Here is a 57758-nt window from a genome sequence, read left to right on the forward strand (position 1 = left end):
TAATATATTATTCACCAAAAGACTAACCCCTAATCTAACTAATAGTTTTGTAGAAAAAAATTAGTTCCTTGTCAATATATATGCAAATAAACTCTAAAAACTCATAAATCAAAACTGAAACAAAATTGAGAAAAGAAACGCATTTCTAATCTAATACGAATAAAAAACATAATAAAAATAACAACAATACAAATAGACATACTCACCAGAAATAATGAGGATGAAAAAATTGGTACACACGGGTAATATGAGATTCAAGGAATATAATATGTCAAAAAAAAAACTCTTAGACGAGAAGAAAGTAAGGAGTGACAAGAGAAGTTTCAGAGAGATAAAAAGATAAAAAAGGAAAATAGGATCGAGATGGATTATAAGATAACAACAAAGATAATTAATCATTCTCTTTTTCGTAAACAAAATTATAATTTACTAAATAAATGTTTTAACTCATTAATTATCATTTTTAATACTAATAAAAGTTAACACACACTAATAATAATTTAATTGAATTTTATTCTGAAACAAAAACTTGTAATTACTTTAATAGAGCTATATTAGTAATAACATATTTTTTTAATGTCTTTTTTTTTCTTAAACATAATTTTATAATTAATTTAATAGGGTTATATTAGTACAAAAAAAAAATTGTGGCCTTTTTTCTTAAACACAATTTTATAATTAATTTAATAGAGAAATATTAGTAGTAAAAAAAATTGAGGCCTTCTTTTACTGGAGGCCTAAAGCGAGTGCTTTACCTGCTTTACCCTTGAGCTAATCTTGCTTGAAGGTGGTGTATTCTTCCTTCATTTCTAGTGTTCTCCATTTGATTTCTCCTTCCAATAACTTTTTTAATGTATTCTTAGTTTGATCGAGATGTTTCAAGATATTTTTAGTTCAAAATCCTTTTAAGAGTTTATAAATCATTTAAGTCCTAGGGAGGGAGGAATATATCAAATGGTATTAAAAGCTTTAACTTCAATTTGTCATAAGGTGTTATTGTAATTGTTCTTTCAAAATGAGTTGTTATTGTTTCTTCTAAATCCATTTGTTTGTGATGTAACTTTTGAGTTTTCTTTGGATTTTTTTTTCAATTGTTATATTCATATACATGTTTCTCGTTTGGTTTTATATGATACTTCATTGCTAAATTTTTGTACCCATTTTCGTATTATTTGGCTAAGACATATCCTGTCTACATGGATTATTGTTTGATTATTATTAAGATTTTGACAAATGTACCAAGTCGCGCAAGTAGTAACCGATAAGATTGAGATATCGTTTCTCAAGAGGCTCGTGTATACTAAATAATCATGTATAATTAATGAATAATTTAAACTAAACAATGAATCCATAATTTGATTTTTTGTGCAAGAAAGTAAATATTGCATAAACAAGTAAAAAGGTGAACTTGGATATTTGAAACTCTAGAATATGAAAAGACTAGAAATGCAATAGATTGATACTGTTGGGGTTAGATTTCACCGACTTCACTCTCATGCATATAAAACACTAAAACTCTTCTCCATTAAATTACTAATGTCAACCCACAAGTTTACTCAAGCCCTAATCCCTTAGTTGAGTGAGCCTTGGTTTTCTTATTAAGAGTTAATTCCTTGAATCTCTAAATAAGTAAATCCGCTTTATGAACTAGGGTTTAAGCCAACTAATGGGTCAAGCTCCACTCCTAGATACAAGTTCCATTAGGTATCTTGTTACAAGTCTAGGTTTCAAGAGATATTTTTCGATACCTAATGATCCAAATATCATGCAATGAATGGTTAAAACAAATCAAGTATTAAATAAAGAAAAAAAGATACTAGCAATTAATGGAAGAAGCATATATATATATATATATATATATATATATATATATTCAAATCATTCACAAATAGATGAAAGTTCAGTGGCTACATCTATCCCCAACAAAAATGAGTTTAGCTCTCTATTGTCATGGAGAACACAAGCTTACAAAATGGAAGAGGAAGGAGATACAAAGAGGAAAAAGAGATAGTTCTCACAAGCCCTAGTAGTCCTCCAAGCACATCGTGTTGTTTGAACTCAAAAACATCCAAGATGAGTTTTCCAGGCAAAAACACGAAGAAATAAGGCTAACTTGCCACATTAACAAAAGTGGCGCTTGGCGGAAGTCTCCCATTGCCAGGCGCAAGCAAAACAGAAGAAAGAAAATCCTGCGTGAAACCGCCCAGTGTTCTCCAGATGCCGTCAGGCGGTATGCCCCTAGAACCTTCTAGCGCCTGACACTGACTCCCTAGAAGTGGGTTGGCGCCTGGCGTTGGCCTTGAATTGCCCGACAATGCTTGTCACTTCCTTTTTATAACATTTTTTATCTTTTCCTTGCTATTCCGGGTCACTCATTTGTTTGGGGTTTTGGAGCAAAGCTTCCAATCTACGAAAAGACACAAAAACTGAAGATTAGTGGTATATTTAGATCAATATAACCTAAAATGTATTTATTCACAAAAGTAAAGTAAAATTGAGGATTAAGTGGGTTAAAAGCTATGGAAGAGTTGGTTTTGTTAATGAAATAAGACTTAGATAATGATAAAATTTATCATTACCAATTATTCTATTTTTGGGTCTACCTTTCTTGTTTTGAGTATTTGTGCTTATTCTTTAGCTTTCTTGCTCGTAAAGTTCTAAAACAATATATTACATGAAGAGAGTAATCATTATCACAATCTTTTAGAAGTTTCTTTCATGACAAGTTGTGTGTGATTTTTGTCAAATGGGTTTATTATTGAAGTTAACTTAAATCTTGTAAATATAAAAGTTAGGTGTTGTTAATTCTTATATTGAAAATTCCATTTGGATTTTAGTTTAAGAGAAGGTTTTAAAAAAATCATAAGGGGTTAAAAGAAAAGAACAAGTGATCATGGCATATCACGCTAAAAAAAAGCAACAAAAGAAAAGTATATATAAATGGTTTAAATTTTGGGAAATAAAAGTTTTAAGGATCCCTACACAAATTCTAGTTGAAGTTATTTGAAATGGTCAAATTGGACCATCAAAATTATGTGTTTTGTCTTTTAGTTACTTTTTTGGTTTATATGTTAATTTTCTTGAGTAGACTTGGCATGATTCCTGTGGTAATTGTAGTTTAGCACTTTCACTCTTTTGTAATTCTTTTTCAATATTTTTTGTTTTGGTTTATTTAAGTTTGACAACATCTTTAACCTTTTTGGTTTAGTGTTCCTCCTTTTAACATTTTTAGTTTGTTTTTACACTACATATTATTTTTTCTTTAAAAATATTTGAGTGTTTTGCTCTCTTTCAATTAAAAAAACATTTTTCTTGATTTAGAAAGCATGGATAAAAAACCTTTACAATAATTTAAGAGTAAAGCACCTTTTAGTTTTAAACAATAAGAGTAGGTAGGATTTTTTGGTCTAACCCACAACATAGTTGTTGTGTTTTTTTTTTCTCTTCATTTTGTATAAATGTCTTAAAAATAGTTCTCCTCTTCTTCACTCAAATAGATGAATTTAATAATTCAAAATAAAAGACATGCAACAAGAGAAATTGTAGGAAAAAAAATCGATGTGATTAAGGTTGAAGAAGAATCCATTAAAGATCGAAAAAAATAAACTTCAAGAAGAAGCAAAATATAATAAGAAGCATAACAAGAAAAGATTAAGAAAAAGACATTTCAAGGAAAATTCACAAAAGGAAGACTAGAAGGAAGAAATAAAGAGATAAAATAAAATGTAAGTCTTTTAAAAATTACAAAATTTTATAAGGAAATCAAATAATATTCTCCAAATCTTAAGAGACATATATTGGACGTCCAAAGATAACAATGAAGTGTTTCTACATTCAATGTCACTTTTAAGTACTTATGTAACTATTTACATATGTCACTTTCAAATGCATGTGAATGTTACCATTATTTCTCCTGTCTTTTCCTTGATTTTAGGAACATTCCATGTGCATCCGGATATGTTTCTCTACCTTTCAAAGGTCATTCATATACTAAACAAAATTAAGGAATTAACTTTATCGTAATCATAAGATTAGTGAGTCATTAAGTACAATCATTAGTGAGACAGTTTCACTGTTAGGAGAATCAATATCAGTAACATAAAGCTTGGTGTAATAGCTGGAAAAAGGCTATTCAACTTTCTGTAGATCCTGAATAGAAAGAAACATCTTCATAAACCAACTTAGAAATGGAATTAGCATTGTTTCAGGATTTAACAATCGTATGGAAAAAAAAAAAAAAAAAGAGTGTTCCCTATCAGAAAACCAGTCGTGTTCCCTATCAGAAAACCAGTCCATTCTAGCTTTTTCTTTTCAAAGTCTGGTTTGAAGATCAGAAGCTTTGTCTAGATCAGCAATAGATTTCTTTTGCTCTTGAAGAAGGAAATCACTTTGACCTTGATAAAGCCAGCCAAGATTGAATAGCATCCAAAGATTTATGTTTCTGTGTAACCTGGAGATACACATTGCCAATAGACTTCTAGGTATCATATACAAGCTTCCTGCCATCAGGATTATCAACCCATGACTTGAAGAAGAGATTCTATTGGCAGTGCTGGATTGAGTACATAAGACAAGTAGGGGATGATGATTTGAACAACTTCTGGTTAGGATGCTACATCTGATATTATTCCACAAATCCATACTAGAGAGATTATAAAAATCTCTATCCAGTTTTCCATCAATTCTTTGAGTTCCAAGTATGACATTGTTCCAAGTAAAGCAAGCACCTCACTTGGCATTTCAATCATGTCACTAGAGTTAATTCAATCATGGAATTTAATCACTGATTAGGTTTGCTTCCTCCTTTAGAATCAGAAGAATACAAGATCACATTAAAATCATCGAAGATGCACCAGGAACCAATGTGAGCATTCTGAAGATTGCTAAGTTTGAACCATAAGATTCTTCTAGCAATATAAGAAGTTGAACCATACACACCGGCAATGTAACAGACTTTCTCCTACACGTTAACAAAAATAGATATATATTGTTTGTCTGAATGTAAAACGGAAACCTGATATCAAATTTTCTCAAACTCCAAAGATTAGGCATCAAACCAACTCTATTGGTATGGTAATAACAAAGTCTAAAGTTAATGCTGATAGAAAAAAAAGAGGCTAAAACTAAGAGTACTAAAAGGGGCACATGAGACCCTTGAAAACTAACCATAGCCTTAGCTATGAAAACCAAATGAGGTCCATGATCCAAAATGAGACTCTGGAGCATGTTAACAGTTCTCTCATTAGCAAACCATGAGCATTCCAAAAAATGATTTTAATATCCATGTAAAGCTTTTTATTGGCACCTTTTAAGTTTTGTTTGGAGCTTTAGTAGTTTTCTTTGGTGGCAGGTTTTTTGGTAGATACATCCGGCTGAAAAGATGCAGCATCACCCTCCATATCTTCAAATTCACTTGAGGATTCTTCCTCTTCAACTCTGTCAACCCAGAGTTTAGAAATAAGATTAGCTTCAACAACAATTTGAGAATTCTTGTTAGAAGGGGAGGTGATGTTAGATTTAAAGGGTTGAGTTTAAGATGGAGAGGGGGGAGGAGGGGGTGAATTGAACTATCACCAGTTTTCAAAATAAGATGACATGATGATTGAATTGATTAATGGGGTGAATTAATAAGAATGCAATAAACCGATTTAGTGAAAAATTAGAGATTAGTTGACAGATATTTCAACATGCAAAGTATATGGCAAGTATAATGTGCAATATTACAAGAAAAGTGAACAAAAAGATAGAGAGAGAATGATACACCAATATTTATACTGGTTCACTCTATCACAAACTACATTCAGTTGCCTAATCATCCTGACTAGACCAAACCACTATATTTTCAAGTATTACAAGAACTCCTCAAGAAAACAAGAAAAACAATACACACAATAAGATCTTGAACCCTACTAGATCTTCTACCACCACTTGTGAAACCCTATCACAAGTAACACTCTTGACAACCTTACTCGACAAAATACACCAGAGAACTTACAAAAATGGGAACAAGATCAGTTGGAAAGTTCAAGTGCAATTGAGAAAAAGAGACACAAAGGTAATCACAATGTGAACTTAAAACCAAGGATTTGAACAAAAAGATTGAGGCAAGAAGGCTCTAAGAATTGTTTTGTAATCTCAGATCTAAGTCTCTCTCAATAGAAAAATGTTTTCAAAAAGAATGGTTTTGGTTTCTTGTTAAATAGTTTTAAATTGAGAGATATATAGATTTCAATTTGTCTATTTTAATTGATTAAAACTTCGTTTTAATGTCAATTTCACTTGTGAAACTAATCGATTAACTCATCAATTTAACTGATTAAATCCGAACCAGCAAACAAGACTTGAAATTTAAGTGATTTTATTCGATTACAAAGTTGTTTTAATGGATTGAAAGAAAGCCAACATGACAACTTGAGTTTTATGTGATTTTAATAGATTAAATCATCATATTAATCTATTAAAATGTTCTTCATTGTTTTTCTAGAAAGTCTAGGAACATTTTAACATATTAAAACATAATTTCAAACCACAAAGCGGTCCATAATACTTTCAAAGGCTTTCCAAGTTAGTAATGATCAAATCAAGGTTAAGTAATCACTTAGAGCATGATTAAAACCAAAAATTACAATCCAAACCTGAGATCAAACACAAGATCAACATCTTTAACACCTGCATCATTGTCAGCTACCATATTGTAGTTGGAAGCATCAAATATCAAATCTTCAAGCTTGTAATCATTAAATCTTTAAACTTCAACAAGCTTCTATATCAACAGATAGATCTAACAAGGAGTGTCACAATCCTTGTTAAACTGATAAGCCATCGCATAATCAGTTGGAACTTTCTTAAATTGAACCTCATTTCTATCATGCGTTTTGGCAGCGTCATTCTCAGGGTTTTCACGACCACAATCCATATGCTGATCATTATGATACAAATTCTCTGCTACTGTAAAATTCTGATGAACAAAAGATTCAGAATGATGAATAACAGAATCAACATGTTGATTGTTTTGATAGTCAACCTCATTCTCTTTTTCTACCAAAGTGATAGGCTCAAGGGCAGGCATGTATTCAGATTCAACCATTTGGTTTTTAGAAAAAGTTTCCCCATTTCTGTCGTGGTCAGGAATCAGCAGAAACAATTTTTTCCTCAGACCACCCAAGTGGATATCAAACCTTTTCAAATTGTGGCTTAGGAACATAAACTTAGAAGTGTTCTTAATGCCGCTATGCTCATTGGATTTCCTTTTTCAATTGTCAATATAGTGATCTATCACATTGCAAATAGAATAGAAGGGAGGAAATTTCTCATACTCCATATCTGCAACAAAAGTGAACTCTGGCCTTTTAATCAAAAGTTGATTTGGTAGCTCGATTGAAAGATCCACGTCAACGAGCACACGAGCAAAGAAACCTTATGTCTTCATCATAGTGTTGTCATCCGAAGTTACGAGGATACTAATGCCCCTAGCAATTGAAAAGATAGCCTAGGCTTCCAATATTCAAGCGGTAGGCCATAGATTTTTTGGTTAATTTCATCATAGTGGGCACACAAATTTGGGACCAGGTAAAGTCTTAACATACCCGGAGAGAGGTTCCAAGAACCAATGGTTAAAACTCATAATCATGTCCTCTACGGAACTAAATGCAAATTCAGATTCCTAGAGGGATGACTTTCCAAGATTCAAGGGACTTCCAAGGTTTGGCCAACTCTCTGCATAGCTAAAGATGAGTTAAAGACTTATCACCTTTAGGGAGAATCACTCTCCCATGTAGATGATTTTTGCATTCGTCCAACCTCGCAAGGTAGTCTTCTTCAGCCACTAGGAGCGCTACCATGTCGCCTTTAATGCAAAGAGGTGGCAATTGAAAAAAGGGAATATTACAGGCATTGTGTAAGAACTGGGCAAAAGTTTTCTTTTATGCATTCATACCAACTTCCCAAGCAGATTTGGGAGGAGAAATATCAACCCCTTGTTGTAAATGTAAACACTCCCAACCAAGGAATGGCAAACCCAAAAAAATCTGACCCCATATCCTTAAGAACCGAAAAAAGAATGAAGCAAAAACACAAACAGATAGAGGGCACACCAGAGAAGAAAGCAATACACTCCACCACAACCAGCGAACCCTTTCCTTTTTAACGAACATCTAGAGTGCAAGAAAAAAAACTAAAACCAGAAAGTAAATGCAGAAAGAAAGATAACGCACCAGTCTCGCTCAGCACGAAGACAACCGCTTAGCCAAAACTGAACCTGTGTCACACGAAGCAGAAAAAAACCACGACGACAAAAGAGCAAACACTACATGGAATTTTTCTTTTTAACAACATCCAATATATGTAATTATTATATAATTTTGAATTTTTCTTATAATAAATATATGCGAGTAAATATATTTTTACTCAACTAGTATATACAGGTAAAAGTGAGTAGTTATAAATATTGCTTCCTGTTAGATGATATTTTATGTTTTTATTAATATTTATTACTTACTTTAACTATAACATTAAATAAGTTAATAAACTTAACTAAATGTTCATTGACAAAGTCTTAAAAATTTCAATACAAAGTTTATAGTTTACAAAAATTCATTCTGATGCTTTTAAGTAAAATATTTAACATGTTAACCAACTCTATTAATATATTTAACGTTTTATTATAAATAATCAAAACGAACCCTTTTAAAAACCCAAATTTTACCATTGGGAATTTAAAAAATTAATAGTGTACTGAAATGAAAAAAAAAACACTAAAACAAAAGAACTAACAACAACATTTAAATTTTATGTGAAAAAAAAAAATAGTTGATTTTCCATGTTCGATAAAAAGAAATGGGTAAGTTAATTAATTTTACTTATATAATATGTTTGAAATTTAATTTTTATTTTACAAATGTCTAAAAAAGTAAATAATTTAAGTAGCGATATATAATATTTAAAAAGACTGTATATAATTCAATGGATAAGCGTTTTTCCACCCCAAGATTGATTGGGACTTTCTTTTATTGTTAATAGACCAATAATCCTCTACTTGCATAAAAAAATGAGTGAACATTTTATTAATAAATTTCACAATAAATTAAAGAGTATAAAGATAACTCTTCTTTAATACATATGAAAGTGGTCGATATTTGTTATATTTTGAAAAAGAAAAAAAAGAAAAGAGTTCATTTATTTCTTACATAATATATGAACTTTGATCTCTACATACATACTCTGTCATTATTGCTTAAAGTAGAGAAAATATGCATATAATATTTTCTAGTTACAAAAATACAATGTGCATAGATATTACATAAAAAAGACACTAATCTTATTTCTTCTAGTATGTGTTAGTAACAAATTTGAAATTCAAAAGTAAAAGTTTTACTAAAGGAAAAAGTGCTAATAACACATTCTAGTTATTAATTAAAATATATTAAAAATTACAAAACAAGCATACGCATTTATTTGTAATTTGTAATAAATTTCAACTAATATAGAAGGAAAATAGGAAAAAAGATTAAAGGTATTTTTCTTTGAACATTTCTAAATTCTTCTAATATTCTAAAATTGTATTTACTTTTTACTTATTTTTTTTTTATAATTAAGTGAAAGGATATATTACTCTTATTCCATACTATAACAAAACAATTGGAATTGCAGACAAAATCTAGCATCCTAACTAACTTTAAGAAAGGGAATAAAACTGTTCATCATTGATTAATCTAACTCCTTCATTCATTTATAGATCCTGCATTCATATGTGAACATATGTCAGTTTTTGTAACTTGTCACCTTTTTTTTTCTCTCCTCTCTCTCTCTCTCAGCATTGAAAATATCTAAGTTTCCATTGAGACATGTCATTTGTTTCATTCACTTAAGAACCTTTTGCATGTTTCCTCATTCATCAGAAAATCAACATTCTAACCTCAGAAGAGTCCATTTGCCAAAAGAATCTGCAGCAAAGACAGCTATTACTACTTGGAATCATTTTCAAGTCCTCAAGCTTTCTGTGACTAACAAGTTCTGCAAATCTCTTGCAGCAAAAGTTCTTGATCATTCACTGTTTAGGGCATAATGCATGAGTAATATATTTTAAATGGTACCTTCAAAGAACCATTATTACTGCTTCTCTTCTTTTGCATTGGGTCCTCCAGTTTTGGATTTTGTGTTATCAGCAGGAACAAAAATATCATATTCACCTTCTTTTTCTCCTGCTTTTTTCTTTAGAGTATCATCAATGCCGTTATAATCCAGTTCCTTCAAAATGGAAGGAACTCTCATACCATCTTTGCCATACATTGTTCCCATTTCCATGTCAAATTTCTGCTTTGAGCTTATAAAACCTCTTTCCAAATCTGAAGTGTAGGATTCGTCTGGATTATCATCCTCAACCAGAACCCATTCTCTGAAATTTATCATTGTTTTTGGGATCCTACCACACGAAAGTTCTTTGAAGTTTTGCAATACTCCCTTTGTATATGGATTTTCCTTCTTATCGTATCGGTACCGAAAATTCTCATAGGTTGTCTGTAACAAAACACAAGATAAAAAAAAAAAAAAAAAGTCAGTATATATGTTATTTTTATTATGAGGGTAGAATGAAAAGAAAAATTATGGAATAACACTTTTAACCTTTCATTATCAAATTAATAACTAATTGTTAAAGGTCATATGATATTCATAAAGATCGATGGTCTTCTTTTATTAATTATCATCTAAGTCCACAATAAGGCAATTTAAACTTTTTTTTATAAGTAACTTTTTATGTTGTGTTTTAATCAATAAATTGTTATTTTTGTGGAAATTATAGTTCATGTGAATTTATATGAGATAAGGTCATCGATGGAAAGGCTATAATCTAAAGAGTTTACGAGGGTTCATAAGCATGAGAGGGAAACATGGAAATAAAAGAGTAAAATATGAGACTAAAAGAGTTTGAAGAAGAAATTAGGGAATGTAATATATATTTTTTAATTCTTAAAATATATGATGAGAGTGTGCATGAACTATCTTAACCACCTACGTGATTAAGCTAGTTCATTAACATAACCACCTTATTAATGAGAGAATCAAAACTTCCCTCACTCTCATTATAGATGATTGTGTCAGTCATGAGTTGAGTTCTTCTTCTTTGGATGAGTTTGTTGTGTTTCTTACCTATTGATGGAAAGCTTATTGAACCTTTTCTTCACTCTAAATAAATGGTCCCTTTTTTTTTACAAAGCACACTTGAATATTAAATTTTTAGGATTTTGTAATATTTTAAGAGTCTTGAGAATGTGATCTTTGATGGCCTCTTTTAAGTGGTGAATCAACATTTCACTTATCCTCCAAGAATTTAAAGTAAATGTGGTCATCCTACCCCTTTTGTCCATTGTTTTTTATTCTAACATTTCTTGTTCGTCTATATGTTTTTTTGGCAAGAGAGTTATATCATAGTTCTTCGGTTCAAATTCTTTGATGATTAGGCAAACCCTTCACAAATTTCAAGATACCCCACATTAAGTGGTATCAAGAGCTTTGACTTCAATTGGTTACATGAAGGTGTTACATCACCTCATAAGTGTTCTTTCCAAGTGAAATTCCTTCGTTTTTCAAACCCAATTTTAAGTGATATGACTATTTTATTTTCTTGTTGGCTATTATTTTATACCGAGATACATTAATGATTTCCTACTCTAATCTTGTTTTACACAGTAATTCATTAGTCAAGTTTGGTATCTACTTGTTTTCATCTTGGTTAAGACATACTTGTTATATAGGTATGGTTGTTTGCTTGACTATCTAGTTTGAGTCTACCTTTATTGATTTGAGCCTTTTTCCTTGTTCTTTAGTATTTTTGTGATAATGTTTGAACAATCTTGTGTAGGAAAAGAGTATCAAGCTCTCAATTTTAGAGAATTTGCTTTTGTGATAAGATTTTTGAGAGAGTTTCTTGAATAAACTTGTTATTGAGTTTATTTGAAACTTGTAGACATAAAGATTAATTTTTTTATTGAAAATAAAATTTAGATTTTATTTTAAGAATGGGTTTTCAAGTTTGTAAATGGTAGACAAAAAGAATACAAGATTTCGATACCTATTACAACAAAAATGGCAAAGAAAAGTTGAAGATTAAATTTAAAAAAAAAAAAAAGGTAACCTTAACCTATAAAACCTTGGACTCAAATTCTAGTTGTTTTCATGGGAATTAGCCTAATTAAATCATCAAATTTATGTGAAAATAATTTGTTGGGTTTGGTAAATTTTATTGGGCAACTTAAATATAAATCCTATGGTAATTATTATTGTTTAGCTATACCCTTTTGTGAGTCTTTTCTAGGTTTCCACTTCCTTTGGTTTGAGTCTTGTGTCAACATTTTTTAATCTTTTGGTTTAGTTTTTTTCTTAGTTTGTCTTTGAAGATTGCATAAAGTTTTCTCTTGAAAGTTTTTGTTTTTTTTTTTTAAAGTCTCTACAAAAAATTTGTTGATTTGTTTCTCTTTCTTTCAATTAAAAGTATTGTTTATTGATTTGGAACTTTACAAAAATATTTTTTACCAAATTAACCTTTAAAAATATTCATAGTGAAAGTCTAAGCTTGGGTTTACATAAAGAGTTTCACTGTTTCTAAGATATTCAAATACATTAAATTTGAATTGATTTTATTTCAAATAGGTTTATTTTTTAAATGTTTTGTTTAGATAAGACAATTCAAATTTATTGAATTTTTATTTTCACATTTGGATAAAATATTTCAATTACCAAAAAATGTAAAAGGAATTAATTGAATATTAGCAATTGTTAATAATTCAAAAAAAAATACTTATTTATAATCTATTAGTGAATCTTGGTTGATATTATTTTCTAATTAAAGTTAGTCAATAATTTTTCAATTGACATTGGCAAAGCTTTAATCAAATGTCAACCAATAATTTTCTTAATTGATGTTAAATACAATAACTTTGTCTAAAATTGATCAGGTTATTTTACAAGGTTATTAGTTATTCTAGGATTGTTTTGTGGTGAAGTTCAAGTTTGCCGAGTGACAATTAAATTGTGACAACTATTTTAGTTTTCAAAATAAAACACATTTGATGGTTTTTGGTTGACAAAAATTACATTTTAAACATCCACAAATCATTATTTTGTAGTGTCACATCATATTAATACAGAAAATCATATAGTAAAGTAGTCTAATCTTCTTAGATATCTAAGTAAGAATAATAGTATACATAAATTAAACTACATAACTAATGAGCAATTCTAAGATAATCACATGTACAAGCAATAAGAAACCATTATATAAATGTTGCAAATATTAATGTTCAATGGAAAAACAAATGAATACCTGGTTGGTGGAAATCAAATAAAGATGGAAAACTGTTAGTCCTCCCACGAACCAAACAGCTATGAAGCAATACACAATGAGAGTAACTGATAGAACATCATGTGACATGTTGACCCACAATTTACCCTTTTGTCGGAGAAGGTTAACCCAAGAAAAAGCAAACACATATATACACAACAAGGTTGATGATGATATGAACAAAATGAAGAATGGGTAATTACGCTGCAAGAACAAGAACAAAAGGAACAAAGTTAGGTTCTTTTGAAAAAATAAGGCATATCAATACATGTTCTAAGTTCATTTGTTATCAAATTCAATAAACATACATTACGTATTAATATGTGATATGTAATAGCGCATATCAGTATATTCAAAACTTTTACAGATAAAAGAAGAAAACATTAATGTTGTAGATAAGTTGGAGAACTTACTGATCCAATGCACTGACCAACCCAAGGGCAATGATGATCAAACTTTTGCACACAATTATTGCAGATAGAACAATGAGAAGCACGTGGTGGACGATACAACAAACAAGTGTCACAAAATTTCACCTTTATTGTGTGACCATTAACAGTCATATCTTTCACCCTGGGAAACTTCAAATTAGGGGCTTTATTATTTAACCATTCCATGGATGGTGTGTTTATGTCTAAAGGTTCTTCTAATTCAGGTGGTTGTGCATTTCTAGGGATAATTCCTGGATCTCTACTAGATGTCATGAAGAGAAAAACAAAAACCTGTTACAGCCAGTGAAATGTGATGTTAAGAATATCATTCCCATGTTAAGTACTCAATATTGATAAGGAAAAACCTTTCAACTTTACCAACCAAAACTGTGAGAACCACTCCTCCAATTAGTACAGGGTTGCTAAAGTGAGCATCTTCTTTCTTTAATGATAATAGCATTTTTATGCAAAATGTTATTGCAGGACCTCCAATCAGGAACGATGTTAGAAAAAGAGATGATGCATCTTGACCGAAAACTAATCTTCCACCACATAGAAATTTCTGACAACAAAAATGTTAATTATGCAAAATTAAATTATATCACAATATAGTGAAATTATTACCTTGTAAACTACTTCTTAAATAAACAATTTGATGAATAAAGTATATCCTTAATAGATTACTTGTTTATACTGTCAATTCTCTTTCAAAGTTAAGGTCCACATACTTGAATCTGTCTAAAGTTTTATTGTTATGATATGGAAGAGTAATAAAGTAAGGAATAAGTGTATTAGAAAGGTTTTATTCCTATCAAAGAAAGAAGATAAACCAAGATTACTACTACGATGGTGGTAATAATAACAATTGTACCAAATATCTTTATATGTTTTCAAATGGCAAATACTCATCATATCGAGTCACATAAAACCTAGTTTTCCTCCTTGTGGCATCCAATAACCTAAAAAACACTAAAAAGGTTTAAATTGTACTATTGAAAATCAATTTTTACTTTTTTCTTTATAGATTTTATACTAAACATGCGAATAAGAACAACCAACAAATATTTTATGAAAAAATATGGGTAAAGTTTGATTTTGATTGAAGAGAAACATTAAGTGGCGGAAACAGTATACATGGTGTATAGATTTTGAAGGGAAAAAAGTGTACATTATTTCCTTTCCAAACTTGGTAGAGCCTTCTCTTGACGCTGGAAGCTGGAATTGAGGTGGCGATAGATGAGGAGCGAGAGGCCATTTTATTATTTTTTTGTTGGCAGGAATTGTCGGTGAACATGGTAGGGTGTGACGATGATGTTGTGTACAATGTTGTTGCAATGATCACCTTTCTCAGCAAAAATCCACTTGCATTTGTTTTGTGGTATTTGAATTAAGACTTTTGCTTAATGTTCTGGTTTATTGTTCCTCACCGCGAGATCAATTGGCCGTGGTAGGGGAACAACAAGAAGGGAATTGAATTTCCCTTCTGAAGTTCCTTTCTTTTTTCTTACAATCTCATTTTCTCACGCCTTCTTGCCTCTCTCTCCCCTCTCTCTCTTCATCCATGAAACAAGCATTGCTCTAACGATTTCTCAAATTCCACCGATCTTTTCGTTACTATTAACTATTTTAGACAATATTGTAATGCTACATGGTATCAAGTTTTTTTAGTACGTTAATGTGTGTGATTACATAAATCACACAAATTATTTTTTTAATGTATATTCTATGATAAAATATTGCATAAGAAGTAGTTAAGAAATTGTGCATATAACTTTTATGATTAATTGAGAAATTCATATATAGCTACAATTGCAAGTAGAATTTCAGTGCTAGATATTTTTTAACTAATTATATATGTATTGGATGTGTAAACCATAAATGTATTTATATCTACAAAAGATTGTGTTAGTTTACAAATAGTAGTTCAGATTATTAAACCATTTCAGTTTAATTACAATGAGAAGATAAACTATAAAAAAGTTGTAATGAATTATTATTCAATTTAAAATTATAAATACTTTTGTAAATTAATGATTTTTTGATATTTAAATTTTTATAAAATAAAGATAACTGAATATAAAAAAAACATTCAATATTTAAAATGCCTCAACATCAGTAAAATATTAGAAACTAATTACTTCTATTTATATATATATATATATATATATATATATATATATTATAATAATAATAATAATAAAAGGAATACTTTTATTTAACTTTTTAATCGTACTTTTAGATTGCGTGAAATTAGTTTATATTTCCTTTTTTCTAAATTTTATTCGTTGCAAATTTAAGTTAGATGATTTAGTGTGTGAATTGTAATTATAATAAGTATACACCTTATTTAATAAAGATAAGAACGTGATTAAAAATTATATAATACATTGGCAAAAATATGGTCCATAAAGTTGTAACTTTTTTACTCATGTAATTTTAAAAAACATGTTATAATAAATATAAATAATGTTTATCATTATCTTAATATTATAAATTTTAAATGTTATTGATATGTATCATTATCATCATAATAATAAAATATATAACTTTATAATATAATAATTTACATGTTTGTTTTATTACTAGTTGTTGTTATAATATATAAGCTGAAATGTTTCCTAACTTTCTATCAATTAAAACTTGCTTTAGTAAACAAATAATAAGATTAAAATATGCATTGGAAGCTTTATACATACAAGCATAATAATCTAAAGCTCAATTTCTTCAATGATTCATAAAATTAATATGAATTTACAATGATTCTAATCATAAAGAAATTATATATATATATATATATATATATATATATATATATATGTGTGTGTGTGGATTAAGATAAGTAAGAGAAGTAAAAATCAACTCAATATCATGAGATTATATACGTGATCAAATGGATTATATATGTGAGATAAGTAAGAGAACGAACTACAATAAAATATTAAGAGAAATGTTTTAATTTCTTTGTAAGGTCCTTCTTTTTATCCCATCTCTCGAGTCCTTGGAGTAAATCCACCTTTTTGTGAAATATGTTGTTCTTGAGTTAGGATCAGTGGCGGATCTTACCCACAACTTTTGGAGGGGGGCAAAATAATATGGTTTTTTAATCATTAGATTGTTGGATTATTAGTATAATATTTTAAGAATTGGTTTCTCTAACTGAATAATTTGATCTTTAGTATAATGTTGTGAAAATTATAATCTATCTGGTTTCCATCCTCACGAATAGCTTCACTTTTATCACTTTTGAATAATGAATTTATTCTTTTATTCTTCATCAATATACCAATTTTTTAAAATAATATTAAAAATAATTTATCATACATTACTTACAAATTTGAGAGGTGTAAATATTAAAGGAAAATTATAATATAGTTAAGTCACAATTAAAAATCGGTTATGAAAAAATACATAATACATTATTTTTCTTCTATATTCATAAAAAATGAATATACCAAAGGCTCATGAGATAAAAGAAACAATGCTAACTGTAAGACCCATTTTATTCCTGCCCTAAAAGTTAGTGGGTTGCCCTACAGTATTGGGCCTAAAGGCTGGCCCATAGGATAAAAACTTGTTTCAGTTGCCCTAACACTCACACTTTCTGCATTCTCAGTTTCGCAGCCGCCTCCTTCCCTGTTTCCGCACTAGAGCTCTGCTAGGGTTCCAACGTTCTTCAGATTTACGCTTAGCTTGGCCATTGTTCTACTCACGTAAGTACCCTTAACCCTTACCGCCTCTGTTTTGTATAGCTTTCACAGTAACAATGGAGACCCTGTTATAACTCGTTTTACCCACTGTTCCAGTTGCGAATCGGGTTCTAGAGCTGCTGTGCTCCTTAGTTCTGTGCCAAAAGACCAGTACGGACCCATTTCCAAGTACGGGAAATTAGAATCCTTAGTTTCCAGTCGCTTTGGTCAGTGTTTGCATTGGTTACTGCTTGTATGGTTTAGTCTTTCGATTTGATGCGTGAGAACACTCTGTATGCTTGTTTTGGGTTGAAAAACATGGCTGTGCAGTGAAGAACAGTGGCGAGACCTGTTAATCTCGCCCAGGCGAGTCAGTCTCGCCTAAGCGAGATGAAACAGAGGGCTCGCCTAGAGCTCCTGCGCGAAAAGTCGCCCAGGCGGCTCGCTCAACTTTTGAGCGAGCAGGCAACTCGCCCAGGCGAGAGGGATCTCGCTTAAGCGAGATCCCGCGTTGCTCTTGCTTCTGCCCTTGTGCTCTCGCCTAGGCGAGGGGAGGCTCGCCTGAGCGAGCATATCTTGCCTGAGCGAGACCCCTCGACCTGAGCGAGATGCTGGGCGAGGCAGTGTTGTGATTTGGATGTTTGCTGTTTCCCGAGCGATCCATTTTGGTTGAGTATGATTGTGTGATGATGGGCATGTATATAATGGAGCATGAAGTATATTTTTGGCATGAATCATGAATTGTGGATGAATGGGTTGGTATGAGACTTAGCATGTGAAATGAATGTGTGGTTTGAAATTAAAGGAACATGGTACTGACATGAGATGAGACCCTAGACTCATGGGACGGTGATGATCAGAGGTATGGATTTAAAATGTGATGCGTATGAGGAATGAATCTCATGGATGAGTGTGGAATTGTAACATGTTTTTGATGTTCTCCTAATGTTGTTTTATGAATGTCGGTCCGTGTCAGCGTGTAATTCCTTGGGGTCTCTAGGTGAGACCTCTGGGGTCGCGCTTCAGTGATCGGGACGTAATTCCATGGCCCCTGTTAGTGGGTGCCCATGGTGGTGCCCCATCTGTATAGCTAGGTAAGGATTCAAGGTAAGGACTGCATCCTGACACTCTAAGGGGCCAGTTAGTCTCACTTAGAGCAGACTGACTCCTGTGGTGAGAGTAGCAGGAGGCCTGAAATTCATTAAGAGCTAACCTTGTGGTGAGAGAGAATTGATTCATCGTAACACTTGTAACACATAACTCGGAGATGAGCAGCTCAGAGTCGAGCAGGGGTATTCACCACAAGTGCGAGCGTCTGCTGAATCCGACCAAGTTATACGTATCCGGATGAGTCGAGTCGGGTCGTAGTGTATTGAATGAAGAGTCATAACATGTTTGGTTGTTATGTGGATATGAGATGAGGAAAATGTATTTGACTACATGATGAATATGTTGTTGGCTCTAGCTTACCCGTTTTGTTGCATGGTTGTGATGTATGTGGCTGTTCTCTCTTGCGATGATCATCAACCTGGTTGATGGGAGCAGATGGGCGAGGTTCTCGTGGGCAACAAGGGAATGGTGACTCCGCTACTTAGCCATCTGGGCTGGATCTCATGCTTCTTCCTTTCGTGTTTTCTTTAGGGCCATGGCCCTGTATTCGTGGTTTTTAGATTGTAACTTTGAGTTAAACAGCTGTCCCACTTTTGTTGGCATCGTGGTGTGCCTAGTTTTGTAGGGGTGATGTTGGGACCCCAGGACTGCGTTATTATGCTATCTTATGTGTGGCGTTTCCTTTAATAGCGTTTATAAATTAAATGGGACGTTACACTAACTATTAAATTAATATTTTATTATCAAGTAAGATAAAAGATAATTACTTTTCTTTTCTTCAAAAAATAAATAAGAGAAATGAGAAATGAGAGAAAAAATAATTACTTTTTTCTTTAAAAAAAATATGACAGTGAGAGATGATTACAATTTTTGTAAAATTAAGAAGACAACAAGAAAGGACATAAAAAATATCTTAATAAATATTTGGTTTAATTATTCTTTTAGTTATTGTTTTAGTTCAAAAATGTTAAGTTAGTCCTTCAATTTTGTTTAGTTTCAATTTGGTTATGAATTTTGAAAAGCTTATGCAATTTGGTTATTTTTATTAAATTTCTTGAAATAGATGAATATTTTTTCATTAAAATTAAAGTTGTAAATAGAAATAGTTTGTTTTGTTGGTATAATTAACATAATCTCATTGTCAATCTTGATGAAAATTGTTGATCCACTTCAATAAATTTAACGAGAATAACCAAATTGTATCAATTTTTCAAAGGTCCGGATCAAATTAAAAAATTAAAACTAGAAAATATATTACTTATAATTTAAAAAAACTTTAAAAAAATTAAAATTTTTAAAATGTATATAACATTAAAAAAAATTCAAAAATCTTGGGGGGCCATGGCCCCTCCCAGCCCTTAAGATGCTCTGCCACTGGTTAGGATCACATAAAATTCAAATAACAAGATAAAATTATTAAAGTAGAATATCATTCTCTGAAGTTTTCATATATATCCAAAGTTTTTGTACGAAAGATGTTGGTTATTTATAAGCCTTTTAACACACATTTTTGGTAGTGCTGACACACTTTCCATGCTTACTTCACTTGGTCAAAAATTACAAAGCTTCAATTGGGTTTGGATGAGTCTCAATGTAGCCCAATTTTATGCCTTCTTGTTTGCACATGCTTATTCTTTCTGGTGTTTCTTCCTCCTCCTCACTTTTTTTTTTTGAATAATGATCAAATGACTACTTTTTTTTACTACTACTCTTATCATTTTAGCTGTCTTGACATATTTAATTTTCTATTTTTTTATAATTTAATTAAAATATGAATTCATTATACAGAAGTTCAATATTGTCACTCGCACGTGTGTGAAACCCACTCCCAAACCCCTTTCTCTTCATCACAGAACCTTTTCCCCCAAACCGCTTTCTCCTTTTAGTTTTCAAAAAAAAAAAACCCAATCCATGAACCTTCAATTACCAACCCCACCCACATTTGACGAATCCCACCCTACACACACACAAAACAAAACCTCCTCCCCTCCACTGTGAAAAATTGAAAACCAATTTCTCTTCATCACAGAACCCTTTCCCCAAACCCCTCTCTCCTTTTTAGTTTTCAAAAACCCCCAAACCTTGAACCTTCAATTATGAACCCCACCCACGTTTGACGAACCCCACCCTGCACACACATGAAACAAAACTTGATCCCCTCCTCTGTGAAAAATCGAAAAGCAATTTCTCATTTCCCCTCCCCTCCATTCTCTCTTTGAACCACACAAGAATTGTGAAACCGTCGAACCCAATTCCTACAAGAAGGGCGAAAGCCAACGAAGAATCCCACTGCAATCAAGAAGCATTGACGAAAGATATCCTTTTTCCCCTTCATTGTGAGAAATCCAGAAAAACGTTTCTCCTTTACCCTCCACATCGTTCTGTCGACGAACACCATAGCAATCGCGAACACTAGAGAATCGCACCTGCAAGAAGCGTGAAAGCCATCGAACAACCATCCCATAAAGAAGCAAACACAAAAGGGTAACATTTTCTCCATTTTCGCTTAGGGTTTATTTATTCAACTATTGTAATGTTTTCCTACTTGCGTTGATATAATGTTTTTAAGAAATTGGTAATTCTGTGGATTTAATGGTTTTAAGAAGTTCGATTGGTTGTGAATTTTGTGGTTTTATGCATTTTGATTGCTTGTGGTTCTATTGGTCTATGTTCATATTGTGATTTTTGTGACGTGATGGTTGTCGGTGAACATACAATCTAGCAAGGAATTAAGCTACCATATGATGTTATTTTCTCCATTTTCCATGTTTATTTTATTGATCTATTTTAGCAGTGGCGCAACTAATATGTTCATCAATTTGTCAAGCTAAACCGTGATGGTTGGGTCAATTAAGTTGTTTCCCAGACTATTATTACAAAGTGTATATTTGTGGTTAATCGTGAAGTAATAGTTGGGTGTGGTCTTCCCTATTTATTTTTTCAATAGTAGTGTTGTACTCATTTTTTTCCTCAATTATCTATTTTGGTGATTGAAGCTTTATATTTGAATACCTGTGTGTGTTTATGTATGTTGGAGAAGTTGTACCATTCAATGAATAATATATCCCATGTGTGTAAGCATGAGATATTTGATTTACAATATATCCTCTATGTGTAACCATTAATTATTTGATTTATATTTTTTTTGGTGAAGTGAAGATCTGATATGGGAATGATGAGTGATGTTATTGAAGACGATGGTTGTACAATTGAGATGAATGCATGACTTTTGAAATAATTGTATAAGTTTCTTCAATATATTTATTAAATAATGACTTTATGTGGTTTTTTTATGGTGGATGCAAATTTATTTCAGACATTAATGTCGAACGCAATATGTTGGTTCTTTGAATAAGAGCTTAACACCGAAGAACAAATTATTTATCTAGAAAGAACATCGTTTGCCTGGATGCCCAAGTTGAAAAAGTCTATGAAGATAAGTAGAAATCTTTTGAATGAGTTAGTTAATGTGTGGGTTGAGAGGAATGGAGGTTTTCGCCTAAGTAAAGAAATTGTTAGATTTATTTATTAGATGTATGCTTAGGTTTAGGGTTGAGGGTGGTTGGAACTAAATTGATTTGAATAAGGGTGTTGTTCATAGTGAGTGTAGGAAACACTTTGATGATGAAAATGTTGATGTTAAAATCGTTTATGAATTCTTATTGCAACCTCATGAAGATTTAAGTGTAGTTGATTTTTGTAGATTGTATGTATTGATAGGCATATGTGAATTTCTATTGTCAAGTCGCAATGGTAGAATTTTTCCAATATTGTTCAACATTGTGGATGACATTGGAAGTCTTGGAAAATATAATTGGGGTAGTCTTGTGTATGAGTACTTGGTTAGGAGTCTATGTACTGCTTCATTGTTGTTAAGAGACGAAGGAAATGCGAAATACTTTCATGTGGATGGTTGTGTTTATTTGTTACAGGTATAATAAATTAATCGTAAATTTGTTGTTTTATAAAATATGATCCTGAATTATTAGTCAAGTCTGTTAAAAAAATTACAATTATGGGCTTTTAAGCATTTGTTGATTTGGAAGAGAAAGGGCCTGATTCCCACGAATATTGCATTGGATGGATGTTAAAATAGGGGATTTCGTAGTTAGTAGTAGTTTGAAGAAAAAGCAGTTAGTTTTGTCTTTGTTTACAATTTATAATTTTATTGTGTTTATTAGTGCATCAATTTATTCAATGAATTAATTAAAGTTATTGGTTGATGTTATTAATAATGGCAGGTTTTGCTTGATGTTGGTTTGTCAAAAGAAGAGCTTAAACATGTTGTTCTTCAACAAGGTTTTCATGAATATGGGTATGGATTTGGCAAAGTTCAACGGACAGATGAAGGAGGGGGTTTTTACAAGAGAAGGAGGAACTTATGTGTGAAATTTTACAAGAAGCGACTATTCAGGAACTTAAGCAATCAATTCAAAATCAAAAAGCAAAGATGAAGGAGAGGAGCAAACAACCACCTAAGGGATATTTTCCATGTTATGAAGAAAATGGTTCTCCTGCTCACACACATCATAATAGTTTTGATTTGGGTGGCAATTCTGTTGATGAAGATCATGAAGTTCATAAAAGTAATGAAATATGTGTCCAAATGGAGGAAAGCAATATGTATGTGTGAATGAAGTAACCCACCACTAAATTTTTGTAGCAAAATAATGTGGACACCTATGGAAACCACGGGAGGAAACATATTTCTCTCCTTAACACATATATAATCAAAAGTAAAATGCTTGAACGACAAATCTCATATTTGAATCATATTTTACAATTCCTGCAACCAAAAACTATTTACGTTTATATACATCTAAAACTTGGAGCAAGTAATTTCGATGAATATTTTCGGGGTCCATAAACCAATCGCATATGTAATGTTGCCTGAGTGCTTGAAGTTGTTCCTGTTATGTGGAAAGAAGTAACTTAAATTATAACGAGTGTATAGCATGAGAGAAAAATGAAATTCAATAAAAGGCAATTACAGAAGTGTATGCGGGCATGTTTTTTTCATCAAAGATTGTTTCACCATAACTCAATATATCTCAACACCATCATGCCACAATCATATCTCTAAATATGTGAACATAAATTAAATCACAATATGATATGAATATAGTAATATTGGATAAAATGTAAAACAAAAAATGGTACTTACAAATTGTGTTGAAGGGGAAGGTCTTGGGTAAGGACTTAAAATTTAGGTTTATCACCATCAAGAACATCTAAAGGCAAAACAAATAAAATCTCCATGAGCTTTAAAAAAATCCAGTACAAAATTTCAACATACATTTTAGTAATGAATAGTTGAATTTGACAACTACAGCCATTATTTTAAGAAGTAAACTTATGATTGCATTGTCTATTCTTTTTCTTCCATGTCGTGTCCTTCCAAGAGAGTCAAGGATAAAAAATTGGCGTGTGCGATAGTTGATTGCATAACACCACCAATGTTGCTCATGGATTATTGGAGCAAATACCTTCCAAAAAAAACAAAACAGACATTAAACATCCACAATAACTATTTAATAAAAAAAATTAGAAATCTTCTTTCTTACAAAATATGTTATCAATATATCATGTACTGAAACCAATCCACGCGTCAAGAAAGTGTTGTAGTCCCCTAAGTTCCAAACGCGTCTCTTTGCCTTTGCCTTTCTACTATCTTCTATAACTACGATCTGCATTCAACATATCACAATTAAATTTTGATACACCATCATCAACAACATCCATCAAATATATAAATTTAAAAAACAATAAGAATTATAATACCGTATGCAGAGGACTAAACACAACTCTCTTGATCAAGTCATTCAATTTTCTTTGTCTATACATGAAGGTGTTGCAAGCAAACAAAATGGCCTAACAAAATTTGAAAGCAAGAATGTAATTTGAGTAGGCAAAATAATAAATTTATAAATATACATGAGTTAAGGTCATTACCATGTTGCAAAGCTTTCCACGATGACGAAATCCACAACACTCAATTGTGCTTAGTATTTGATGATTTATGTCAACAACAACTTTCCTAAAAACTTCAAATTTAGAATTAACACTATATAACTGTGAAAATACAATGATGAAATTTATATCCAGAATAATAACCTACCTGTCGTTTTCTGAGACAAGAATCTGATACAATTGAGTGAAACCTACATCCAATGAACAATTTTCTGGTTCAATAACGGGAATAATTTTCATTCCATGATGATTGTATTCATAAGTACATTTTCATATGCACAAAGAAGTATACGAAAGAGATCTTAAAACTTGAAGAATGCAAGGAAGTTAACACTTCTATGAATCAAAAGGAGAAGCCGTGCATAGAAGATGGTGCTGACAAATTTAATGAGGAATGTTACAAGAGTTTGATTGGTTTTTAATGTTACTTTATTTGCAATTGTAATCTCTCACAATCCTATATTTTACGGGATGACTAATTCAATATCAAGCTTTTTCTTCTTGAGACATAACTCTTGTATGTTGCAAGTGACATATTTGCAAAGCCTTATCAATGATAAATTTGAGTTTATTGAAGAACAATTTGGTTTTTGTAAATCCTAAAAGTGTTAAAGAATAAGTGCTTTTGGATTCCACAAACAATTTTTTCTTTTATTTTGTTTCGGTTGTTGAATTGTTGGTAGTTATATTGTTTATAATTAATTGTTTCTTTAACTTTTAAAATTATAATGTTTTCTGAAATGATGAATGGTCGTAAATCTTGACTTCCAGAGAAAGAAAAAAAAACTACTAGCGATTCAACACGAAACAAATGCAGAACAGAGAGATCACAAAAAATTGATATCTTCTCTAAAGAAACAGTGTTTAATCTAATTTTGTGATTAGCAAGCAGTGCAACCTCATATTTTGCCTTGGCAAAAACAAAAAAAGTTTATGAAATATTGAGTTGTTTTTCTTAAATTCAAAATGAAAAAACAAATATTGTATGTACATAAAGAAAAAATATGTTTCATTATTATTTTCAATTTTATTAAAAATGGAAACAAAAATCACTTACAAAAACTAATTTTTAATCATCCACTTTTTAATAGCGGCTAATTCTTTTTGTACCTCCATATTTTTTTGTCATGTACTTCTATAAATATTAAATTTCTACTTTATCCTTTTTAGATTGTATAATATGGATATTAACAATAACTTTTGGATTACATGATTGGAAGTTAATTGAGATTGTATAAATTGAAAGTTGAAATTCTTTCGAACTATGTCATCCTGCCGCTAACATTCAACTTGTACACTCTAAAATATACTTTTTATTTTGTATTTTAGATTGTATATTTTAAAATACATTCTTTAGTTAGTATTCCTGTATAATTTAAAATACAAATTTATATTTCAAATTACATATTTTAAAATACAACTTTATATTTCAGATTATATATTTCAAAATACAAAAATACTAATTTTAAGTGTTTTGAATTATATAATTCAAAATATTTTCAGATTACATAATCTGAACTTAGAGTCCTAAATTAAAGGGTAACTTTGGAATTTTAAAATTTATAGAGCCATAGTATGAAATTATGGGGGTGCAAGAAGAATATTTCCTTAATAGCATGGGGCTGATCCAAAATCAATACGCACTAAGCCATTGGAAAAATCAATTTCCGTAAATTATTATTGACCTATGAATCTATAAGTCAAAATTGAAACACAGTAACTTTAGAAGTAATTAATGAAATTGAAAATTACAAAAACTAAATACATAATAGAGTTTCGTTCTACGCATTTATTTGTATAGAGAAGTAAAAAAAAAGGAAAGGAAAAAGAAAAAAGAATCCCATGAAATATATGTACTTGTGGAATTCCATGAGGTCATGAGAAAAAAAATTGGTATAAGTTGCACAAAAGTTGCTGCTCTAGCTCTTTTAATAGCTCAAATTCTGGTTAAATAGTATTGGTTTAGATAAATTTGTTCATAACCTTTTTATAAATAAAATTAATTTAGGCATAAGTTAAAAACAAAAAAAAAAATTATATGAACAATATAGTTAATATTAATTTGTAATATAATTAATTTTCAATTTTCTTCGTATTTTTTCCTGAAATTCATTAAACATATATCTTTTTTTTTAATATTTCTTTATTTTTAAATAATTTCTAATATAGAAAATACTTGAATTGGCTACTTTCAAGGGGGGAAAGCCAAACTAACTTTAATCTATATTGGTGGGAATGCCCGTATTTAGTTATTTTACATGATTACAATTTTCAAAAAGAAATAAACAATAATAAACTTCAAATAATAATAATCATTGTTCTTGTAAGATCAGGATAGTCCTATAAGATTAGAGATATTGGATGCTTTAAACGAATGACTTCACATTTGTCTTCTCTCTCTCTGTTGACAATGTGGAATAGAGTACATGTAAAGGATAATTTGATGTTTAAGTTAGTATTCGATGATTATCCGACAAATGCATAGTTGAATATTTAGACAACATACCTTTTGGTCTTTACATCTACATGTATTTATAGGGTTGCTTAGTGCGCCTGTTAGTAATCACAAACTAATCTTGGCCTAAGCATGATATAATCATACTTACTGTTAAACCTCCACTAATGGTCCAACTGATCCTCTTTTGGGTTATTTCTTGGTTTAGTAGTTGATCGTACATAAGTCGGTCAAGAATCGATAGTAGTTGTCAATCAGTACATTCAAGTCAACAGTCAGTTCACTGGCCATAAACTTAAGCGAGTGCGGTAAGGCTTATCATAGATGGCAATGTGTCGATACTGATAAAGGTGTCAATTTGGCTCTTGCTCCATGGATCAATCCTGGCCCACTCTTCATTAAGCCCCCTTTTGCCCACTTTTAGGAGGGCCAAAAAAAAGCCATAGCTCCCAAAGCTCATCTTTAGTGGGTTAGGGTCAAGGCTAAGGTGGGTTAAGCCTCCCAAACAATACTACATTAAGTCAGAGTCAAGATCAGGCCAAGCGACCTGAACGGGTTCAAAGACCTAAACAGACCCGACGAGCTAGATCACCCAGACAAGTCCGAAGCCTTAGACGGGCTTGACGACCTAAATAGGTCCGAAGACCCGAACGGGTCCGACGACAAGGATGGGCCCGACAATCAGGATGAGTTCGAAGACCCAAACGTGCTCGATGACTCGGACAAGCCTGATGACCCGGACAAACACGATGACCCAAACGGGCCCAACGATCCGGACGAGCTCGACAACACGAACGGACCCAAACGGGATTCAGACAGGCACGACAACTCGGACGAGCCTGACGATCTGGACGGACAAAACGAGCAGGATTAGCCCGACGAGACAGAGGGGCGCGACGATCCGAATGGACCCAACTACCTAGACAAGCACCACGAGCTGAACGGGACCGACGACCCAAACCTGCCCAACAACCTAGAGAAGAATGACGCCCCGGACAAGCCCGACGACCTAGACAGGTCTAATGACCAGAACGGTCCTGACGATGCAAACGAGCCCGATGATCAAAACGTCCCCGATGTCCCAGACGATCACGACGATCCAGATGGGGAAAATGACCTAGACATGCATGACAGTCAGGACGGGCTCGTCTAAGTTGTCGGGGCCGCCAAGGTCTTAAGGCCCGTCCAGATCGTCGAGCCCGTATCGGTTGTCAGGACCGTCCGGGTCGTCGGGCCAGTCCAGATCATCGGGCTCGTCCGGTTCACTAGGCTCATTCAGGTCATCGGACTCGTCTTGGTCATCAAGCCTATCCGGTTCATTGGATTCGTTCGGGTCGTCATGCTTGTCCGAGTCATTAGGCCCGTACGGGCTGTCATTCATGTCCGAGTCGTTTTGGCCCGACCAAATCATCGGGCTCGTCCTGATATTCGAACTCGTTCGGGTTTTCGGGCTCGTCTAGATCCTCAGGCCTCTTCGGTTCGTCGTGCTCGTTTGAGTCATCGTGTTTGTCCGCATTGTTGGGGTCGTTTGATCGTCGAGTTTTTCCGGCTTGTCGTGCTTGTTTGCATCATTGGGCCCATCCGGATCTTCGTGCTCGTCCAGCTTGTCGAGCCCACCCAGCTCGTTGTGCCCGTTCATTTCGTCGAGATCGTCCACATCGTTTTGGTTGTCTGACCCGTCCAGATCGTCGGTTCCGTTTGTGTAGTCGGGCTCGTCGGGCCTGTTCATGTTGTCAGTTACGTCCTAATCATCGAGCTCGCATAGGTCATTATGGTCGTTGGGCCTATCCACGTCGTCCTGGTTGTCGAAAACGGTCGTCGGGCTTGTCCAGGTTGGTTTGCACATCCAAATTGTAGGTCCAGTCCGGGTCGTTGGGCCCGTCCGGGTCGTGGGACTCGTCCAGGTCATCGAGTCTGTCCGGGTCGTCGGTATTGTCTTTGTCATCGGGCCTGTCCGAGTCGTCAACCTCACCCGATCCGTCCGGGTTGTTGGGCTCGTTTGGCGAATCCGGCTCATCGGGCACGTCTAGGTCGCCGAAAAATTTAAGAATATATTTTAAAAAATAATATATTTTTCATGTTGAAGATGAAAGCTCATGGGTTGGCCTTTACCTATAGGGCTTAAGTGGAGTTTTTGGTCATGTGAACTTTTTTTATGGAAACTTTTTTTCAATGTGAACTTTTTTTGCCCTAGCTCACATGGGTCAGGATCCAGCTGTGTGAGCTGATCCAAATTGACACCTCTAAATACTGAGATTGTGTGAGTTAAAAGAAAATTTCATTTCTTTTAATTTCTGGCATGACCACCCACTTATAATTCAATTTAAATTATCATAAATCATTTTGAAAGTTTGTACTAAATAGTTTAAATATTTCTTAGGGGGTTTTTATTTTATTAACATATTCTTAAGATTTAAAGTTATAGTATCTTATAATTATTATATTTTGTAGTAGCTATTATATTTGTGGACTTAGAGATGTATGATGTAAAACCTTAAAGGTTATAAATAAAAATACAACTCCTTAGAAACTTGGATTTTCTAAGTTGAAGGATTATTAACTTTTACTTTGAACTAGATTGCTCACTCTCTATATTTGTTTTTTAGTTAAGAGAGTCAACTTTTTACCGGAACAAATATCATATCCTAAAATAGCTTTTCAGAACATCAAATTCAAAGAATTCTAAAACTAATGGAAATTTCATGCAACTTTTTTCGTATAAAATAAAATGACCATTTTTCTTTCTAAAAAAATAGGTTCTACTGAAGAGAAGAAGAAAGGATACTAATGAACATTCTCCTTATAACAAGAAAAAAGAAATCATGCAAGAAAATCGTGATCTGGCTACGTTCCTGAAAATTACGATTTTAAAAAATAATAAAAATTCATTCAAGTGGTACGAAATATTCCCAAAACTATGTATATTATTTCTTGAAAATTAAAGAGCGATATATAACCTTTACTGAAATCTTTCATTCTTAATCATAATAAATAATTTAATGAAAATAAGCATACGTTTTATGAAGTAAAATTTTCATTTTAACTGAACAAAAAATAGAATAGTTTCACTCTACATACGTGTAAATGATTATATGCACTGCACAAAATATCATTCCCAGAAACATTATTTCTCGGAAATATTTTTTAAAATTAAATCAAATAAGAAAACATTTTTTCCACAAATAATATTACTTGATTTATAGGATCTTTTCACAAAATCTTCAAAAATCGAATAAAAATTAAATTGAGAACAACAAAATTTTATTTAACGAGATTCTCTACCATATGTGATAAGACTCACCAAAAATTAATATAACATCTCAAAATAAGACCTTATATTATAGGGATGCATGCCCTTTTAAATTTAGATTTCTACTAAGCATTCAAATGTCCTTTTTCTGTAGTTTCATTTCCAACATCAAAAAGAGTAAAGTTTTAGAACCATCAAACAAGAGCTATAGTAGCAAGTTTAACCTAACGAATATTTGTAGGATTGGATCATCCACAGGCAACAAAAACGCAAAATAATAGAAAATTAGGATGATTTTTTGGAAATGATGGTAACATACTTAAATATCCAATTCTACAGATCTAGTTCAATATGTGGACTACTTAACAGCCCTACTCAAAATCCATCCCATGAGAAAAAAAAAGTATCTAACACCAGAAAAAAGAAACAATCTACACAAAATGTGTCTTACAGTTGACTTTTACAACTTAACTTACCACATCAGTAAATAGACAACTTGATCTTTCAAGTGCCAATTTACAAGGTTTGCCAAAAAGAAAAGTTTGTCTGCTAACATCTTTCTACGGAGTTCCATCCTGCTGTCTGGTTTTACAGCTAGAGCTGAGAAACAAGAAGTAATGGCATAAACCACGTTCTACCTTTATGCTATTTCTACGCCACAATGACAGAAATTATACACCTGAAAGGACAAGTTAAATATTGGTTAAGAATGTAAGAAACACTTTTTAGCTTAGAGAACAAATGCATTGTGGATTAGTCCTTTAATCAATAAGTAATAATTGATTCATCATTGTCAAGGGATGGTCAAATATAGGATTTCAAGTATACATGATAGTCATAAAAACAATCATGCATCTTTCAACAACTTTTGCTTAAGGAAAAATGAATTCATGAACATGGTAGCACAGCTTCTAAACCTGGATTCAGCAATCTGGAATTGAAAAAGGATTTGTATTGCTACCAAATTCAAGTCAAAGTAAACTTGCAGGAAAATCATCCTTTGAAAATATATTATAACCATTTTACAAGACCCTTTACTATATTTCCCTGTATGTTTTGGTAGGGAAAAGATTTACACCTTTTCTTTCATTGAAAATAATCAAGTGGCATCAGGATTCAGGGATGACACAATAAAGAAGGAAAAGATATTTCAATGATAGTAAAACACAGGAATAACAATATAATTAGTTTAAAAACAAAAACTGGACAAGCATAGTCATGCATGCAACAGCAAAATATTTTAAATATGGGTAAACTAAGCTTTTGGTACCTCCAAAAAACCCAGTGATTTTGATACTCTTCAATAAATATGTGAATTTGGTCCTGATATTTATTCTGTTACTTTTAAATTAACGTCACAGGCCAACATTCTTTCAAATATCTTACTAGATGATTGCATGTAAACACAGTTAATTCAAGAGTAATAAAATTCCTGTTAAGACCTTTGCATACTTATGAAATGTTGGATATCAAAAACACTAAAAAAAATTAGAGGTGTCAATTTCAATATAGACCATTTTTGTAAGTACCAAAAACTTATTTAACCCTTTTAATAATAACCGTGCATTTATCTCAAAATTCTATAAATCTACTAAACACCTAGTCTTTTGTTTCAATATTACAATTAGAAATGCAGAGGGGCTAGAAATTAGAAAAGTTGAGGTCACAAACTTCCTGATGTCAAAATTTAATAAATCACCAATACCAAAGCTTAATCACTGATCCCCAAAAGTGCGAGATAGAGACAAAGGGAAGGACAAAGTAAGAAGAAAAATTATTTAGTTTATAACAAAGTGATTTGAAAAGTTGTAGACTAACCTTATCCTTCAGTACATTCATTCAGAGGCCTCCCTCATCGTCCAAAACTCATCGGACAAATAATTAACAAAAGTAACCCCTGCATTTCACAGATTCACATAAGCATTTCTTTTTCCTATGACCTGCTTTGAGAGGAAGAACAGTCCCATAATCATAAGTTAACTCCATCATAGGAGGGATATGTCTAATTGCATAGAAAGCAATGTGGAGATCTGAGAAATTCTTGTTTTCATGTATGACTGGACGCCATAATACATTTGGAGAGCAGCTGTGATTCATAAACCGGGCAACATTCCCTTCATTTATTGCTGATATATATAGGGGAGATGGGATTTTTGGAGCTTCAGTGTCACCTGAAAAAACTTCCAGTTGCTGATAAATGCGAGTAGAATCAAAAATGTAATCATCAAGATTGTCACCACCAAGCTCCTCCTCCACTCTGGCACTGTCTATGACTTCCCCAGCATACTCACATATGAAAGATCCTGCTCGAATAGCATCCCATGATCTAAGAGCCCATCCTTTATTCTTGGTTTTATAAACTTCCAAACGAAACTTCAAGCCACCTTGAGAAACCCGGTTTCGGCAATTAGAAGGACATTGACAAGAAGGACCACACTCATATATAACAGATTTTAGGTCTGCAATTAATGAAGCTGAAGAATATGGTAGATAGCCACCATTCTTTTGAACACAAGGACAGTTAGGATTGTTAGGTTGACATCCACCAACACAAGAACATCCAATAGTGGATTCCAGCGGAGCAGTTGGCCTCAAATTCTTAAGATTTGGGAGGTAAGTGAAATATGCAGGGCCCTTCTCGGTATCAACATCATTCACAAGACAAACAGGTACTTTTTCAGCCCCAGAAGTAAGATCAGGCAATATAACCCCAGCTCTTGAAACAGATTTCTCAGTCCATTGTTGAATGGATTTCCAAATCATATATGCTGGAGGCTGTCCAGGCAACCTGCCTAATTTATACTTGAAAACATTGAAACCAGATTTTGCTTTGTCCACCCAGGAATCTTGAATCTTGTAAAGGCCATCATATACATATACCTTCCCCGTTGGATGATACATATCCTTCAAACCCCTAATTACCCTCACTTCGTTACCTCTATGAGCACTGTTATCCAAAGCAAGATTACCCCTTTCAAGCTTTTGATCACTTGCTCCCTTGTCACGGTTAACCCCACCTTGGCCACTGTAAATCAGCACATCCCCATCCTCCACATTATCTTCATACCCTCCAGATGAGACAATACTTACAGCTAAGGGCTCTTCCTCTTGACTGGTTTTGGTACCGATGTAATCAATTCCAGCCATAGAAGGTGAATGCAGACCCACTAAGCATAATTCAAATCTGAAATAGAAAATATCTCCAATCTCAACACCAGACACAGGTCCAATATGTTTCTTGCTGTTGGTCCGAATCCCTTTATTCATCATAATTGCACCTGCCTTCAAATCAGGTCGTTTTGCTCCGGCGTTGGCAGCCCTATTTGAATCCTCAATTTGTCCAAGCTTCCTTCGCATTACTTCATATACCATGAGTGTATATGCAACTGATTCCCTGCTACCTTCCGGTTGATTTAGTACATCGAAAACCAATGGGTTAAGTGACTTGAGAATATCAGCAGCCACTGCATCTGGATCAACATCCCCAGAACCAACACTCTGCGGTCCCTTTATCTTCTGCAACTTGCGCTTTGATCTTTTAGTCACAGTTGTTGCATCTGCCTCAACTTCCTCTACCACAGCATTACCGTAGCCATCTTCCTGTGCGACCTGCCCCCGACTTCGGGTACTCCTTCTCGATGAGCCCACATCACCATTAGTAGCTCCACTTGGCGTCCGGAATGAATTAATCGGAACTGCCGTCGATATCGGAGCAGCAGGAGTAGCAGGCACACGCTGACCAGTGTGGGTTTGTGCATTCTGCTCTGAGAGCCTCTGGGACTCCGGGGAGATGAAGAATGGATAGAAGGGTGCAACCCCAGAAGGGAAAGGACCAGTAGGAGAAACACAGACAAACGGGGCACCCCCTTGTGGAGCTGAAGATGAAGCAGGATTAGGTGAAGGGAACACAGGAACAAGTGTTCTTAATGGCTTCACGTTCAAAACCCTAGTCTTATCAAAGGACCCAGATGCAGGTGCAGCGTCTTGACCAAAATGGTGTTCCATTGGCACAAATGTAAAGCAGTACAAACAATCTATCGTCTACAACCAACCTTCCCAAATATGTTCAGCACCCAACAATCTCAGTGTACAGAAAAAACAACGAAATGCTAGAATAGATAAAATAAGTACAAAAGATCAACCATGCAACCCTTGGAGATAACACAGGGAAAAACAACACAGTTCCTGTAACAAAATGCAATAAAATTTGGAGTCAGTAACCAGGAAAAAAAAAATAGAACCATAAAACTTTTTACCAGTTATCATTCAGATTTGAAAAAAAAAAGCACAAAACTAACGACAAAAAACACATGCAAAACGACCACCTTGAACGGACGAAAAGAACATAAAAAGGGCTACAGAGAAACAAAAATACAAACTTTATATCCTAATTCAGATCAGATCCTAGGGTTTCAAAATGGGTAGAAAAATCAAATCCATGGTGAGGACTCCAACACTGGATAACAAAATTGAATCTTTCAGCCACAAAGGTGAAAAGTGAGGCAAACCTGAAATGGGATTTGCAGATTAAACTGAGCTGCAGTCAGTCCATGAAACTTCCCCAGCCCAAGCTCCTTCGGTATAGTTTTTGTTTTAGAGAGAGAAAGAGAGGGCGAATTTTCTGTCTTCTGTCTTTATTTGGTCCATAAATGATCAGCTGCTGGTGAGAACACCATGCGGTGCTGTTCGAAGATCACCATGCTGACGTGGCGACATGTGGTTGCACATTTGAGGAAAGTGAATTTTGAAACGTGATCATCATAATGAAGCTTCCAAGGTGACCTTTTGGTTGAAGCAGAAGGAGGAATAGAGAGAGTGGAGAAATGAACGGGTCAGATTTAGACAGCTGATGAGCTAACGGTGTGGAGGATTCTTAGGAGAAGGAAAAGTGAGAAAATGATATAAGAGATTACTACAAATTATGGTATTTTGGTTTTCTTTATTAAACATTTCTCATTCTTTCTTCATGCCTTTAACTTCTTATTTATGGAACTTTTATCTATTGGATTCAAACTATCCAACTATCTTTTATGAAACAAATTTGTATTTTAATGAGGAAAAGAAATATACTTCAGAATGAATTTCTGTTACGTGAAACTACAACAATAATTGTATGTAGAAAGTAAAATGATGAAAAAAAAAAGTAAAGAATATATACTAAAAGTGTAACTATAAAGTTTCTCTCAAATATACATTTCCTTCTATAAATATAAGTTAAATACTTGACATTATTGTTGATCTTCTCACCTCTTTAAGTTCAAATCTTGATATTAAGAGATTATTTTCTTTTTCTTTTCTAAACTTTAAACTTTCAAGAATTTGATTTCCCTGGTTTCAAGAAAGTAATACTAATATATAATTATAAACAAATTTACATATTATATCAAAACTAGAAAAATGCAATTTTATATTTAACCTAACGAATAATCAATTTGTAGGTTTTTATTCCTATTGAAAGTAATTGAATCAATTATGTATTACTTTAATATTATATATTATGATACTAAAACATATATGTATGCTATTGTTAGTCATATGATCTATACGTAAAAAATATTAAGTTATAAGAGAAGTTTACATATTTTATTTCCCTAACTATAGATCTTTCCATAAAATCTCTACTTTGCATTATGTTAATTATATCTCATAGTTGTTTACTAACAAATAAAGTTATAAGAGATTAAATTGAAAAGGTATTTAGAACTTTTCTCAGGAAGTTGAGACATTCTACCGATTGGTTTTGAAGAGTGAACCATCAAATTTCTTTTGGAGAGAAATGTTTTTCTTTTAAAAAAGTTGAGAATACCAATATTTATATTTTTTAATATATATTTTAAAAGTAGATATATAAAAATAAATTATTTAATGTAAATAAATTTATATCATTAATAAATTATAATGGATACGACTTTTAAAATAATTGTGGTAAAAGTCCACTCACAAATAATATGTTAAGGTTACATGAAAGTATATTCAATGTTTATGGTGTATTAAATGTTTAAACTAAATGAAATTTATTATATTAAGTAGCATTTAATGAAACATTAAATACATCTTCATATAAAATATATACATTTATTATAATATGAAACATGAGTTTATTTCATTAGATAATCATAAATTAAGTTGAATAAAAGATATGAAGCTTAAGAAGTGAACAGTATAACAATAATAAATAAGTTTTTAATTATATATATATATATATATATATATATATATTATAAATTGTTTTTTGTGTTTATCGTTGATATCTGAAAATTGAACATAGACTCTCTTCTCCATCTCAAATATAAAATCTTATCGAATAGAACTCAGTTTGATTTAATTTTTTTTCTAATTTTTTATTCTAATTCTCCTTGCCTTTCCTTTCAATATCTTTAGTTTTTTATTTATCTTCAAACTTTTCTCTTCATTTTTTATTATTTTGGTCCCCATTTCTTCCAAAATATAATTTGTAATACAGATTTAATGTACATATGTTTATGCTATTTTATATCATATATATATATATATAACTTGAATAGTTTTATATTACTAGAATATATTATTTAGTATTTAAAATGAAAACTTTTATTATCATAATCTTTCCGATATAGTTTATTAGAATCGTTAGAGCAAATTGTGTGTTTTGAAAATAAAAAATACTTGCTCAAACATATCAATAATGAAAATGTGTATCAGAGTGTGAATAACATTAATAGTCGTTGTATACATTATTTATTTATATTTTTTTGTGAAATGGCAATCAAATATATTATCCCATGATTTACACGGTACATTATATTAAAATTTGTTTAAACTTTATTTTTTAATTAAATATATATTATATAACTGAAAGTTTAAAATTTGACATCATAATTGAATGGGAAAAGGTAAGAACTACATGTATCAAATTAATAAAATAGTGTAAGTCTAAAATATTAAAAAGCCTCTGATAATGAATGTGACACGGTAATAATATAACAATATTAAAACTAAAATACAAAAATATTAATCCACTAAAATTTTACAAAGTTTAACTGTAAAAGAAGAGAAGTAAGAGAAAAAAAGCAATAAAACAAAACAAATTTTTTGAAAAATTACACGGACATGAGAACAAGTGATCGAATCTCTTTTCTTTCAAGGAAATTCAAGTTCCGATTTTCAATTCCATTTTCCTAAATAATAATAAAGAAAATATATTTAGGCCTTTAATTTGTAATGATATTTATGTCCACTGCCGAATTAAACAAAATGTATACATGTCAAAATAGTTTTTATAGCGCTAATATTTGTTCTCTTCTTTCTATGTGAAGTGCTTTGAGATTCATGCTCACGTTTGTTTATTTTTTTTATATTAGTTTTAAGAAAATTAATATAATTATTATTATTTTTGAATGAATAATTTATTTAAATAATTAAATTTAAATTTTATAATTATATATAATTAAAATAATAATATTTAAATAAAAAATTGATAATATAAATAATTAAATAACTGAATATTTTTTATAAGTAAATTAATTAAAAATAAATAATGTTATTTTAATATTAGTTTTTTTTAAGATAATAATAATAATAAATTATACTAAAAATACTACTAATAATAGTAATAATAATATCAAAAATAATAATAATATAAATAATATAAATAAATAAAAATAACAATAATAATAGTATGTTTTCCCATGATATATGATATGTACAAATAAAAATAAGATCAAACCACAAATAAAAACTAAAAAATAATAATTATGCAAGTAAAGGAAATATGACGACTACAAAATGTAAGATTTATGTACAAATTTAAAATAAAAAATAAACATATTATAAAATATTATCCTGTACAAAATAAAAATCACATGAAAGTGATATTATAATTTATAAATATGAATGTATGTAGATATCAATAACTTAAAAGAAAACATGAGAAAATGTATTGACATATAGAATGAGAAAAAAGAAGTAAAGTTAAACTTAAAATATTATAAACAAAACTCAAGTTCCGACTTTTAAAATATAAAATCTATTTTCCATCTCAAATATAAAATCTTATCTAATAGATATGTAGGTTTGCTTTAATTTTTTTCTCATCTTTTATTATATTTCTCCTTACCTGTCCTTTTCATGTGTAGTTTTTTTTTTTCTCTCCAAACGTTCCATTTCTTTCAAAACACAATTTGTAATACAGACTTTATATACATATGTTTATGCTACCTTATTTTGTATCATATATATATATATATATATATATATATATATATATATATATATATATATAATTTGAATAGTTTTATATTACTAGAATAGACTAGAATATATTATTTATTATTAAAAATAATAATTAATATTATCACAATCTTTCCAATATAGTTTATTAAAATCATAACAAATTGTCTGATTTTGAAAAGAAAAAGTACATGTCCAAACATAACAATACTGAAAAAACAAATATAATTGACTTAAAATGTGTGCATGAGTGTACTTAAAATGTAAAATAACATTAATATAGTTGTATATATTATTTATTTATATTTTTTATGAAATGGCAAGTCTCAAATATATTGTCACATGATTTATTATAAATAATATTAAAATTTGTTTAAACTCTATTTTATAATTGAATATATTTTACATAGCTGAATGTTTAAAATGGGAAGGTGTATCAAGTTAATAAAATAGTGTAAGTCTAAAATATTAAAAGCATTTGATAATAAATGTGACACGTAATAATTTCAACATATTAAAAATAAACCAAAAAGTATAAACAAGAAAAGATAAGATAATGAAAAAAAGAAAAAAAACAAAGTCTTTTGGATAATTCTATTGAAGATCAGGTTATCCAATAAAACCCTCATTCATTACGCACGTTCTAAAATATAGGGAATAGAACCTTCTTTCTTTTAGCAATACTCTTTTGGACCGTGAGAGCCAATAACAACGATGTCGGTGAACGAATCATTGAGTGTTCCAATCCCATTTTTCTCGGTAATAGTTATGTTCAGAAAAGAAAGATATTTACGAAATTTAATCGGTAGTTGAATATGTCACTACTGACACACGTAATAGTTGTATATACTAAAATATGTTATATATTATTAAAAATAATAACTAATATTATTATAATCTTTCCGATATTGTTTATTAAAATCGTTAGAACAAATCTTTGAAAAGAAGAAATACCTGCCAAACATAACAATAATGAAAAACTAAATAAAAATGACATAATAGCTAATATTATCATAATCTTTCCAATATTGTTTGTTAAAATGGTTAGAACAAATTGAAAAAAAAAGAAAACACCTGCCCAAACGTAATATTAAAACATAGAATAACATTAATAGTAGTTGTATATGTTATTTATTTATATTTTTTTTAAAATGGCAAGTCTCAAATATATTGTCACATGATTTACTGTACATGATATTAAAATTTGTTTAAACTTTATTTTTTAATTAAATATATTCTATAACTTAAAGTTTAAAATTTAACATCCTTAATTAAATGAGAAAAAGTAAACACTAGATGTATCAAGTTAATAAAATGGCTTAAATATCCTTTTTACCCTCATTTTCGTAGTGTTTGTTGTGGATGATCTTCATTTTGACAGAATGTTTAAAATGGTCATCATTTCTACGAAATGTTTAAAATGATCATCATTTTCGCAATTCGTGTTTTATTTGGTCCTTTCTTGTAACGCCATTTAAATCATTAACGAAGCATTGTACAAGTGACACGGTTTGTATTAGGTGTGTTACGTGTATTATACATATGGTTGGAGATAAGTATACAGTGAATGTGGATGCTCAACATTGCAGCTGTAGGAAATGGCTTCTGACTGCTATCCCTTGCTGTCATGTTATTGCAGCAATGAATTTCATCTATGTCAATGTTGAGGACTTCATACCAATCTGCTTCAGGAGATCCATCTACGAACACGTAACACACCCTAATATCTAATTAGTCATATGTACAGTACACGTAACACACCCTAATACAAACCGTGTCACGTGTACAATGTTCCATTAATGATTTAAACGACATTACAGAAAATGACCAAATAAAACACGAAATGCGAAAATGAGGACCATTTTAAACATTTTGTCAAAATGAGGATCATCCACAACAAACACTACGAAATTGAGGACCAAACGGTACTTAAGCCTAATAAAATAATGTAAGTCTAAAAATATTAAAAACATTTTAAAATAAATGTGACAGGTAATGATACAACAATATTAAACATAGAATAAAAATATTAATCTACTAAAATTTTGAATAAAGTTTAATAGTAAAAAAAGAGAAGGAAGAAAAAAAAATTCAAAAAAATCCGGAAAGATTAATCTAACTAAACATTCATTTATTACAAATATTTATAAAGATAGACATCAAAACTCCTTCTTTTCTTTTGAAAAGTCGAGTTCTGACTATTACCACCAATAACAATTAATTAGTTATAGTTAAAGGTGGATTTTAGTGTTTTAAAAAAAGGTCACTTGCCTCAATCCCTTGTTAAAACCATTTATGTGCTTTTGGACTATGTATATCTTCAAGTCCTAGAGTTCAACCTCTATTCCCTTATACTTCTCCTTCAAATTGTCATTATCAACCTCCAGGTCTTTTATCTTCTCCTTCATATTCTTCTCCGAATCCATGCACCTCACCTTCCACGAACCGAGGCGTTTCTTCTCGAAAACCAGCTCCTCCCTCTCCTTGTCCCAAGCTGTCTTTTCTTCTTCATACTTAGCCTGCAACGCCTTCAGCTCCTCCCTAACCTGTTCCACTTTGGCCTTCCCTCTCTCTTTTAGTTCCTTTTGCAACATGGTTCCCACCCTTCGACCCAAGATTAAGGTCTTATTGTTGAATTCCACCATTGCTCTCACTAAAGCATTAAGCTCCATGTTATCCAAAGAAGATACCATGACCTCATCCAAACTAATCTCAATATCCTAGCGAACGGTGGTTTCTGACAACTCTGAAAGTCCAAGCTCTAGCCTCTTGATCCTAGAAGATGACCACAGCCTCAAAAGCTCGACCCTAACTCTCTTAATATCCTTCCCAACCCCTTTCTGACAGGGATTGTCGCTTTCCTCTTGGTGCCACCATGTACTTGAACCTCTACCAAAGGCTCCTACATGTTGGGAACTTCAGTATCCCCAAAATTCTTGGACTTTTCCGCTAGCTCTTTCTTCAAGCTCTTGAATAAACTTAAATTCTTCTTTCCCAGTTGAACCATGTGACCTACATCACAAGCACACAATTTGTCATCATTCTTACTCTAAAGAAAACAAAGAAAAAATAAACATGATACCTTCCAGATCAATGAGAGGGTGCACTAATAAAAAAACCCTAACTAGACCCTTAGTATGTAATATCACTAAATCTCCCCATAACTTACTATCCACCTATCGTTCGTCGATAACTCCTCCTTCCTCATCCCCTTGTAACGTCGTGGGTTATTTGTCTAGCTAAAGGGAAACTTTGTACTCCCATCCTCATTATAAAATACTGAACGGCCCGACTGCTTTACAACTATCTTGAAGAAGCCATCCTTAAAATGCTTGAATGACGACGAAAAAGCATTCAGAATGCTTATGCCCGATCGACTAACTAGAGATAGCCAGGTGATCAGATTTTTTGGCCGAGTATCATAAAAATAGAGAAAGCACTTTAGAGATAGACGAAGATACAACGATAGACATAAGAGTCTAAACGCTTGTAGGTACCCCCAAGTATTGGGGTGTAGTTGAGTTGGCGCAACGTTGAGAAGACGCAGTACCCTCATACTAAAGTCATCAAAAGGCAGTCGAACATGCAATTGCAAAAACTGGCACATGTACATATAGAAGAATCCTTCCCCAGCCTGCTCCTGCTCGTGACACACACAGTCAACAGCACTAACTCGCTCTAAAGACAATATCTTTAGGGATGCATCTCTCTCAAACACACGAACGCATCTTAACCTTGACTTCAATAACCAGGACCATCTAAATAACAAATACTGGTTTCTCACATCTGAGGTCAACTAACCATACCCAACCTTGGTCGATAAACTACTCTTAGCCACCTCTTCAGTCGGATCCTCCCTCACGTCCGAGACAACATCCATACACATCCCTCTCTCATTAGATACAGAACCACTTGACTCACTCATCAAATCATTATCCCCACTACCCGTACCCAAGATAGAATCGCTATCAGACATACCTTAACAAGAAGATGACGAGACATTGGTAATATGTCGACGCAAAAAAGCTTGACGGAGACATAATACAAACTTTATCAAATCGTACAAATGAAAAGTGAATCTACAAATATGCCCTCATATCTTATTTATAGCGTTGAATTCCATCTCCAGACTTTCCTGCCCAAAAGCCATAATCATTATGCGCAATGCATTCAAAAAACATCATCTTAAATGCGATGTCTTTTTAGCCTCTCCTTACACGACCTCTGGCCTCCCTGTCCCATCTCCGTCATAACCTTTGTGTCGCTTCAGCTCCTAGAGGCTGAGGGGCTACCATACCATAGGGATGTAGACCAAAGAAGAGGATTTTTCTTTGCAAAAACTGAAACGCTTACAAAAAGCCCTTAGCATGACAAATCCTACTAAAGGTTGAGGGGTTGATGTACCATAGTGGTCGGATTGGCCGCTATGAACCAAGGATTGGCCGCTATATTAACAATATTCAAATTGAAGCACTAACTTAGGAAAGTTCTAACCCTAAAGATCGCTAAACTACTAAATACTCATCAAACTTGAAAGAATACTACATGATGAAACAACGTCTATGCAACAGTCATGTTCGCTAACTACACGACCTTCTCGTAGCCAGTAACGCCACCCAACCTAACTTGAGAAAATAGTTAAAACATTAGGGCATAGTGTTGAATCTGTAGCCTGAGCCTAATTGAGCCGATATGGGCCCAATAAAGGACTAAACCATTAAAGAAATAATCAAGGCCCATCCCACAACCTAAACCAAGCAAGAAAGGATTAATCTTCTATAAATAAGAGTGAATCCCAGCAATTAAAGGTGTGTATTTCATTAGTGCATAATATGAGATTTGACTAGAAGAGCTTGGACTAACTTTATCATTGGAGTCCTTTTAGTAGGTAACCATCAAGTGTCTCATTCAATATCAAGTGGCGAAGCATAATCAATAGGACATAGAATATCCATCTGAGAAGCTCAAGGTTTGTGGTAAGATAAAGTCGAGTCCCATAACAATCTATTATTGTTCCTGCAAGAACACTTTATGTAATTTTTTTTCAAGGAATTTATAGAAAGCTAATAATGAAGAATTTGTAATAAATGGAAGAGCGAAAAGAATGACCCAAACATATTACTATACAAAATGTATCTCACTATTTAGATTTTTCATTAAAGATTTCTTCTTCTTTTTTTCATATTCAAATATATATACACTATACTATGACAAATCATTTTAGAAATAACTTTATTTATACATATCATTCATATATAAGATAGAACAGTTACAATATAAATTTATGGTAATTCAATAGATTTATGGTATGAAAAATCCCTGTTTTACTTATATATTGATATGAATTTTTTTTTTCTATGTAAGAGTTTTGATATATGAAAATTGAACATAGCTCTCTTCTCCCTCTCAAATATAAAATCTTATCTAATAGAACTCAATTTAGTTATACTCAATACAATGCTAAAATTAATTGAATTATTTAAGTGTAAGATATGTACATTTGTTTTCTTTTTATTCTATTTATCATTGCCTTCCCTTTTCAATATCTTTAGCTTTTTCTTTTCCTCTCCAAACTTTCCTCTTATTTTATTTATTTTTACTTTAGCCACATTTCTTCCAAAGCACAATAATTTGTGATACAGACTTAATGTACATATGTTTATGCTATCCTATTTTGTATCTCTCTCTCTCTCACACACACACACACATATATATATATATATATATATATATATATATATATATATATATATAACTTGAGTAATTTTATATTACTAACTAATATTATCATAATGTTTCCAATATTGTTTATTAAAATCGTTAGTACAAATAGTTTGTTTTTGAAGAGAAAAAATACATGTTTATACGTAACAATAATAAGAAACCAAATGAAAATGACTTAAAATATATGCATGATTTTACATTTTTACTTAATGTGAAACCAAATGAAAATGAAAATGACTTAAAATATATGCATGATTGTACATTTTTACTTAATGTGGAACTTAGACTCACTTGGATTTCCAACAATATCCCCTCAAGTGTGAGTTCCCTTACCTGACCCACAAACCTTCAGCTCTAATACCACTGTTGGGTCTTTTGAGAGAAGATCACTAGGAAGATACAACACCCCAACCCACACATAAGGGATTGACACCACTCTTAACCTAAAACTTTAAGATGATGGGTTTATGGGTCTTTATCCTTATATAGTGTTCAAATTTCTCATTTTTACTCCATGTGGAACTTAGACTCACACTTGGATTCCCAACATAATTCTAATTATCGAGAAATTTTTTCATTGGTAAAATGAGCGACACATTTTCTGTCAAATTTAATGAGATTTTTTTACAAATTAAGTAGAAAAGGATGAAAAGAAGAAAAAAAGAAAAGGAGGAAAAGCCAGAGCCGATGGCACTGGCAGCGTAGCAACACAACAACAATGCAATGACGAAGTAACATTGGAGGCCACGACAACAATGACAATCAAAGTTGGAAGAGAAGGAGAAGGAGGAAAAAGAATAGAGAAGGAACGATGAGAAAGAGGAAGAGGTGACAAAGGTGGTGTAGATGTACATGGTTGTGACGACTATAATGAAGGGTGATGAGGATAATGAGGAGAGGAGGATGAATAAAAAAAAGAAATAAAAGAGGACGAGGAAGAAAACCTAATTGTTTTAATTATATTTCATAACTAACAAATACAATTAAAAAAATTAATTAAAAAATACTTAAATTTTTTCTTATAGAGTATTAGAACATCTACCTACCAATTTCTTTTGTACATTGAATCATAAAAAAACATCTTTTGAATTTTACTTTTTCTTCTAAGAGAAGACGGAAGGAAATGAAAATACTAATATTTACATTTTAGATTATATATTTAAAAGGTAGAAAAATAAAAATATGTATTTTTAATGTGAATAAATTTAAAATATGAATAAATCATAATGGATATGAATTTTAAAATAATTGTAGTAAAAGTCAACTTCTTACCACCTAATATATTATAGCTACATAGAAGTGTATTAAATGTTTAAAGTTTGTTATCAGTGATCAAATTTAATTTTTATATCAAAGTTATAATAATGTGAATTTTAATATATTATATAAAGATATTTAATAAAAAATGTGAATTTTAATATAAAAATTAAATTTGGTTTCAATTTGGAGAGGGACCAAATTGGTTAATGTTAACAAAAATTCAGACTAAATTGAAAAAAAATAACAAATATAGGGACCAAATTGAATATAGAACATTGACTTTGACACGTGACACACTACTGAGTTGACACGTGGACATTTAAAAAAATTCAAAAGAAATTACAAAAAATTCAAAAAACCATGAAGTGACACGTGACACACTACTGGTTTGACACGTGTACATTTAAAAAAATTAAAAATAAATTAAAATTAAAATTAAAATTAAAAAACCACAAAATGACACGTGATAGTCATTGTTCATGGCCGTTAATGATTAAACAATATTAGCAAAAAAGGACCCAATTGAACAAAATTGACAAAAATTTGGACGTATTTATACATAAAACCAAAATTAGGACTTATTTGAAAAAACTTAACGAAAATTGGGACTAAAAAGATATTTTAACCAAATATTAAATATATCTTCATAAAATATATTTTTTATTATAATATAAGACATGAATTTAATTCATTATAGAATCATAAATTAAGTTGAATAAATATTACTTCATGTGAAAAGTATACTGATAATAAATAAGTTCTTAATTATATTATAGGCATAAATTATTTATTAGGGGTGACAATACGGCCCAGCCCGGCCCATTTAGGCCCGGTCCGCATAAGGCCCGCACAACGCGGGCTAGCCTGTCCCGTCCCGCACACTTTATGCAGGCTGAAAATACTGGTCTGTCCCGCATACTCCTTGGCCCGCGGGGCCGCGAGACGACCCACTTTTTTTTTTTATTTTTATGATAAAACTTTCAATGTTTAAAAATTGAGAAACTTTAAGAAGTTCACAAAATTAAGTCAAGACTTTGGGGAATAAGATGATAAATTGATAATTCAACATTTTCATCATATTCATACTATGACATACACAATGTATTCTTTAAATTTTAGCACATTAAAAATTACATAATACTTGTCTTTTGCAGGTATACAAGAATTTGAAATGTTAATGCAGGAGTTCATAAAAGAAGTAATTAATATACACAAGTGCAAGTTTTTTTTTTTTAATTTTATGCGAACTTGCGGGCTTGGCCGCGTGGGCCGCAGGCTGGGCCTATGCGGGCCTGTAGGCTCACTACCCTAGCTCGCCCCATGTTTTTTCTGCGAGCCTGCGGGCCGGCCCAACAGGCCAGACCCTAATTGCCACCCGTATTATTTATCATATTTAATAGTTATTTACATCCACAAATTTTATATATATATATATATATATATATATATATATATATATATATATATATATTTTCAAAATCTTTATCTCAAATATAAAATGTTATCTAAAATACTTCCACCAAATTATACTCACTCTAAATTTTAAAATAATTTAATTATTCATGTGTAGATCTTGGTTCAATTATTTTTTACAATTTTTCTTGTCTTTTCTTTTCAATATATTTTTTTCTCCAAACTTTTCTCTTATTCTTTTTATGGTCTTCATTTCTTCCAAGAATACAATTTTTAATACACATTGTGCATATTATGCTATGTTATTTTTGTATTATATATATATATATATATATATATATAATTACATGATAAATCATATATATATAGATATTAAACTTTAACAGTTTTGTATTATTAAAATAGATTATTTATTTTTGAAAATAATAAATAATATTATCATAATATTTTAAATATAGTTTATTAAAATCATTATAACAAATTGTTTGCTTTTGAAAAAAAAAATTCAAACATAAGACATCTGAAAAAATAAATATAATTGACTTAAAGTGTGAAGCTCATTTCTGTTTTAAATTTTGGGTCCAATTGATTAAAAGACCTAAGTGAGTCCACATATTTCTTTTTAGAAAAAGAACTCCTCAGTTTCTTTCCACCCCACCTCTTCTCTTTCTTTTCAAAACAGTTTACTCACTTTCGCTCTCCTTGAATAGAATCTGAGCTAGGGTTTAAGCTAAGTCTTCCTGCGAACTAGCGGAACGTACTTTCCTCCAAGTAAGTCGAACCCCAACTTCTGGTTTTCTCTTTTTCCAGAGTTATATGGTGGTGAGACTGTCTTAGGGTTTTCCTTAGGGTCTCATTTTGTGTACTGGGGTGGTTGTTTTTAGCTCTTTAAGTTGTTCCAAACCTTAGTGTTCCCTCTGCTAAGGACTTTTTCCTATCAAGTTTAGCTTTCTGTCAAGGTAAGGGAAGCTAGAACTCAAGCGTTTAAAAAGTTTTTTTTTTTTTTGAGATTGGATGTTGAAATGTACTGTATTGATGATTGCAAGGAATGAAATTGATTGTATGGTGGTTGAACTGAAATTTTTGGTTTGCATGCACGAGCAGGGGTGAAATCTGTTATTTTCGCTGCCCAATCGAGAGTAACCCTTGCTTAAGCTAGAATAGCAGAAAACTCATCCAGGTTTCTGCTCGAGTGGTTGCTCAAGCGACGAGCTTCAATTTTGAGCGAAGGGTAATCTCGCTCAGGCAAGAAGGTCTTGCTTAAGTGAGAACTTGCAAAACTTTAGTGTTCATTGTTTGAACCCTCGTCCAAGCGAGAAGGGCTCGCTTGAGTGAAAGAACTTCTTTCACCTGAGTGAGGACTTTTAGCTTGAGCGAGACTTGTGTAGGTAAAATTGTGATTGCTGAATTGTTCCATAAATGATTTATTTACTTTTTATAGTACAAAGAATTATGTCATGTATGTTTTATGTGTTATAACGAAACCTGAAATTGTTGTGCTTGGTATTAAATGAGAATGGGTGTGTGAGAGTATGTATATGATATGTGTTTAATGTAATTTCATGAGTCTCTTGGAGAGACTTTATGGTGGTGTTATTGTAGTGTATGTAATGAAATAAGGATTCAAGTAAGGCTGCATCTTGACACTTTAATGAATCGGTCAGACTCACATAGAGTAGACTAATTTATGTGGTGAGAGTAGCAAGAGGTCCTAGTCTCTGGTAGGATAATGGCCTTAGATGATCATGGATTAACATTGTGTGTGGTAGGGGAAACTCATTAGCAATGGCTCTATAGAGCAGTAGAGGCCACCACGAGTGCAAGCAACAATGAATCCGATCAAATTATATGTATCTGGATAATTGAGTTAGAGGGTATTTTATTCTTTGTTATCACATGCTTTGTGTGCTTATTGATATACCTGTTTACAATGTGCTTGCTTAATTATCAAAAAATATTTTTCTTTAGTTTACCATTTCTCTCTGTGTTTGTTTCTTATTTGGTTTTTCGTTTTGTAATGATCACCATTGTTGGTGTGAGTAGATGTGGGAAACCCTAGTAATCACCATCATGATGATGGAGATGTTGCGATGTAATTTAGCTGTGTTGGATCTTGCTCATTGTTGAGCCTCTTTTGAAGAACTTTTTAATTGTAATTCCTTGCTTTGTGAACAATCTTTTGTCAAACTGTTTTACGTTTAAGTTTGTGATTTTTGCATTTTGTGTCCATAATACTTTTGAATTCAGTATATTTTGGATAACTATAAAAGGTTAATTTTCATATACTATATGTCATATGCTCTATTTTATATTATGATTGATATTTCATTTATTAGAGTTTATCTACTAAATAGGATGTCACATCAAAAAATAAAGAAATGTGTGCATGAGTGTGCTCAAGGTGTAAAAGGACATTAAATTGTTGTATATTGATACTTTTCTATAAAATTGCAAGTCTAGTCTCTCTAAACTATATTACACTAATTACGTCACAATAGAGAAGTTCCATGAAATAAATAAGATTTTAACTAAGCATAGTATAATATTTGTGACAAAACAAAAAGGTATAATGGTAATGAAAGATTGAACACAGATCACAAGACCTGTAAAAAGACCACATGTATGATTTTGTAACTATAAGTTTTGTAACCAGCCAGTCAATTATTCTAAAAATTATTTCATATATTTAATTATTCTTTTACTAAATTAATAATAAATAATATTTTTTAAATAGCTAATGTATTAATATTAATATGTTAAAAGAGAATATCTTTTATATAAGTTCTTTAAGATAATTAAAATAAAACTCATTATTAAAAAATATTGCACCATGTTAAGGAAAACATGTATATATTGTCACATGATTTCTTGTACAGGAGATTAGAATTTGTTAGAACTTTTTTATTTAACTGAATGTTCAAAATTGTACATCATTAATTAAGTGAGAAGCAGCAAGCAACATCAAGTTAGTAAATATATTAACAATAAAGTAAAAAAAATATTAATTAATAAAAAATTTAGATGAAGTTCAACAGTACAAAAAGAGAAGTAAATGAAAAAAAGAAAATGGGAAAAAAAAATCAAAGGAGCAAAGATGAGATTCATTTAAGTAAAACATTCATTTATGACAAACATTCTAAAACATGACAATCGAATCTCCTTTCTTTTAGGAACTCAGAGTTCGAACTGGTCACAGTCAAGGAATCTAGTATTATGCATTGGGTTCAACACTCTCCAATCCCGCTTTGCTCTGTCTGTAACAATCCTATTTACAAAATCAAAATGAAAAAATAGGGATATTTAACTCATTTAATTGCTATTAGTGGAATCAGTGGTTACAGTTTAACAGTTTAAAACATTATCCGTAGCGTTAGTTCTTTCTTATGTGAATTCTTATAACATATTTTCTTAAACTATATCTTTTTTTTTATCATGTGCTAAAAGTTATTTAAATAGTTAAATGGAAAAATTGAATAAAAAAGTTATTAAAGATTATTTGGAAATGAAAAATTGAAAGACATGTAATAATTATTTCTAATCATATTACAAATTGAAAATTAAATATTTTATTTAATTAAAATAAAAACTTTTAAACAACTTTGATGATTAAAAAATATATTATTTTGTGTTGTATTATATGTGTTCGCTTCTTTTCATAATAACAAAAAATAATAACATTATTATTATAATTATAATAAATATAAATAATTTTTATAATTTTACATAGATAATTATTTTAATTTAAAAAACAATTATATAATAAAAATATAAAAATTAATATATTAAGAAAAAGAAAAATTTCCTTTATATATATATATATATATTATATATATATATATATATATTATATATATATATATATATATTTATTTATTTATATAATCATTATTTTAATATAGGATTTGCTTAAGCTCTTTTATGATCTTAAATAATCCAGATGATAAGTATCTTGTTTTGTGACAATAATGTTTATAAATTCTGGAAATTGTTTATAATTTATTGAATATGAAAAACTTGCAGTTTAAGGACAAAATTGTGTTATTGTAAGTGCGAAACTATACTTTTCTGAATTACATTGTTTTCCCTCACCCATATAAAGGTAGTAACACTTAAATTTTGAGAATTTAATATGTTTGATTCGTGCCTCTTCACCAATGTAGACCACAGTAGAACGAAAAACACCAATCCTGCTCCACCAATCCAATCTTGAACAACACTATTTTAAAAAAAATCCAGATTTTATCAGATATTAACCAAAAATAGAAATAAAAATGTCTCATTTCCACAAACATCAACGAATACAAAAAAATTATTGCAGTGGGTAAACCAAAACTTGTTCTGCTTCACCAAAAGGGAAATGATGAACCCAGTCCAAAAGTATCTTCCAAAACGAACGAACAAAAAGCTTGCAGAATGAAGGAAGAAGAAGACTACGACCATGGAGGAAGAAGAAAATTACAAGCATGACGAGCAATATACTGTGGAAATGGAGGAAGAAAAAACTTGGGGGAAAGGAGAAAAACCAAACCTAGGGATGGAGAAACCACAAACTGCTCTCCATTTCTCTCACCACTTCCACTCCTCTCTCTCCTTGCTTCTCTCACCTCTGAAACTCTAGCAACCTCCCTTTCTCTTTCTCTCTCTCACTCAAGTATCCAATGTGGAAATATGAACAAAAAATCTCAAAAATAAAAAATCACTGCCATGTCAGATAATGAGATAAGTAATTAAAAAACTATTGTTAACATATCATTTTCCATCCTTAAATATGTTAATTAAAAATAGTCATGGGAAGAATACAATTCTATTTAAAACAATAGACAGGGCTATCATCTGACTGTGAGAATGACTCATTGATGCACCGGCTGAAGTACCATGGTTTTTAAACACCTTCAAAGATTAATAAAAACAAGTTTACAAGATAAAAAAAACGCGCAAGATGAAGAAAAATCAGTAAATTATTTAAGCAGAAATGTAAAATACTTGACATTAAATATAAGTTAAGTACTTGATATTATTGTTGATCTTCTCACCTCTTTAAGTTCAAATTTTGATATTAAGAGATTATTTTCTTTTTCTTTTCTAAATTTTAAACTGTCAAGAATTTGATTTCCCTGGTTTCAAGAAAGTAATACTAATATATAGTTATAAACAAATTTACATATTATATCAAAACTAGAAAAATTCAATTTTATATTTAACCTAACTAATAATCAATTTGTAGGTTTTTATTCGTATTGAAAGTAATTGAATCAATTATGTATTACTTTAATATTATATATTATGATACTAAATGTATACTATTGTTACTGTCATATGATGTATACGTAAAAAATATTAAGTTATAAGAGAATTCTACATATTTTATTTCCCTAACTATAGATCTTTTTCCATAAAATCTCTACTTTGCATTATGTTAATTATATCTCATAGTTGTTTACTAACAAATAAAGTTATAAGAGATTAAATTGAAAAGGTATTTAGAACTTTTCTCATAAAGTTGAGACATTCTACCAATTGGTTTTGAAGAGTGAACCATCAAATTTCTTTTGGAGAGAAATGTTTTTCTTTTAAAAAAAGTTGAGAATACCAATATTTATATTTTTGAATATATATATTTAAAAAGTAGATATATAAAAATAAATTATTTAATGTAAATAAATTTATATCATTGATAAATATTAATGGATACGACTTTTAAAATAATTGTGGTAAAAGTCCACTCACAAATAATATGTTAAGGTTACATGAAAGTATATTCAATGTTTATGGTGTATCAAATGTTTAAACTAAATGAAATTTATTATATTAAGTAGCATTTAATGAAACATTAAATACATCTTCATATAAAATATATATATATATATATATATATATATATATATATATTTATTATAATGAAACATGAGTTTATTTCATTAGATAATCATAAATTAAGTTGAATAAAAGATATGAAGCTTAAGGAGAGAACAGTATAACAATAATAAATAAGTTTTTAATTATATATATATATATATATATATATTATAATTTTTTTTCTGTTTATCAGTTATTGATATCTGAAAATTGAACATAGACTTTCTTCTCCATCTCAAATATAAAATCTTATCTAATAGAACTCAACTTAGTTATGCTCACTGTAATATTAAAATTAATTGAATTATTTATGTGTAAGATATCTAGGTTTGATTTTTTTTTTTAAATTTTTTATTCTAATTCTCCTTGTCTTTCCTTTCAATATCTTTAGTTTGTTTTTTTTTTTTTATCTTCAAACTTTCCTCTTTATTTATTTATTTTTATTTTGGTCCCTTTCTTCCAAAATACAAATTGTAATACATACTTAATATACATATGTTTATACTTTCTTATTTTGTATCATATATATATATACAATTGAAAAGTTTTATATTATTAAAATATATTAGGTTTAATTACTCGTAAAATATCTAATTTGGTTCAAGGTGTCAAATTGGTATATGAGTATATTTATTAGAGTACATAATATTAGAGTGTCTAATATTATCATAATCTTTCCGATATACTTTATTTAGATCTTTAGAATACATGAGTGTACTTATTAGAGTATAAAATAACATTAATATTCGCTGTATAAGTTATTTATTTATATATATTTTTTTGAAATGGCAAACAAATATATTATCACATGATTTACACCGTACATTCTATTAAAATTTGTTTGAACTTTATTTTTTAATTAAACATATTTTATATAACCGAAAGTTTAAAATTTGACATCATTAATTGAATGGGAAAAGGTAAGCACTATCAAATTAATAAAATAGTGTAAGTATAAAATATTAAAAAACATCTCACGATGAATGTGACACGGTAATAATACAGCAATATTAAAATTAAAATACAAAAATATCGTAAAAGAAGAGAAGTAAGAATAAAAAAACAATGAAACAAAACAATTTTTTTGAAAAAATTACACATAGATGAGAACAAGCTATGGAATCTCCTCTTATTAAAGGAACTCAAGTTCTAACTTTCACCACTAATACAAAAGAATGGTTACAGATAACGAATCTCATTGTTACGATCCCGTTTTCCTAAATAATAATCATTTCGAGAAGAATAAATATTTAGACCTTTAATTTGTAGTGAAATCTATGTCCACTGACGAATTAAATGAAGTGTACACACGTTCAAGATATTATGGTGCTAATCTGTGTTCTCTTTCTAAACTCGTTGAGACCAGTGCTCCCGTTTGTTTATTTTTTATATTAGTTTTAAGAAAATTAATATAATTATTATTATTTTTGAATGAATAATTTATTTCAATAATTATAATTAAATTTTATAATTATATATAATTAAAATAAAAATATTTAAATAAAAAATTTGATAATATAAAAAAATTAAATAACTGAATATTTTTTTATAAGTAAATTAATTAAAATAAATAATATTATTTTAATATTAGTTTTTTTAAGATAATAATAATAATACTAATAAATTATACTAAAATACTACTGATAATAGTAATAATAATAATATAAATAAAAATAACAATAATAATAATATGTTTCCCTCATAATGTTTGCACATAAAAATAAGATCAAACAACAAATAAAAAATAAAAAATAATAATCATGCAGGTAAATGAAATATGACCCATACAAATAGTAAAATGCATGTACAGAATCAAAGTAAAAAATAGATATATTATGAAATATTATCCTGTACAAAATAATAATAACATGATGTTATAATTTATAAATATAAATACATGCAAATATCAATAACTTAAAAGAAAAGAAGAAATATAAGAAAATATATTGACATATAGAGATTAACGGGAGGTCTGTTAGCGGATCCAATTGAAATTACACATAAATGAGAACAAACGATGGAATCTCCTGTTATTCAGGAAACTCAAGTTCTGACTTTCACCACCAATACAAAAGAATGATACAGATAACGAATCTCATTGCTCCAATCCCGTTTTCACAAATAATAATCATTTCGAGAAGAAAAAATATTTAGACCTTTAATTTGTAGTCAAATCTGTGTTCACTGACGAATTGAATGAAGTATACACACTGTTCAAAATATTCTCCATGACGCTAATCTTTGTTCTCTTTCTTTTATGTGAACTGGTTTGAGGCATGTGCTCATGTTTGTTTAATTTTTATTTTAGTTGTAAGAAAATTAATATAACTATTATTATTTTGAATGAATAATTTATTTAAATTTTATAATTATATAATATAAATAATAATATTTAAATAAAAAATTTGAGAATATAAAATAATTAAATAACTGAATATTTTTTTATAAGTAAATTAATTAAAATAAATAATATTATTTTAATATTAGTTTTTTTAAGATAATAATAATAATAATAAATTATACTAAAATACTACTAATAATAGTAATAATAATATCAATAATAATAATAATAATAATATAAATAAAAATAAAAATAATAATAGTATGTTTCCCATGATGTGCACATAAAAATAAGATCAAACCACAAATAAAAAATAAAAAATAATAATCATGCAGGTAAATGAAATATGACCCGTACAAATTGTAAAATGCATGTACAAAATCAAAGTAAAAAATAGACATATTATGAAATATTATCCAGTACAAAATAAAAAAAACATGATATTATAATTTATAAATATAAATACATGCAGATATGGATAACTTAAAAGAAAGGAAGTGTAAGGCCCGCTTTCAATTCGGCCCCTTTTTCTTAGGGCTGTCTTAACTACTGGGCCTTAGGGTTGACCCAGAAAGGGAAAACAGACTTAGTCCGCCCCAAAACCTAACCTAAACTCACTTTTCGTAAAACAGAAACCCCACTCCCTAGAGCTGCTGCCGTTGCCGTTTTCTGTTAGGGTTCCAACGTTCAAAGTTTAGCTTGGTCTTTGTTCTGCTCACGTAAGTACCTTTAGTCCTTACCGCCTCTGTCTTGTTTAGCTTTCACAGTAACAGTGAAAACTCTGTTATAACTCGTTTTTATCCACTGTTCCAGTTGCGAGTCGGGTTCTAGAGCTGTTGTGCTCCTTAGTTATGTGCCGAAAGACTTGTACAAACCCATTTCCAGGTAGGGAAGCTCTAGCTCATTTGCATATTCCATTTTTGTTATGTTATGAACTGTCGTGTCGAAGTTATGGGCTGGTATGATATGGTTATGAGCTGTGAATGTGTTAATGTATGTGGGATGGGCTGGCTGGGATCGCTGTTGCAGGAAAACTGTGGCGAGACCTGCTAATCTCGCCCAAGCGAGCCAGTCTCGCCTAGGCGAGACAAACAGGGACTCGCCCAAACCCTTTTGCACGAAAGGTCGCCCAGGCGACCTGCTCGACTTTTGAGCGAGCGAACATCTCGCCCAGGCGAGAAGGGACTCACCTAAGCGAGATCCCGCGTTGGCTCCTGGTTCCTCCTTCGAGCCCTCGCCTAGGCGAAGGGGTCCTGCCTAAGCGAGCACGTCTCGCTTGAGCGAGACCCTCCAGCCTGAGCGAGGGGTTGGGCGAGACAGGGCGTTGTTTGGTTGTTTGATTTATCTTGGATGATGGGAATTTGTTTGGGTATGAGGGTTGTGATGAGATACATGTCCGTATGTATGTATATATGCACAAGGAATTGCTAAGTATGTATGATATGAATCATGAATGATGAATGACAGATATTGTGGACCCTTGGCATGTGAAATTAATGAGTGGACTGGAATTAAAGTAACATGGTATTGATATGAGAAGAGGTCCTAGACTCATGGGATGGTGATGATCAGTAGTATGGATTCAAAATGTGATAAGTATGAGGAATTGACCTCAGGGGTTGGTATGAAATTTCAAACGTGATTTAACGTTCTGATATTGTGAATTTATGATTAATTGGTCCGTGTCAACATGTAATTCCTTGGGGTCTCTAGGTGAGACCTTCAGGGTCGCGCTTTAGTGGTTGGGACGTAATTCCATGGCCCCTGTTAGTGGGTGTTCATGGTGGTGCCCCATCTGTATAACTAGGGAAGGATTCAAGTTAAGGTTGCATCCTGACACTCTAAGGAGCCAGTTAGTCTCACTTAGAGCGGACTGACTCCTGTGGTGAGAGTAGCTGGAGGCCTAAAATTCAGTAAGGGCCAACCTTGTGGTGAGGGAAATTCGATTCATTGTGACACTTGTAACACATAGCTCGGGGTTGAGCAGCTCTGGGCTGAGCAGAGGTATCCACCACAGGTACAAGCATCCGCTGAATCCGACTAAGTTATACGTATTCGGATGAGTCGAGTCGAGTCGTAGTGTATTGATTGAGAGTCATAACATGTTTGGTTGATGTTTGGATATTGAATGGTGAGAAATATGTTTTGACTGTATGATAAAAATGTTGTTGGCTCTAGCTTACCCTGTTTATTGTATGGTTGTCTTGTATGTGGTTCTTCTTTCTTGCGATGATCATCAATTTGATTGATGGGAGCAGATGGGCGAGGTTCCAGAGGTCAGCAAGGAAATGGAGATTCCGCAGCATAGTCCGCGTGGACTAGTTTATATTTTCTGTATGAGTTCATCTAGGGCTGCGACCCACAAAATAGATGGTTTTAGATTTATATACTTTTAGGTAATTCTTTATCCCATTTTCTTTTGGACATCGTGGTGTGCCATGGATCGTTGGGAGCTTAGTTTCAAATTCCCGGACTGTGCTTGTATGTTATTTTATGCGACGCTAATTTAATTTCGCTTATAAATTAAATGGGGTGTTACAGGAAGAAATATAGAAAAATATATGAACATATAGAAATTAATGGGTGGTTCGTTAGCGGACCCGATTGAAATTTTACATAGAGGATAACAAGGGATGAAATCTCCTCCCTTTCAGGAAACTCAAGTTCTGACTTATACCACCAATACAAAGAATGGTTACAGATAACGAATATCATTGC

General features: G+C 31.2%; 2 protein-coding genes across 3 annotated transcripts; both read right to left on the reverse strand.

Annotated features, from left to right (window-relative positions):
• Window positions 1–9702: 9702 nt before the first annotated feature.
• Window positions 9703–15306, reverse strand: LOC114163573 (probable protein S-acyltransferase 1). 2 transcript variants are annotated; one of them, XM_028047885.1, is made up of 6 exons: window positions 14936–15306; window positions 14150–14329; window positions 13750–14058; window positions 13319–13540; window positions 10092–10515; window positions 9703–9941 (listed from the first exon to the last, which is right to left on the reverse strand). In XM_028047885.1, the coding sequence occupies exons 1-5, from the start codon at window positions 15059–15061 to the stop codon at window positions 10108–10110; spliced, it is 1245 nt and encodes a 414-aa protein (XP_027903686.1). In that variant the 5' UTR covers window positions 15062–15306; the 3' UTR covers window positions 9703–9941; window positions 10092–10107. The 2 variants fall into 2 exon arrangements, with proteins under 2 accessions (XP_027903686.1, XP_027903680.1); XM_028047879.1 differs by having other exon boundaries at window positions 9703–10515.
• Window positions 15307–30513: 15207 nt separating this feature from the next.
• On the reverse strand, window positions 30514–35014 carry LOC114182574 (histone-lysine N-methyltransferase, H3 lysine-9 specific SUVH1-like). The gene is made up of 3 exons (XM_028069467.1): window positions 34747–35014; window positions 32057–34423; window positions 30514–30917 (listed from the first exon to the last, which is right to left on the reverse strand). Exon 2 carries the CDS (start codon window positions 34241–34243, stop codon window positions 32120–32122), a length of 2124 nt encoding a protein of 707 aa, XP_027925268.1. The 5' UTR covers window positions 34244–34423; window positions 34747–35014; the 3' UTR covers window positions 30514–30917; window positions 32057–32119.
• Window positions 35015–57758: the final 22744 nt, after the last annotated feature.

The sequence above is a fragment of the Vigna unguiculata genome, chromosome 1 (genome assembly GCF_004118075.2).
Source record: "Vigna unguiculata cultivar IT97K-499-35 chromosome 1, ASM411807v1, whole genome shotgun sequence".
Taxonomy (NCBI): domain Eukaryota; kingdom Viridiplantae; phylum Streptophyta; class Magnoliopsida; order Fabales; family Fabaceae; genus Vigna; species Vigna unguiculata.

What these genes read in the sequence shown, in the direction of transcription:
- LOC114163573 (XM_028047885.1), bottom strand. Translation starts at nt 15,061, where the DNA reads ATGTTCACCGACAATTCCTGCCAACAAAAAAATAATAAAATGGCCTCT. An exon ending in AAGTTTGGAAAGGAAATAAT is followed by an intron (nt 14,330 to 14,935) that starts GTACACTTTTTT and finishes TTTTGTTGTCAG; the next exon opens with AAATTTCTATGTGGTGGAAG. An exon ending in ATTTGATTTCCACCAACCAG is followed by an intron (nt 10,516 to 13,318) that starts GTATTCATTTGT and finishes GTTTTGTTACAG; the next exon opens with ACAACCTATGAGAATTTTCG.
- LOC114182574 (XM_028069467.1), bottom strand. Translation starts at nt 34,243, where the DNA reads ATGGAACACCATTTTGGTCAAGACGCTGCACCTGCATCTGGGTCCTTT.